General features: G+C 47.5%; 1 protein-coding gene across 1 annotated transcript; it reads left to right on the forward strand.

Moving 5' to 3' along the window:
• Positions 1-14,845: 14,845 nt before the first annotated feature.
• On the forward strand, positions 14,846-58,559 carry SFRP1 (secreted frizzled related protein 1). Its single transcript, XM_019440705.2, has 3 exons — positions 14,846-15,713; positions 20,853-20,930; positions 55,003-58,559. The coding sequence occupies exons 1-3, from the start codon at positions 15,170-15,172 to the stop codon at positions 55,323-55,325; spliced, it is 945 nt and encodes a 314-aa protein (XP_019296250.1). The 5' UTR covers positions 14,846-15,169; the 3' UTR covers positions 55,326-58,559.
• The last annotated feature ends 12,725 nt before the right edge of the window (positions 58,560-71,284 follow it).

Below are 71,284 nucleotides of genomic sequence, written 5' to 3' on the forward strand. Positions count from 1 at the left end.
GTGCTGCACCCCTCACCGTCTCATGAATAGGCTGTGTTATTTCCTCACTCCAGCCTTCCCCCACCTGGAACACTCTGCGACCTCTTCTCCAGCTGGCCCTCCCGAAACCTCTAGACAAGTCCAGCTAAGAGTCACCCCACATAACTCCATGCCTACCTGTTCCTGGATTGTTTCACATGTCATAGTCCTTGCCTCTGAGGCCTTTACCCTCTTGTGGAGGAGCTGGGTCTGTCCTATACTTGCAATGTAGGTCTCAAGGGAAATGTCACTTCCTCTGAGAGACCTTCCCTGATCTGAGCCCTCCAGATAGAATCATCCTGTTTGAATTTTTCCATATCACTTCACGTTTTCTTGACACCTTGTTTGTGTGTGTGTGTGTGTGTGTGTGTGTGTGTGTGTGTGTGTTTATTCTCTCACTCCACTTAGAAAGTAAGGCAAGAATGCAACTTTTCTGCCTCCTTCACCACTATGGCTTTGGTGCCTGGCACATTGTAGACCTTCCAAAAAAGTCCGCATTGAATAAACTAACAAAAGAATGCATCCTCTTTCTCCCTAGGAGGATAACCAGCATGTGTCTGCTAATAGAGTGGATAAGTGACTCACAAGAAAGAGCTAATGGTGGCATGGTGAGGAAAGCAAAGGAGGGAGCAGAACAGAGGGGTCCAGGAGCAGATCTAAGACTAGGACTTGGGGTTCTTAAATCCATCCTGTGCACGACTCTGGGTAGGTGGCTGGATGACACTCCCAGTGCGTTTTCCTATGATTCTAGAGCTCCGGAGGTGAGAACGTGTGAACACTCTGCTTGGCCATCGGACCTGCCTGGGCAGCCTGAGCCCTGCATACAGGGAAGTGCTGGTGTGCCTGGGGCTGCCAGCCTCTTTATGGAGCCACTGGAGCAGGCCTCGTTAGTGAGGAGAGGAAAAGGGAACAAAGAGCAACCTTCCCAATTATTAATAAGGCAGCAACCCCATCCATCTTAATGAGACAGGGCGGAAAAAATCAGCGGCCAGGCAGCCAGTACACAATAGGATACAATAGAGACCCTGCTTTCTTTTTTAAAAAGAGAAAAGAAAGAGAGACAGAAAGGAAAGAGCTGTGCAGATTGGAAAGCTGTTCCAAACGCCCACCTCCATGCACTTTGTAGAAGGTGTCACCCTGCTCTGCAGCGATAGCTACATGAAAAAAATGCAGAGGGTATGGTGGTCCTCCGCTGCTCCCTCCCCTTGGCTGGCGGGGATGGGACAACTTCTCTGGCAAGCAGGGAGTTGAATGGCACCCATCCTAGCAAGAGCCTTTGCTCCCTGGGTGCAGTGTGGCCAGGATGAAAGTGAAGGTCTCTGGCCTGGTGACACAGGACCTGATACGTTAAATGGGGGCTCAAGAAGGTTTGTTAACCTTTTCAGTTAGTAGCTTCCCACCTCCATCTCCTACTTTCATGTCCTGTCAAAGATTTTCTGTGCCCCGGATCTCAGTCTTCTACTTGCCAAATGTGTAACTTCTGGCAAATTGTTTAACATGTCACCCTCCGTTTCTTCCAAACTGTCTTGCCTCCTGGGCTCATTGAGATTTTATTGTGCTAACATACCTACAAATGATGGCCAAAATGGCTGACACAAAGAAGGCATTCAGTGACTCTTGACAGAATCAGAATATGATTCTTATTTCAGCTTGTGGACGGGAGAGCGAGGTCTTCTCCAGGAGGCTAGAAACATTTTGAGGGTGGGTCTGTCTCCTGTTTACTTTGCTTCCCCCAGCTGAGCCCAGGGCCCAGCACAGGGTAGCTGAATGAATGACGGAAAGGCAGGAACTATAACCACTTTATCAAGATGAGACGCTGATCAAATGTTGGTCATTCCCTGCAAGGTGGAGAATTGTCCTTCGTTCTGGAGATATTCCCTAAGTGTGGAAGCCCTGCCAGCCCCAGGGATCCCTCCCTCCCCACAGCAGGTCCCCGTGTTGCCAGGTCCAGCTGGGAGCACCAGCAATGATGTTCCACTTCTGGCTGATACTCTCTACCTGCATCAGGGATGGGCCTGGGAAGACGGAGGCACCATGCATGGTCTGAGGTCTAATCAGAGCCCCAAGAGGTGGGTGGCACAGAGACTGGGCTGGAGCCCTGAAGCACACAGCTGGGGCTGCACAGAAGGAGAGAAGCTGGTCCCTCCTGGCTATCTCTGCTTAGGTTGAGGCTTCATTGGGGTTATTCCATGGGGACATCTAAAGCATTGTGGGGCAAGTGGAGGGCAGAGGAGCCATTGGTGAGGCTAGTGACATGCTATACAAGGTGTCTCAGATCTGCACCCTACACCAGGGTACAGAGGTGGGGCAGGAAAGCTTCTAAGGAGAACAAGGCTCTTCACTCACAAGCTGATGCCCTCCAGTAAAGCCAAGGTTGGATCGCAATTAGAGCAAGGATTCCTGCCAGTGACTGTGGAGCTCTGCCAGGACCCTCATTAGTTTGGCGGGAAATCCTTGCAAGCCTTCCTGGATCCTACCACATGCCCAGACACGCTCCCTGACGTTCGAACCACCAGGCTCTCTACCTCCTCTCTTTCATTGGATGACACATGGTTTGTCCAGCATTTCCTCAGAACAAACACCCCCAGGCCTCTGCACACTCGGGTGCTCTCTGTGGTACTCAAGGAGGCATTTTTACTATCCCTCCCATCTTGGGACAGGGTCCAGTGCAAACGGGATAAGTGTGTTTTGTGTGGCAAGTTATTACAGGATGAATTCCAGCAGTCCGGAAAGGACGGCTGCCAAGCGCTCCCCTGGTATGACAGGTATATGACCTTCAAAGTCTCCCCTCCTGGCATGACTGTCTCATGGGTGGATTATGCCAGGGAGCCCTTGTTCCACACTCAGTATGGCTGCAGGGTGGAGGGACCCGAGGCAAGTGGCCTGGCATCCACAGATAACCCACTATGTGACCTCAAGCAGACTGTTTAACTTCTCTGAGCCTGTTTCTGACCTTCTTATGCCCCATGTTCATAGTTAGAGGAAGTGGAGGAAGCTCAGAATGTCTTCTCTTAGGATGATGCATGGTGCAATGATCAGATGCCCAGACTGGACCTGTGCTGCCCTGGGAGGACGAGGGGCCCAAGATTGCAAAATCAGATGGGGCAAGATGACAGGGAGCAGTTGAAGAGGGTATGTGTAAGAGGGAGGTAGAATGCACATCAAGTACAGACCTTTGCACATAGTAGGCACTCATTAAATATATGTTGATTGATTGCTGGCCCAAGAGTTCTGATTCCATACTTCGCTTCTGTGTGGTCCGGAAGAAAGATGTAGAATATGACTGCAAACGCATCCTGACCTGGACAATGGGGGCAATTATCCAGAAATGTGAGCCATCGCTCACCCCCCCTCCCACACTAAGTCTTTTGCAATAATTACCTGACATTTCAAATGAGGCAGGATTTTTAAGAACCTATGTAATTGAAACTGGTATTAGAGACTCACATTGTTCCTTGTGCTATCATTTATGCTATCCACATTTATGCTATCCACCTGTCTTCTCTTCTTTAAAATTAATATTTATATTTTTACCTTTTTTTTCAAAAATTATGATTATTGTAGAAATTTTGGAAAATGAGGAAAAACAAAAAGAAGACAGTTTAAACTGCCCATAATTCCAACAAGCAGAGATAATTAACATTTCAGTGTACCTATTTCCAGGCTTTTTAGCTTTTTTCCTTCCTTCCCTGTCTCCCTGCCTCCTCTTTCTACTATTCTTTCCACAAAATCTCAATGATACTACATATATGTTTTTATTCTATATTCTCTGTCATTCATTCATTCATCATTCAGCAAGACTTTATGAATCGAGTGCTTACCAGGAATACCAGGGCACTGCTCTATAGGATACAGTTGTGAACAAAACTGATGCAAATCTCTGTCCTTGGGAAGCTTACATTTTGATAGTGGTGGTGGTGAGACAGACAATAAAATAAATGAGCAAAACATGTGCTTTGTTAGAAAATCATAAGAAGTAGGTAGGGAAATAAAGTAGGAGAAGGGACTAGGGTTTGGTGGAAAAGGGAATAGGGAGAAGCTGGGTGCAATTTAACTAGGAAAGACCACCCTGAGTGGCTGATGTCTGAGTCTGAACCAGCAGGGCAATATTCTCTCCGAAGATCCCCCATTTTCAGGTTCCAAACTTCAGCATGACTTTTTCAGGTGTATAAAAAATCTAGGCAAAATTCGTGTATCAGTAATGCAATAGCTAAGGAGAAAAATGCCAAGAAAAGTGCTCAAAGCCTATGACCAAGTCCTGGGTCTTCTCCTCAGGGTGATCTGAGTATGTCCAGGGCAGGAAAGAGCACGCTGTGGGGGAAAGAGGGTTTGGTTTGGGTAGGGGGGCGTTGCTGGTACCTGCTGGTCACAGCTATGCCAACATGTTGGCTCTCTGTTGCCTCCCCTCTTGGACAAACCTGTTTAGGAATAAAAAAAAAATCACACCACAACAGCTCCATTTTGGGTGCTGGCATTGTTTTTTTCACAGTGATTTTTGCCAACGGTCATAATTACCACTAACATTTCTATTGCACTCTACAGTTTTCCAAGCTCTGGTGTTTCTGGAGTTCCTGATCCAGTATGGGATAGTAAAGTGAAGGAAGTGTGGTCAGAGTTTGTGTTTCCCATGAAATTTGAAAGTTTGAATGGGTCTAGAGCCTCTCAGTTCCTCTTCTTCATAAATTAAGGACCTGAGGCTCAGAGAAGTGAAGAGGTTGAAAACAACACTCAGGACCTCAGGCTGGAAAACTTTTTAGCTCAATGTTGCATCCACGAAAACAGGTGTCTCACATAGGGTTGATGTTATACAGCATCATTCCCTTCTAGCAGCCAAGTTGATTTTTCTGATGTAAAATTCCAAACGATCAAGATTGTTTTGGAATCAGCCACCGGTACCAGGGCCCTCAAATTAAAAATGAAACCTGTCTTGCCTGTTTTAAGTAGCAGTTTCTTTGCCTGCCTCTGGGCCCATGTGGGCTCTGTCTAGGGATGGGCCTGGGTGGCTGGTGTCAGCCTCAAGTATCATTCCTGGGTTGCTTTGAGTGATGGTGGTGGTGGGGGGCGGGGGTGCGGGGGGGCGGGGAGGGATCCCAGGAAGTCACCTGGTGCTGGTGCCCCAGTGCCCATTAGCCAACCCTGTATGAAGTCCTGAATATGGACTTTGTCTGGTGAGCTCCACTGAGCTCCGAATGGACTAAAGCCAGTCATTTGGCAAAAATCAGCTCAGTTGCCACCATTGTTCTTAAAGAGGCAGTGCTGAATGGGCTGTGGACTAATGTATTCTATTATGCCCCTCAGGCTGGCCTCTGAGTGTTGGGGAGAGGGCTGCATTCCACATGCGCTCCCTCCCTCCCCTGCACTCTGCTCTCCAGCCCTGCACTGGCCCCAGGGAGGAGCTGCTCAGACAGCCCCCGGACCCTGGGTATCTCACCTCCCAGGAAGAGCGCTTGATAATCAGCTGTGGGGAAGGTGCCCCATCTGTAACCCCTGCAGTAGTAGGAAAGGGTGTTGAGAGTGGCCAAGAGTCCAGTAAGAGAGCCAGGAATGGGCATGGAAAGGCTTGGCTGCTGAGAGGAGCAGGCATGTTGCCCCACATCCCTCCCCCACATCCACCCATCATGCAGCCTGTGTCTGCTGCCCCCTTTCTCCTGAAGCCCGTTGACTATCAGGAACATCCTTCCTCTGGAGAACATGACGGCTCATGGGATATATTTCAAGCAGCCTGCAGATCTTTCATTCCAGGGTCAGTTATGCCCAAACCAGGAGAAATATGATGTGTGAAAGATAAGGGGAGAGGATTTGGAGACAGAGCTCACACATTTATCATATATGCCCTTTTAAGCACAAAGGAGAGGCTTATATGAGTCTTGGGACACTACCTCTTGCTCCTTGTGTTTTGCAAAGCTAGGTCTCTATCCAGGATTTCCCTTCACCTTGGAGAGCTGGAGGGGACCTCAGCCAGAGGAGTGAGGACAGAAGCCAGTGTGTGGCCTGCTGATTTAGGTGTCTTCCCTAACCAGATGGAAGTTTAGAAGTGTGAACTTCCTGGCTCCAGGACTTGGTGAGCTCGTTCTTCAGAGCCTTCTCTCCTTTCTGGACTTTCACACTCTTCCTCCCCAGCACCCTAGTTAATCTGCCACAGGTGTACTTATTCTCACTGACAATAGCTACCCCATCTTTGGAAAGCTATCAGAAGGCTGAGAGCCTACTTGTTTAGGATAGTTTGGGTGGGGCTGGGGTTGAGGAGGTGGACAAAATGATGGGGAGAGAGAGAACTGTCAGCCAGTCTGACAGAGTCGTTAGACCTGAGAGCTATGGGGACCTGCATATGCTTAATGCCACAGTGAGGTAGGTTCCTGGTCACTTGTTCTGGGGCCATGGCCCTAGCATGGCCGTTGGCTGCTCTGAATTGCTGGGCAGTGAGTGGGCAGATGAATGCTCCCAGATGAAGCATGCTGTCCTGACTGAATGTGACATCTCAGCCTGAGCTCTTCACACCTCCCCTCTCCCGAACCCTCTCTTCTGCACTCAATCCTGCTTGGTTGCTTTGATGTGTGTCTTTCCTACCTCTATGCTTTTTGGGTTTTGGGAATACAATAAAACCTTAGTTTGCGAGCATGATTCATTCCAGAAATATGCCTGTAGTCCAAAGCACTCATGTATTGAAGTGAGTTTTAAGAACCATTGGCTCATTTGTGATCATGTACTACTTGCATTGGAAGACATTGCTAGTTTATCAAGTTAGAATTTATTAGAAATGTTTGCTCATCTTGTGGAACATTCACAGAACAAGTTACTCGCAATCCAAGGTTTTACTGTACATCTTAGATGGCTTCTCTTTCTCATGTGACTCAGTCCAGGCAGAGGTTATGGTCAGGAGAAAAGAGAGAATAGAATAAACTCCAATCTGAAATCCCTGCTAATTGCAAGGAGGCAATTTCCTTGGAGAGGGGATGGAAATAAAAAATCTGGGAATGTGGGTGAGTTAAAATGGTGTAGGATGTAGAACACTTCATCCTCCAGAAAGAGTAATTTATTCTCCTGTCAAGGCGCCAATGATAATGGCAATAAAAGAAAACATAAGTGATGGTGGTAAGGATTATGTGGCAATTTAGGAAGGAGCCAGTTATATATTTATGGACCAAAATGGCTGGAAACCCTTCACACCCGAGGAGTTAATGCAGAACTTGGGAAGTGCTCCAAGGCTGAGTGTCTCTACTTGGGAAGTTGTTATTTATGGAGCTTTAAACGGGGTATTCAGTAATTTGGTGGTCTAGACTATAGTTAAAAATAAAGAACAAAGGGTTTGATGGACAAATTATGCTTTCCTGAGGGGTGGGGGCTATGGCTTTCTTATAACACTCTGAGTGTTAGAAGGATTGATAAAAGGCAATGTTTGTATAGTGACAGATATTAAATATGATAGAGTGTGGAACTGCTGGAAGATTACAGAAGCCTCCAGATATACAGCTGCTTAAAATACAGTGCGTGGGGAAGAACGCAGGGTCTGTTCACTCCTGGCTGCTGTAGTCAGCTTCAGAGGGGCCAAGGGATGGCCCTTCTTTGCTGCCTAATCTTTACTTGCTAACACCTCTGCAGTGTGGCTTCCTGAAGAAAGAGGGTTGCCTGTCCACCCTTTCTGTTGGAAAACCTAATTTCGTTATTAAAGAGCTGTCTGAGGGGCACTGGATTGGCTCAGTTGGTTGAACGACCCACTTCAGCTCAGGTCATGATCTCATGGTTTGTGAGCTCTGGCTCTGTGCCAGGCTCTGTGTTGATGGAACAGAGTCTGCTTTGGATTCTCTGTCTCTCTCTTTCTTTGCCCCTCCCCCGCTTGTGTGCTCTCTCTCTCTCTCTCTCTCTCTCTCTCTCAAAAACAAACATTAAAAAAAAGAGAGAGAGAATTGTCTGAATGCTCTATACTTGCGGTGGCTGAGGAGCTTGTCTATGACTTAGTTTCCTATTCAGAAAAGTGGGCCCTTCGAGCGGGATGCTAAATCTAGGGATACAGACACATGCAATGCATGTTGTGAGACAAATCCCCCAACGCTTTGAAATAGGGTGCTTTGCAGCTATAGGAATCAAAACAAGAGAAAAGCAGGCACCTGGAAGAGTTTCTTAGGATGGTGCTTCTCAGTCTTAACTATGCATACAACTCACCTAGGAATCTTGTTAGAATGCAAATTCTGATTGGACGTGTCTGGGGTGGAGCCTGAGATTTTGTGTTTGCTACAAGTTCCCAGAAGATACCGATGCTGTCAGTCTGGGGACCAAACTTTGAATAGTAGAGTCCTAGGAGACAAGCAAAAATTAGAACTTGAAGCCTTTGAGTTTTCTGTCTGCTTGGAGAGTCTCTAAACTATAGATCTGTGCTAGTTAGGTTTATTTCCAGCTGTAAGAAAGAGAAAACCAAAATGATTTTGGATTCGAAAAAGTGAGAGAGAGATTATAGGTCTCACCTGACAAGCATTCCAGGGCAGGCCTTTGGGCCATTCCTTACAGACCAGGTTCTTTCCATCTTCCTGCTCCTCCACCAGAGCGTGTGGGCATTTATCCTCATGTGTGTGGTCTCATGGTTGCCAGCTTGCTGCTGTATCTCTTGGGATCCCACCTGAATTCTGGGCAGGAAGAAGAGGGAAAGGTCAAGGTGCATGACTTCTAAGGCCGACTATTTTAAAATGCTTTCTGGGGGTGCCCCACTTACCAACCTGCACTTAATTCTCAATGCTTAGAGCTGGGTTATAGGACCGATCTCATTTGGTGACCACAGGCCCGCTGCACACCTAGTGTGTGGCAGGCACTGGGCTAAGTCCTGGAGATACGAGGCCAGAACAGATATAGTTTCTGTCCTCAGGAAGCTTCTAGAGGAACTCTGGACATGTAAACAGGCAAGGGGTGTTTGAGGAGAGGTGCTCAGATAGCCTTGGTACCCAGGGGCAGACACATGCCTTCCTTGACCCCTTCTAGCTGAGAGGCTCTGAAGAGTGGCTGGCCAAGAGAAGGTGGAGAGCTGAGTCTTGGACGGGGCAGGGAGTCAGCATTACCTTAGGCACAGAGGCACAAGGCAGCATGGTGCATTCTGGGAACTGCATATCCACTCACACCACTGTTGGCATTGTCCCAGTGTCCCAGTGGGATCCAGCCAGTACACACCTGTAGGGCTTGCACAGGTGATTTTCATCAGACATACAATCTTACCACTCATGCCATCCCAGATTTTAAATAATTTAAATATCACCCCTGGAATCATCATGGAACTCTGGAAACGTCTAGGCCCTAGAGAGGACCATAAGTAGGACTCCTGCCTTAGCAGGACACCCTAGATTAGCTTTTGTATAGTCTTCTCTTTCCATCTTTCTCTCAAGGGTATATAGTGAGCCCTTTATCTCTTGGCATGGTCTTTTCTCCCTTGGAGTCTTTCTTTTGGGCATCCACATGATGGCAGGCCAGCTATGCATGCTTTATGGGCAGCTGCCAGCACAGAACACTGGGGTCACCTCTGCAACCCTGGCCAGGCCAGGGCACCCATTCTTGCAGCATCCCCCAACCCCCCCCCCCCCCCCCACTTCTGACGCCTGTATGTACTCACTACTCTATCCAATTCTTTTTCTGTCCTGGGATCCCATAGGAAAACACCCCATGTACTTGTCCAGACCTTCAGACCTCTGTCTCCATCCTCCCTCTCTTTCAATGCCATCTTTTCCTTCTAGCTGGCCTCTTGGAAGAGTCCAATAAATGAATTCATGATAAGACATTAAGGACAGCCGAAGGCTCTGCAGGCTTCTCTTCCTAAGGGTGAACATTGAGCAAAGGCAATTCAGCCTAATGCAGAGTCAACAGAATTGGAATCCAAAGATCTGTGTTCCTGACTTGAGTCTGTCCTGCACCAGAGCGCAGTGGTGGGTGGACTGGTGGAAAGGGGCCCATCACTTGGAGCCTCTGGGTCTTTTATAAAATGGGAATAATGAGCTTCTCTGCCAGCTGTGAGGCTTTGTGTGAGGTTCGAAGGCGATAAGGCAGGAAGGGTGCAAACGGAGAAAGCCTGAAGGAAGACAGCTTACTCTATTGGGCAGGCACTGTGCCTTAGCCAGCGGAGGCCAGCCTGGTACAGGAGGCTGCCCCCTGCCCGGATGGAGGCCCCGGGTGATCGCTTTCCCAGCCAGCCCTGGACTGGAGCTGGGAGTGAAGCTCTCCGGAGGAGGGGAGGAGAGCAGGAGTGTGATGATGGCTCTCTTCCACTCTTCCTCCCTCAGCCCCTCATTCGTATCCCAGCTGCTGTTGAGAAAGGTGGTGGAGCTGACTGGTGTGCCCGCCAGGAAGGATTAAGTCAATACACACAGGGCTCCTTGGGGAATGTGTCCCGCCTCTGGGCCACTGCCCTCCCTGGAGAAATCTGGGCAGATTTCTGGGCTTGCAGTCATGGAAGCATGTGCCAGTTCGCTTTCACAGGGAGAGGGGGAGGGGTCCCTAAAGACCCATTTTTCCTTCCCAGTGAAGCCTTGAGCTCTGAAGCCAGAACCTGGCACCATGTGTTACAGGGCCAGAGCCCCTACCAGCGTCTCCTGCCCACTCCACTCCCAGGTGTTGTCAGAGGCTTCTGGAAACCTGGCTTTCCAGGTACCAGCCCCTGTTTTTAAGAGGATTGCCTTAAGAGGCTGGGGATCAGTGTTCACTGCAGCGTCAGTCCCTGCAGGACTTACTGGAAGCTCTGCCCTCTTCCTGAAACAGCCCACTGCATTCATCAGCCCACCCGCTGGCTGCCCATCATTTAGAGCAGCCTACTCTGTGTATGCCCTGGGGAGAAGGAGGTGAGTCTTCAAGCATCTGTGCAGCAGGTCAGCTCTGGACATGGACCAGAGGAGGGTCAATACAAAAGCCCCACACCCTCTTTACAGTCTTTGTGTAAGGGGCTCATGATCATTTCCTTTAGAATTCAGATCTAGGGAAGATTTTTCTTTCCTGCAGACAAGGACAGCCACGTGAGTTATTCATGCTTGCTTTTTACCTTGGTTCTTGGGAAACGCAGTGCAAAATCAATGCTCAGGCATAATACCTCCCTTAGATTGGGTATTTCACATACCTGCCTCCTTCTACTATATATTGATGCACTTTTTGTGATGGTGGGCTTCACCAAGCACTGGCTGTGTGCCTGGAACAGTGATAGATGCTGGGGATGCCCACGTGAGACAAAATATGACAAGATTCTGGCCTTCCAAGGGCTCACAGTCATGTAGTAGATACCCCAAAGCAAACGGTTTGAAAACATCCACGTGAGTGCTGTAACAAAGTGTGCACAAGTGCTCTGGGTGCAGGGCGGAGAGAGCAGTTCATCCGACTAAGGGTGGAGAAGGCAGGTGATGGACTGAGAGGAGGTCAGGCAAGGCTGCTGGGAGGAGGCGATGCCCGAAGGACGGGTAGTGGGTTTGCCAGGTAAAATACAGGACACAGGAGTTCAGTTTAAATTTCACATAAACAAAGAATACCTTATAGTATAGGTATGTCCCATGCTTTATTTGGGACATACTTATACTAAAAAACTATTAAAAAGCATGTACTGTATTTTATTTTCCAGAGTAGTGGGACAGGCATTAATAGTTCTGTTTTACAGATGAGAACTCTAGGGCCAGAGGGATAATGTGCAAGCCATTCAGCCTGTGAAGACCAGAACACAGGCATTACTCCATATTTCCTGACTCGGGGCCAGAATGCTGTCCTCTGCATTGTACCAGACCCACAAGCACCCAGCCATAGACAGGACACTCTCTTGCCCTGGATAATGGAGAGGATGCTGAGTGTATCTATGGAGTGTCCGAAAAACCACTGACAAATGATAATGGAGCAGAATAGGAGGAAGAGGCTGAGGCTGAAAAGCAACCCCCACCTTCCCCCCCTTTTTCTAGGAATGGGCAGGAAGGAGCTCTGTGTGTAAGAAGAGGCCACCAGGTAGGCACCTGGGAAGCCCCTGCGTGGTCCTGCTTGGCCCCAACATTCGGCTTTGGGCAATGGGAAGACTGAAGAATGCCTCCTTAAGCTGGTGTTATGAAGCAACAGGGAACACATTTCCAACTTTCATGTATGGGCAACTGGCAGTATGGGAAAATCAAAACTTTTTTGAGATGAAAAACACGTTTCAAGTAGTATTTTGCTCCTGATCATTTAAACCATTCAAGGAAAGGAGGTGTGCTTCCTGGCTCACAGCTCTCATACTTCAAAACCCTGGTTTCTGGGAGCTCTGTCACATCAATAGCATGTTTAAAAAAATCTTTGTTCTAGAACTTTCTCCTCTACATACACAAATGCTTGCTATTAGGAAAAGGGAGACTGGACTTTGAAGCACCAAGTTTTGATAGTGTGAATAAGGACAAAAACCTGTATGCACCTCTAAAGTACAGTTTTCAGGTTGTTCTGCCTGGCGCTATTATATGATATGTGAACTGATTGGCAGTGGGCAGTCACTCTCCAAAATCTCAGGTACAGGTTCTGGTCTGTCAGTGGTACTGAGACTGAGTCCTTCCTTTCCAGCTGGGTCTTTGGAGGAGCCAGAAATGTACTGGGCTTAGGATTCTGGGTTCTTAGTCATACCAACACTCCCTGTCTGTCCTCAAGATGACTGTGTCCTTGGTACAGCCCAAGAGGCCTCTCTCCCAAGCAGTAAGATGGGGTGGAGGGTTGGGGGTTGGGGTGATCAAAGTCCACAAGGAACAACTAGGTGCAGCCTAGCTCCCTCTCTCAGTGGGACTGTGAGATTTTCTCCTTGAGACCCTCCGAGACTGGTGGAGGTCTACTACTGAAAGTAGCTATCACCCAGGCTACTTTCCAGAATTTTAATGGTGGAAAGACATAAGTTCCCACCATTTGGGGAAACTGCAAACATGAGTGAGAGGTCAGCTAAGCGTGGATTCAGAGATGAGAGGATGTTATCTACAAACACAACTCTTTCCAGTGCGTGAGTAAACAGACACATTTGGTTTGGAACTGAGGGCCTGGCTGTAGGAAAGAAAAGGACCCTCTACCAAACAGCATTTTTCTCTAAATGCCCCTTGAATTGAGAAACAGTTGCCCAGTCTCCTGCAGTCTATTCTCTGTGAGGAATGTCTTCCCCAGCTTCTTGGGCTGAGCATCACCCATTGTTTGGGGATTAACCCTTGGCCATCCAAAGTCTTGCTCTATCTCTCTCATCTCTTTCCCTCCATTCTGCCTGTCTTTCTTTGCTGCACCTTTCATGAGCTGAGAAATGACAGAGAGGATGACCGTGCAGCTGCTTCCAATGTGGGTGGCTGAATCACAATCGCTGGATGGGCACGACTGCTTTAAGAACAGAGCCTTACTTCTTCATGAACTCTGGTAGTTGTACTTGGAATCCGTCCATCAAGAAATTAGGTCTGCAGCGTCCAAAGCAAGCTTCCCCAGAGCTTTACAAACAAGCTGGCCCAGCAAGACAACACCACCTACAGTGCCTGCCTTGAGCTCTGAGATCTGTGGCCCATTTGCCACATGCAGTAGTGTCACACTGCTCAGATGTGGGTTTTCAGCATCCTTGGCTTCCCTCCACACACACTTCAAGATACAGGCAGTGTAGAGACCTAACAAACTTCACGAGATGTTTGTGGTTGTCACCTGTCCTCAGGGGTCAGTCATGGTCACACTCTCAGCTCTCTGGAGATTGACCCTTCCTCTCAGGGTAATGTTAGAAATATACAAAAAAATTCCCAGAGACTCCGAGGGCAGGGAGACTTCTGTTTCCTTGGGGGAGGGGTTGCCTTTAGAGAGGGCCTGCTGTATATCTACTGATACACTCTTTTTGCCTTCTGCCTTAATGGGGACCCTGGGTTTTGACCCGAGGTTCCTGGACCAGCTCTGAATGTAGCATGTGAGCCTGAGTGATGGACTTGATATTTACACAAGCCACACTGATAAGTGCACATGTGTTTTTAATGTTTTGGCTTTCTACACCACAAACATGTCAATGTGTATATGTGGGCACACACAAGACTTGCTGTCAGGCTGGGACTTGAGTATGTCTTTTCTTTTCTCCTTTCCTTTCTTCTTCTGTCCTCCTAAAGCTAACACCTCTGTGAGAAATATTTCCTCCCACCCTGAGCAACATTGGGACAGTTACCTACTGCCTCTGGTGTTGTCTGAGGTTGGCCACCGGCCGGTTGTCCCACCTGGAAGGGTGCTGCATTTTTAAACCGGCAAGCGGCTGGAAGGCTTAAACCCTCCCCCTTGGGTTTGCACGAACTGAGCCTGGACACCTGGACGGCTGGGGATTTAAAAGCAGACCTCCCTTGGTTCAGCCTTCCTGAGCCCGGGTTTGTCTGAAATGGTCTGTCTTTGTACTGCAACTACAGAGGACAAAACCGGGGAGGTGGGCTGCTTGTCTGGTGGGCTGAATTTCTGCCTGAAATTAGGAAAAATTGTATTAAAAAAAAGGGGGGGTGGTCTTCAGTATGTCACGGGTTTGCAAGTACTGTTAAGGTTCCTGGCTTTTCATCAAGCCTACTCAAGTTGACCAGCGTTGACTGTCCTCTTTATCCACCCCACACTTTTATCTATCCCCTCTTTCTTTTCCTGTCCGTTCCTTCCATTTTCTCCTCTCCTTCCCCCACTTCTTCCGCTATTTATTTATTTATTTTTGGTTTTGTTTTTTAAGGGGTGTTGACCTGGGTTTAGTTCTAGTAAACGGAACCCTCTTGCAAGTGAAACGATTGGTTAATTGCGCCGGTGACTGACGTGCTAAATGAGTGCGGCTCGCAGCAGCCGGGAGCTGATTGGCTGCGCAGGGAGTCTCCGAGGGCTTTGCAACAGGAGCACCGGGCACTCGAATCCTGCAGCCTCTCGAGTAAGTGCCGCGCGCCCGCCCGCCCGCCCGCCCGCCAGCCAGCCCGCCGCGCGTCCGGGAGCCGGGGCAGCAGCACTCGGCCCGCCGCGCGCGCTCCCCTTCCCCGCGCGAGCTCCCGCCGCGGCGCCCGCCGCAGGCCGAGGGCCGCCACCCGCCGAGGACCGGGCAGGAGCGCGCGGCCGCCGAGCCGGGCAGCGCTGGGGCCGGCGCCTTTTGTCCCTGGAGGTCCCTGGAAGTTTGCGGCGGGACGCGCGCGGGGAGGCGGCCGAGGCAGCCCCGACGTCGCGGGAGCCAGTGCGCCGAGCCAGCATGGGCAGCGGGCGCGGCGCTGGGGGCCGCCGCTGGGCCGCCCCGGGCGTGCTGCTGGCGCTGGCCGCCGGGCTCCTGGCCGCGGGCTCCGCCAGCGAGTACGACTACGTGAGCTTCCAGTCGGACATCGGCTCCTACCAGAGCGGGCGCTTCTACACCAAGCCGCCGCAGTGCGTGGACATCCCGGTGGACCTGCGGCTGTGCCACAACGTGGGCTACAAGAAGATGGTGCTGCCCAACCTGCTGGAGCACGAGACCATGGCCGAGGTGAAGCAGCAGGCCAGCAGCTGGGTGCCCCTGCTCAACAAGAACTGCCACATCGGCACCCAGGTCTTCCTCTGCTCGCTCTTCGCGCCCGTCTGCCTCGACCGGCCCATCTACCCGTGCCGCTGGCTCTGCGAAGCCGTGCGCGACTCGTGCGAGCCCGTCATGCAGTTCTTCGGCTTCTACTGGCCTGAGATGCTCAAGTGTGACAAGTTCCCCGAGGGCGACGTCTGCATCGCCATGACCCCGCCCAATGCCACCGAAGCCTCCAAGCCCCAAGGTCAGGCCGCCCCGTCCCACGCGCGCGAGTCCCCTGACCCGGGCCGGCGGGGCACCCGCGGACCCGCCGCGGGGATGCCGCTGCCACGCTGATCCGCCCCCTCCCCCCACCCTGCCCCGCTGCTCCTCCCTGGAGTTCGGACGTGCTCCCTGGAGGTTGCTCTCAAGCTGTGCAATGAGTTTTAAAAAGTCCGAGGTGTCGCTTAGCACCTCTACCAGCCCAGGTGCACGGCGGGCTTGGCCGGCAGCGGTGGCCGCGCCTGAGCCCCAAGCAAGCTCCGTGCGGTGCCCCGGGCGTCGCTTCCTGGGATCCAGGGTCGCTGTCTCCACACCTGAGACAAAGCCTTATGCTCCACAGGAAAGGAGAGCCCTTCTCTCTCTGGGAGGGAACCGAGTCCCCATCGAAGTTTTTCACACCCGAGACGGGATGCCCCAGGAGGAAAACACCCAAACCCACAGTGTAGGAAGCCCAGAAAGGCCGAGAAAATGCTAAGGCGCAGCTTCGTTTACTTTCATAGGTTCGACGAGGATTAAAAAACCCAAAAACCAAACACCTCTCGCTTCCCTCCAGCTTTCCTGAGCTAGTCACTGGGCCTAGGAACTCCGGGAGGGCTGAGAACTGGCTGAGAAAAAAAAAAAAAAAGTTTAGAAGCTGAGGATTTGTTTCTCCACCCTTTTCAGGTGGTCTGCTTGGGGAGGGTTGGGGCTGGAAAGCTGGTTCTCCCATTCTTGCATACCCCCTGCTTCTCCCATTTACACAAATCCTCAGGTAATTAGAAAGATAAAAATGTAATTAGCTCATTGTTCATCTCTCCTTGGGGAGTGGGGCTCCGCAAATTGGAGACTTTCCTAACAGTCCCTGGAGGGGCCTGAGCTTCCTCTCAGAACCCCTCCCACTTAAAGGGCAGCTTTTGAGTGGGAGGGAAAAAAATCCCGGAGAGGCAAAAAAAAAAAAAAAAAAAAAAAAAAAAAAAAAAAAAAAATCAAAATAAACAAGCAAAAAATGCAGCGCAGTGGCCTTTTATAGGAGCGAATTCTTCAGAAGCAGAGTTGAGGCTGAAAGATGTGCATATAGTCTGGGATGGGGGCCCCTAGGTGCCCTCAGCACCAGGGCACGTGTCCTGCGCGTTTGCTGAGGAGGGGTTTAGGGTGGGGGACTGCCTGCTTGCTGGCTTAGCTCATCTCCAAGGATGCCTGAGAGAGAAGTGTCCTCTGAAGGGCTTATTCTTCCAGAGTGAGGGGGTAGCATGGGGACAGGGGGCCCCAAACTTGAATGCTCCTGCTTCTTCTAGGGAGGGAGGAAATCGGCCCAAAGTGATGGGCATTGGGTGGCATGGACCCCTGCTGGGTGGGAAACCTGGCTGTCTGGCTGCAGTGGCCAGGGCACCTCTGCTCCCCACCTCCTGGGTGTCTGCACAGGGTTAACCTTCGGGGAAGTGCGGCCCTTTGGGAGCAAGAGCTGAGCAATTACCTAGAGCAAACAAAGCACTTTGTGTTCTGCGGGTGTGGAGCCATCCCCTGCAGCCCGCAGGATTTTCCTTCTCCCCTTCCTCACAGGCCAGGAGATTAGCCCAGCTCTGCCCCAGCAGCCTCTGCTCCACTCCCGGTTGTCTGTTTCTGGGACAGCCCAGGCACGTGAGGTGGGGGCCCATTGGGGGAGCACCTTCAGAGGGGAAGATGGGGACTGCTTATAAAGGGGGAAGAATCCTCCTAACCGAACCCCTCAAAAGGCTGTGGTGGAAGTAGAGGAATACCGAATAATTGTTGTCTTGCCTTTGACTCCTTGGCTGCTCTTTTCACTTGTCTGCTATCTCCTCAGGGGCCTCGGTCCCATGCTCCTCTCCCCTCCGCTCTGTCCCAGTAGTGCCTAGGCAGTCGCCCTCCCAAGGCCAGCTGCCCAAGGGAGACAGGCTGTGGAGGACCAGTCAGGTGTGGGGCTTGGGGACTGGTTCTCCCCTCTGTTTATGGTGAGAGGCCCTGCCCGGAGAGGGCACCTCTCCAGTGCTGCAGCCCTTCGGTGGAGGGAGTCCCACAGGACTTCCCCCCACCCCCCGCAGGATGCCTGGCCACTGTCAGCTGAGGTGGGTCTGGGAGAGCTGTGTGTGTGTGTGTGTGTAGGGGTAGGCTGACACAGACCAAACTGCCACATGGCTAGTGGCTCCAGAATGGAACCGGTACTTTTGGGTGAGAATAAATACAGATGCGTGACTTTTATTCTTTCTTCTGATTCTCTGAAATTAAAACCAAATTTTCAAAGCAATGCGTATCTCTGCATGCTCTAGGCTGGTTTTTGTTCACGTAATTGGTCATGTTTTGGGGTATTGGGCAGGCTTTTGCAGCCATGTGTTATTAAAGATAAACTTGACAATGAGAGATGAATGAAAAGATGCTTTTCCCTCCAAAAGGCTGATGCCCCAGTGACACCCACATCTGTTATCGGAAGAGGCATAACTGTATAAACTTTCCAGGAAAGTCGTTTCTAAATCTTGCACTTAACGTGAGACCTGTACGTTCCCAGGCCGATAAACTGTTGTTCCTCCTTCCCGCTTAGGTTTCACTGATTTAAGTTCTATGAGGGAGCACATCGTTTTAGTTTTAGTTTTTGCTGTTTAGACCTGTTGTGCATTAAATCAGCCTGGCTGTTTTAGTTGCAGATTGCAGAGGTCATGGTGCCCTTGTGTCTCGAGAGCCTTTCTTAGGGTCCTTTCTCCATGTATCAAGGAGCTGGTCAGGGAAGAACTGCTGTGTGTGTGTGTGTGTGTGTGTGTGTGTGTGTGTGTGAAAGAGAGAGAGAGAGAGAGAGTGTGTTTGTGTGTAATTGTGTGCATGTGTTTGTGTATGTATCGTGTGTGTATTGTGTATTATGTATTGTGTATGTATTGTGTGTGTGTGAGAGAGAGTGCAAGCAAGCTGTGTGCGTGTGTGCATTGATTTTTGAAAAATCACTTAATCTTAATTCCAGTGTTGTGGACTTTCTCCTCTACTCCCCCTAAAATATTAATGAGCCACAAAACCTTTCAGTTTTTGGTTCCTTTGCTTTAAACGTTATTTTAAGTATACCTTCCAACAGTGATTTAGTTCTCCTTCTCAGATGGATGGTGGATTTCTCCTACTGAGACAGCCTGCAGGGCCCTGAGGACACGCCAGAGGGGGCGCAGATTAATATTGCATTACACATTCCTCCCTTCCCGGATCAGGCTGCTGCAGAGTGCCATAAGAAAAGTTGAGATGGGGGTTAGCCCTGTGGAGAGCACACAGAGCTCACCCCAAGAGCTCTTTCCACCTTGAGTGGCGCTGAAGGTCAAACATTAATTGATGAGACTGAGAAAATGTCCCTGTTGGCTCCGGAGCCCTCAGCTGCCAGTCAGATCAGGGAACTCAGAGGGTCCAGAGGAGATGATGGGGGTGTGCCAGGGCGATGGTGTTTTATATTCTCACAGCTGCTTGCTTGGTGAACACTATATTCATAGACACTTTTAGTATGATAACTTACACTTAAAAAAAGATAATAATAAAACAAAGAAAACCCCAAAGCACAGTTCACACTCCTAGTATAGGTAACACGTAGGACCTCCTTTCCCTGTTTTTTCCCCATGGAAGCAAGAACCATAATGCAAAATTCTGGGTAAGTTTTTCCTTTTGTCAGAAACACCACCTCCAGAACCCCATTGCAAGTTCTGACTGAAAAGCAAATTTCCAAATTCTGGGCCCAAAGACAGTCATAGTCTTCTGCTTGGAGTGTAGCTGTGATTCTTGCTGCCCTGAGGACATGGATGGTGTCTGGCCCTGGGTATAGTGTGAAGGTGGAGGGGTGTGGCCTCTGCTGGGCCATGAGGGGACCCTGCTTGGAAGTGGGGGTGACCGGCTGTGCACTAGGTATATCCTGGGGGCAGCCCTGGCCTGGCAGGGCTTGGCAGCAACTTCCACAGCGTCAGTATCGGGGGAAGCTTTGCCCATTTCACTGAGCCGCAGGGGAACTCCCAGGCAGGAGATGCTGCCACGGAAGCCACAGAAGCCATGGAAGCTACAGGAGAGGAGAGGATGGGGAGGAGGAGGACCAAGGGCCTCACCTCTTACCATTTTGCCTTGGGGTGGCTTTCCTGGGCTCCTCAGCTCCAGCCGGGCTTGGCCTCCGGTGGTTGGCCAAGGTGTAGTGCCTTTAGAATGTGTAAAATGCTTTCCTAGATGGTGGGTTCCACTCCTAGAGTTTGATAGGTGATGGTGGGGGTGGGGGTGATGGTGAGCAGCTGCCTCGCCCTTCTGGGGATTCCACTGCCTACTTTCTGCCTGTCCTCCCACAGAGGCACTTTACTTTCAAGGGATCCCCTCCAGCAGTATTTTGGCTCGGAGACCTCCGGCCCTGGCCTCAGAAGTCTCCTCCCCCTGTGCCTAATGCCTGGCAGTGGCCCTCATGCCTGCCACACACACACCTCCTCTTCAAAGCCCTTCACCGTATTGTGAAAACGCCTTCAGAGGGTTCCCCGTCTGCCCACCCCCCCCCCCCCCCCCCCCCCCCCGGCTCTCCCATTTGGCAGCTCTTGCTACCCCGGTCCCCAGCCACCACTGCCCCCGCCCCCGCCCCCCCCCCCCCCCATCCCCAGCCCTCACCTGGCAGGCAGGAACTCGCACTGCAATAGCCTTTTTGGAAGGGGTGTTCGGGGCCTGCGGCTGGAGTTTGTGAGTCTGGCTGAGTTTCCTTCTTGGCTCCTAGAGAGGGGTTCAGATTGATCTGCTGTCCTATTGGGAGTTTGGGAATGGGAAGGGGGCAGGATTCAGAGAGGGATGTTTTAAGGGAGAGAGGAGAAAGAACCGGAAACAACTGGAATAGATGTGTTTCCCAGGGACCACCACACCTCATCAAACTGGAGTTCAGAGACCCGCCCTGCCTAGCCCTGGATAAGTTTGGGTTAAATGGTTGTACCATATTCAACAGGTTTTCAAGAAGCTATGTCTGTTTGGCTTTAGGTCCAGGGCTTCAGGACTCTTCTCTTATTCTCCAGTTGCCCTTCAGAAATTCCAGGAGACCTTTAACTACTTTCAGCCTGGCCCTGGGGCCGACCTCTTCCCCAGGGGCAGCTCCTTCCAGAACCCCCTACCCCTGGAACTCACAGCTCCTCTTTCTCTTCTTTTCCTTTCCTAGGCACAACCGTGTGTCCTCCATGTGACAACGAGTTGAAATCTGAAGCCATAATTGAACATCTCTGTGCGAGCGAGTTTGGTAAGAAATCATCCCTGGCTGCCTCTAGGAGGTTTGGCATTGCCTGGTTCTTCCTGATCTGCGTCCCTGGTGAACAGAGAGCCCGGTGACACATCTTTTTGGACCTTTATATTCTCTCCGTCCATTCTCCCCGAATGGTTGCTGTTCTCGGGCCCGTGGAAATCTAGACAGGGTGGAGGGCTGGCTAGTTTTTATTAAAGTCAGACTTAGCTTTGGCCCTTCTGTGTGAGGGATCACTGGACAACTTTTGGGGACCTTCTCTGGGAGTGGAGGGAGGTAGACTTGTGGGCAGACGGAGAGGAGTTAGGTGACAACACCACTCCTTGGATGCCTCCAGGAGGTGCACCCAGGAGGTCCTGCCCACAGCTCGGCCTTCCCTCCACACAGGCTCTTTCTCTATCCACCCCTAGGTGTCAGCACCACCCTGCCCACACTCTGAAATGACTACACGGGGTGTCCTCCCAGGGAGGGAGTGTCCACCCAGGGAGGGTGTTGTCCAGTGCTGAGGGCCATGATCAACTCCTTCCTGACACAGACAATTGACATTCCTCCAGTAGTGGGAATTGTCTTCCCTTCTTCCCAAGTCACTGTGCGTTAAAAGGGACTTCTAGATCAGCACCTGCAGCCCCAGGGGGAAGTGCTGTATGTGGCCTGGGGAGCAGATCTCAGGGGCACTTTCAGGGATGGTTCCTTGTAGTCTGCCTCATAGGAGACCTGACACCCCGAGACTATCTTCTCTGGGAAAGGTAGCTGTCAACCGCATCCATTTGGAGGGCCGACTCCTTCTATTTTATATGGATGGTGAAAAGTGGCTCGGCTCAGGCCAGGCCCACTTTGCTGAAGGAAGGTTCAGCCTGACACTGAAAGTGCATTTCTCAAGGTTCCTTAGCAGGAGAAACAGAACGGTAGGTAATGTGAGTCTTTGTCCATTTGGGGCTGCCAACTCCATGTTTTCATTAACTAAACATAATGAAGGGTATGAAAGGGACTTGTTCTGGCAAAGTGCTGGGCCTGAGTCACACAAATAGGGCCTACACATGCAAGTTGAAGGAAATCATATAAGTGACGCATACATTCTCAGGATTGTCATCATGACTAAAGACCCCAGGTGGGAGAATTCAGATCCTTTGCCGCAGAGAGCTTCTTGAGCATGAAAATGTCTTGCGTGCTTTATTTCTGCACTAGGTGTCTCTGCCTCCTTTGTTCTTGGAGGACCACAGGACCTCTAAGAAGATTAATCTGGTGTGCATTTTCCCTCCTGTCTTTGAATCACATCCTTTTTTCTTATTGCCATTTTATTTATTTATTTTTTAAAGTTTATTTATTTATATGCTTTGTGAGAGAGAGAGCAAGCGTGCATGTGTGCATGAGTGAGCAGGGGAGGGGCAGAGAGAGAGGGAGAGAGAATCCTAAGCAGGTTCTGTGCTAACAGCGTGGAGCCCGACTCAGGGCTCTATCTCAGGAACCGTGAGATCATGACCAAAGCTGAAATCAGAGTTGGGCGCTTAACCGACTGAGCCACCCAGGTGCCCCTGTTTTTGTCATTTTAAATGTAGCCAGATGAAATTGTAGAGTGTGCCTGCAGTGATGTGTGCAGACCCTGGTTACCCTTCCACCTACTGGTAGTTATATTTGCTCCTTGATGCTCACCCCCTTGCTTCATCAGAGGGTGGTGAAAGCCCAGTCTAGCCTGGTACGTCTCCTACTGTAGAGTCTGTGGGTGCACAGCCCCATACTGCATTAGCAACAAGTTTTTCTTCCACAAATGGAGCTGAGATTCCTTCCCAAAGATGCATGTGGACATAGAGGAAAACTCTCTCGTAAACCCTGACGAGAAGCCTTTTGCTGCATGGCTGGGGCAGAAAGAATCTGTTGAGATATGGCTGTGATCCCAAGGAATCCTTACAAGGGATACCTAAGGGGCCACATTTCGATTTCATGGGTCCTCTTCAGATATTATATATCAGCACACTCACTTTTAGGAGTTGGCCCCCTGATATTCCAGCAAATCCAGGGCACCGTATTAGAGTAAACTCTGAAAGGTAATATATCAGATGATGTTTTGTGCTCATATGACTTCTGTTGGGCTCACCTCCTGAGGGACAAGTGATGGCAAACTCTGGAACTCTGTGTGTGTGTGCAGGTGATTGACTGACTATGCCTTCCTGTTCAGGAACTCAAATTCAATGTATCTGATCATTCATTGATTCATGTATCCCTCCATTCATATTTCTTGAGTACAAAACACTGTGCTAGATACCATGTGCAAAAATACTTAACTTAGAATAAATTAGAATTTAATTAAACATTTTTTTCTTAAACACTGACCAAGCACTAATCAGTGATTCTCTAGAGAATCATGGAGTCATGACATAACTCACCAACTGAGGAGGGGGCTGTGGGAACTCAAGGCCAAGTTAATGTTAAGGAGGTGTCAGAAGAGAACCCATGTCTTCATGCCCAGAGTCTTTGTCTAGAACTTACCAGCTTGTCATCAGGTCTCCTCCCTCCATTCCCACTTGCTCACCACAATTCTGGTGATTAGGGGCTTTGTGGCAACCAGTCAAACTAGAGACATTCTCTAGAAGTGGGCCAAAGAGGCAAGCTTTGGGGAGGAATTTGAATGTGGAAGGTTGACCTTGCTGTGTAGGGTAGGGCCCTCAAGGGTGTCAGGTTCCTCACCTGGGGATGGATATCCTTTTCCCCACTGTAGTAGCTGCCTGCTGAGTCAGCAAGCCACCTGCTTACTGCCTATGGGAGGGAGGGGTAGATCTTATTTTAATAACCAATCAGGTCTTGGCAGATCTGAATGATTGGTTGTTTGGGATTGTTCATTTTTCCCTGAAATAATTTTCTTCTCAGGTTCAGAGAATTTTTGAGGTCTTCCTGGACCCCATAGGTCATCATATCACATCCACTTATTTCATAAATAAGGAGTCTGACTTTCCCACCTGGAGTTCTTTTACTCTGTGTCATGCTGCCTTCCTCATTTAGGAGAAGAACAGCCATTGGGCTTTGCCACGGAGGCCTTTAACCCCTCAGCATGGTGGGTATGGTGTATGCCAGGCTCCTTTGAACTGGATGCGAGAGAGACTTTTTGGGTGTTTTTGTTTGTAATGTTCTTATAAGGCAATAAATAGGATCTTTTTTTTTTTTTTTTTTCACTCTGCAGGAGCTGAGCTTAGCTCTGCCCTTCTCAGCATCCTGGAGAATGCAGCCTTGTTGAGAAACTTGTTTCTTAGCTCAGTTCATTTCAAGTAAGTGAGGCAGTCAGCCACGCTGATGGGATTCAGTTAGGAAACAAAGAAATTCAGCAATGCAAGCTGACACACAACAGAGAAGAAAAAGAATGTTTTACTCCCTACTCCAGGGATCAAACTTTGCATTAAGTGGCCCTGACATCCCTGGTGGGAAGGCATCAGGTTGTTGGAAGGCTCTCTGTGAGCTCTAGGAAGAAGGGGGTGCATTCCTTCTGGGTCAGCACACACACTCGCCCTCCTGCTAATGCGTCCTCAGACTCCTGCGGCCTCCGTGGAGATGGGCGTGCACAACCCGTCATCTCTTTCCCAGGCAGTGCATTTTTAAATCTCTGGCGGGTCTGCTTGGCCACTAGTCTCTCCACCTCTGCACTGTACCCCCTCAGTTCAGAGCGCATTTTTTTCCCCCAACAGGGAAAAAGCATCAGTAGAAACACCTGTGTGCTGATACTCAGGAATGCAGCTGGATCAGCCTGGATCAAGTACCAGATGTGGGAAAGCCAAAAGTTAGATGGTGCAGAGTCTCTGAATTCAACATGGTGGCCAGCCTGCCTGCCACGCTTAAATCAGGATGCACTGCTCTGCCTTTTGTTCTCTCTGCTTTTCCTGCTATGTGACAAGAGGGTGCTGCTGCTCCGTTCTCTTAAACAGGCCAATATAGTATTTGCAAGCTGCCACACTAGTTATCTTGCTGTTAACAACTCATAGCCATCTTTCCTTCATGTTAGCTTATCCCAGGGGTGTGAGGATCTGATTTATAATTGCTGTGAGGTTAGGGCCCCACCTCTGGCCAGTCTCTCTAGCTTCTCCAGTATCTGTAAACACCCTTAAGCTTTTCTGGTAGAAATGTGCATGGTGCTATACTTCTGCCAAGATCGTTCAGACCTTCCTCTTGGACTGGCTCCTCCACTTTTTTGAGCTTGAGAGTTCAGGTGGCAGCGTCCTTTACCCAGTATTTTTTTGCTGTGGAAAAAAATTTCTTTGCCCCCAGAAATTTTCCTTGCCTTCTGGAAGGATTTTTTTTTTTTCCATTTATGTGTTTCCTCATAAAGAGTAAAACCATACTTTATAACACCAAAATGAGTCAGATAGGAAAGAAAAGAAATCAGTGCTCACTGTTAGCATTTGGGAGTATTTCCTAGAAAAGAAATATTTTCAGAGGTTCCTGAACCTTCACTAATTTGTTCTTGCTCTGCCTTCCTCTTCTTTCAAGGTGTCTTGGCTGTGCTGCTGTTTGGAGGCACAGTGTTTTACTCCCAAGGGTAATTTGATCTCTTGCAAAAAGTTCAGCCTTTCCAAACTAAACCTTGGGTTTCCTCCTGCAGGTGAGGAAAGCTGGCTGCCAGCACAGTAATTGCAACATCTGTAAGCTGCTTGAGAGCAGAGTCTGTGTCCTGTACCTTATTTTACCTAATGTAAGATGCCCATTAATTATGAGATGCGCTATTCATTTTGTACCACTGACAAAGGAAATATACCTCATGTTAAAATGGGAAGATAATCCGTGTCTTAGAATGAACAAAACAATGCCTGTTTGTACTTAAATAGTTCCTGGAAAAGTGTCTTCTTCTCCACGGTCGGCATGAGATGCAAGTTTGTCAGATGAGTATTTGAATGACAGGATGGCAGGGATATGGAAACTGGACTCCTTTTTTTGTAAAAGGAGAAAACTCCTTTCCAAGTGACTGTGTACCACAGGTTAGTTGATTTCAAGGAAAGCTACACACCCTGTTTTAGGTGAGTGAGTGTATATGTGTGTATGTTAAAAAAAAAAAAAAAAAGCACTCACATCCAGAAATCTAGTTCGTTTAAAGTAAAATTAAATAGACATGGGGAAAGGGCACTGTTACCCCCGGGGTGGAGTCAGCGGGCTGAAAACAACTGCTTTTTATTGTCATTGAAGATCTCTAAAATACATATCCCATATACAGATCTGTAAATACTTGGAAGGGATTGTTAAGGCATTTCACGTGCGGGAAAACCCACTCGGTGCTTTAGGTCCATGGGAAGTGTCGCTCATGGCCCGCAGCCTGTGTCTCTATGAATTTGACCATTCTGGGTACTTCATGTAAGTGGAATCCCACAACATTTGTCCTTTTGTGTCTGGCTTGTTTCACTTAGCAAAATGTCCTCCTTATCATTTGATGTATGTATAAACTGTCATGGAGAAGGGGAGCAAGGAGGACTGACCTTTCACTTCACCTCTGGTCTCTGAAGCTTTTCTGGGCATGGGTGAAGAAAGGTGGGGGAAGGGATGAGATAACATAAGGGGGCTATTCACAGCCTGCACGTGTGGCCCATTCCTTTGGGTGCTGCATTGCTCGTTCGTATCCCTTTGCCATTGTAAAGACATGCTGAGCTGGACGGAATCTCAGAGATCAGCCAGTCCGGGGCTCATCTTACGGACTGAGAAAAATAAGTCTCAGATAAAGGAGTTAGTCTTTTGATTGCCCAAGGCCGCTCTGCTTGGCATCCATTACAGCTTCTGTTCCCACCAGCACTCACCTGGGCAGCCAGTCCAGACTTCATACCCTTCCTCCTTCATGTACTCCTGTGCCTGTCACATTCCTGTCCTGCCAGGAGTGCTGGGGAAACTCCCTGGGAAGGGGGCCTTGGGTGCTGCTTCACTGCTTTCAGAGCCTGTGGATATAAATGGACTGATATGTGTGCTTGCACTGTGGAAAGAGCTCAGCAGTCATTGCTTGCTTTCTTTGTGGAGAGGCAGGTAGTACAGTAGAAAGAGCATAGGCTTTGGGCCAGACAGACTTGGATTAAATCCCAACCCTATAAACTGACCGACCACGAGAAAGTCTCTTAACCTCCCTGAGCGTGTCTCCTCACCTGCAAAACGTGAGTGGTGATTCCTGTGTTACTGTGTTGTAGGGAGACTTGAGTCAATCAGGTGTGTGCAGTTCCTGGAACATGGCTGCTGCTCAATCCATAATAATTATTATCTCTTCTTATTGGAAAGAATTGTTGCAGGATGGAAATTAGCCTAGGTGGGAGGATTCTGGCACGGATGAAATCAGCTTGTTTGGCAAAAGATGTTTTAGGAAATGGAATGGAACGTTCTGGTTAATTCTCTGGTTAACAGAGGATTAAACTGAAGGAGCCTTTTAAGAAGCCCATTTGGAAAAACTTTAAAAGCTTTATGCAGCTTCAAGGTGCTAGAGTTAACCAAACCGAACCAAAGCAAACCAAAACCAAATGAAACCAAACAAACAAAAAAACCCCAACCTTGTGCATACCGGAGGTTAAATCTGGGTTTTAGTCTGATGATAGCCTTGAGGCACCATCAAAGGGGGAGTACCTTACACTTGTGACGGCAGAACTCAGGGAGCTAGGGCTGACTGTTTGCAGCTCCAGGACACGGCTCCCGAGGTTATGTGTGTGTGTGTGTGTGTGTGTGTGTGTGTGTGTGTGTGTGTGTGTGTGTGACTTTTAGAAATCTTATTCCTGGTGTGAGTTTTTCTATTCATAATTTGTTGGGTTCCGTTTAGGAAAGGTTTTAAAGCCCTGTGTGTTGTGATGCCCTCCGCACTTCTCTTTTTCTCAGGCTGTATCTCCAGGACAGCCAATGCTGCTTTGCCTTCTGATATTTGTGAGATGTACCCACTCCAGCCAAAAAACAGGCGGTGTTCAGAGAAGTGAGTGAGCATTTAAATATTGGTGAATTCCGTCCAGTTTTGCAGAAATGAGCCAGGAGCTCCAATCTGTTTTTTTTTTTTTAAAGGAGAACAAATGGCCAAAGAAATGTCAGGCCCTTGCCCTGCCCTAGCCTACTTCGAGCAGCCAATTAAACATGCATTAGCTTTGGAAGGCTTCTCAAAGGCCTATAGATTACGTTTGAAATCTTTGTTTAGTCTTTCAGGAACACTGTCACACGGATGATTTATCAAAGAAAGTTGTTTATCTGGCAGTAAAATAAACTCTGGGCCTGTTCAGACGAAAATTTCCCGTGAATTTCTACCAAGGTAAACACTGGTAACTGGCAGGTTGCAAATTCCGTGTGAAAGCCAGACACATACAATAAATATTTGAGCTATAGCTTTGCTGTGTAAGAGGCCCAGCCTGTCACTGGCACTGTCACTCCCGCCATGGCCCTGAGGACCTGGAGCAAGAACTGGGAGGGCCCATGTGTGGGCCTCCCTGGACTGCAGTGCCACTTAGCGCTGGCACTGGGGGCTTCCTGGTTCAGAGAGGGCAAGCCTCAGGATGGCTTCCATCAGCATCACACAAACAGCCTGTGATGTGTTACAAGGGAGGTGAACCTGAAGCAGCCAGCTTAGGTTTCTTGGAAAAGAGGCATTTGTTGTACCAAATTGGCAGGGGGCGGGGGCCTGTTGAATGATTTGGGAGCCGGGGCCAGGATGCGGTGGCAGGGGGCGGAATCACCTTGTGAATTCTGCTGAGCTTGAATTGTAGTGGCAAAAAGTGCTGCGGATGTGTCCCCAGGGCCTCTGGCTTTACTCGCTGGTGAGAGATCCGTCTGGAATAGAGAGGGCAGAGCTGCCCTGTAGGTGCCGCGGTAGTAAGTGCCCACGACATGTTTGAGTGAAGGGTTGAATGAATAAGCTAATGGTAGTGAAAAGAAAGGAGATGAAATAAAGCCTTCTAGGTCTTTCAAAGGAAGCTATTGTGGTAATTGTTTATAGTGGCTCTTCAGGGAGGGACTACTGAATGATAAACAGCTCGTTCTCTGACTGTCCTGATCCCAGAGTCTGGAGCTTCTAGATCACCCTGGCCTTGGGCAGGGTCCTTATTGCAGGACTGCATTTACAGGTGTTCCTAGGCACATCCTGTGACTTAGATCCTGAGACTGAGGTCTTATTCTAACTTCCTTGGTGGGTCAGGGAGAGGAAGCAAGGACCCAGGAGAAGAGGTGACGTTTGTGTCATTTGTGAGGACATTTGGGGTTGAGGTCTGGGCTCACGTGCAGAGAGAGCATCCACCCTTGTGTTTAAATCTTGAGAGTGACTGGTGTTGGTTTTTCCGGGTGAGAGGGGCGGGTGTGTGTGTGGGGCCAGCTCTCTGGGGATTGGGGTGCAGGTAGAAGATGCTTACTGGCTTGCATTTAGGGGAATTTATTTAGGGGAATAATGGAGTATTTCTTCAGGGCAGGAATTAAGGGAAGTCATTTACAAATTCTGAAAGGGTGTCTGTGAGTTGTAAAGAGATTACAAAGTAGTGCTTTGGCAGTAGGGAAAACGAGGAACCCGCTTCCCTACACTGGTGTCACTCAGGCAGGATGACGAAGGCGGCTTTCTCGGGCTCTCTCTTGCCAGAGTGTCTGTCAGTGTGCTTCCCAGGACATCTCCCTCTGGAAGAACCTCGGATGTCTTGTCTTTGTGAGCCCTTTGAAAATCACTTCACACCAGTGTGTCTTCCAAAACAGATCCATTCAGTTTTCAGAAATGGCTTTATGGTGGAAGGAACCCCCTAGCTCTGTGTCTGTGGTGGCAACACATGCAGAGACAGCTGGCACCTGGAGAGTGAGTCCCCTCTGGTAGCACCCCCTGTGCGGCAGTGGCTCCAGTCCACCACGCTTACCTCCTGGCCCCAGGGACTTGTCTGTGGTCCTTCGGGGCTTCCTTCAGTCTTAACTTTAGGCCAAGGACCTGATGTTTTGTCTTCAACAAATATAGGAATCTGGTGAACGAGGCAGGCCCTTCCTTGGCCATGCTTGTTTGTCCGTGTTCTCTGGTAACTTCAGATGCTCTCATGTGCAGTTTCAACTTTCAGGCTTGAGGAGGGAGGGTCTTCTGTTGGGGCTGGAGAAATTCAGGGAACCTTACGAGAGGAGATGAGTATTCTAACTTCAGACAAGATTAATGGAGAAAGTAAAGACAGGGATTCCTAGTGTCAGGAGACAAGGGCCAGGGAAGGAGTCAAGACCCCAGACAAATAGTAATTCTTAAATGACAGAACCTAATTCAGGTAAACAAATATGAGTAGAGAATATCATTTGTCAGCTCTAGCAATTAAGTTGGCACCCTGTGTTAGGACTGAGCCCCGGCCAGAGACTTGGAGACGCAAAGGCTTCGCTGAGGTGTGATGGGAGGAGTTGGCTTTTGGGATGCCTGTGTACTCCACTGGGAAGGTGGGGGGTCCCCAGCACTGGGCCTGCTCCTCAGGGAGCTGCAGTTAGAATGAGCTGGTGTGTTATGGTGGTTACCCATTCAGTGTGGCCATGGGCCCACGGGACCCCCTCCCAGGTGGGGGTCAGCTACAGGAGGAAAGGAGATCAGTCGTTAAGTATTGCTGTCTGCTGTGGGCAAGGTGCTGAGACATGGAAAGTGAGGCAGCTGAAGAGGGCAGCCTCTAACTTCCATGTAAGCCGTGACTGCTTCTGCCAGAGGGTGGAACCCATGGAAAGGGTTACCGCCTTTTTTCTAAGATGCAGGGGTGCAAAGGAACTCAGATGTCTGCAAGGTTACTGTCTTTACTCTTAACTGTCTTCATTTAAAAACAGGTGTATGGGGTGTGTGTGTGTGTGTGTGTGTGTGTGTGTGTGTGTGTGTTCACAAATCAAATTTTCTGCAGAAGGTATGCACTCTTGCACAGATTAAATTCAACACACAGTGGTTGAGCTTCTAGTGAGTACATGGCCTTGCTAATGCTTTGTACTGCGTATGCTGATTTTGGGATTGACACGCAGGGAGATTCCAGTGGCACACACAAGTGTTTGTATCATTTCTTCCCAGGGCCTGGGAAGAGGAGAGTCCCGTAGTCAAAGCCAAAGAGACCACCTTTTCCTCCCCATAGGTTTTCTGAACTCTGAGGTGATCTCTTGGCAAGAAAGGTAGCTGGCCAGAAGAGAGCTCATACCTGTGCAGATAAGTATAGGCAAGGGGAGATTTGTTGTAGGCCCACTTCTATCGTGTGGTACCTTTTACACTGGATTCTAAGTGAGAAGCCCTGCATAGAGTCACCAGATGAGGTAAGAACAGCCTACCTCTATCATGCCTCTATCTGACTGAATAGGAGCTGGTGAGTTTTGGAGGTGGAGGTGGGGGTATATCCGTGGGTGAGCTCATGGGAGACTGGGGCACCTCACCCTCCCCATTCCTGGGGCCATCTTGAGGCCAAAGCTTCAAGTTCGCCATGGGATTCCCAAAGGTGCTTCTGTTCTGCCTCCCAGGCCTGGCACCCAGCACTTTTGTGCTACTCCATGTGGTATTTCCTGCCTTTGAGGTGCCTCAGTGAACTAATGACATGTTAGTGTTAGAGGTTTAATAAATGCCTGGATTGAGGAAGTATTGTATGTCAGCCTTGGCACTGGTTAGTGCACTTGAGAATGGTTGGGTGGGATGATTAGGATGTGGTGGCTGCCCTCAGAGGGCTTACCTTCTGAGGAGACACAGAGGGAAACAAAGATACACATGTCATGATATGCTGAAGTTTCTGTAATAGCTAGGGGGCTGTGGGAGCACAGGAGGGAGTGGATCTTCCTGGGGAGGTGTCAGAGAAAGCTCCAGAAAGGAGATACCTTTTGTTGTCCTCCACGGAATTGGTAGGAGTTTGCCAGGCTGAAGAGATGGGCATAGGAAGAACACTCTATGTAGAGGGCCTAGCGGAGATCCAGACATGGAGGTAGGACATTATCTGCATATTGCAGAGCAGTGAGTCTTTTTGCCATTAGCTTATAAGGTAGGTGGAGGCAAACATTTAGAAATGAGATTGACAAAGTAGGCAAGAGTCAGTTTGTGAAGGGCCTTGAATGCCATGCTAAAGAATGGAACATTTGTCTTATTGGCAATAGAGAGGCATCAGGAGCCTATTTTAAAATGTTACATTTACTTACATCTTAAAAGAAGATCTTGGGTAGGGAAGGAGACAGAAAGAGAAGGTACTCGGTAATCCAAAGCAATGAAGTGCTAATGGCAGAACTTCAGGCATCAGAGAGTGAGATATTTTGGAGAGGGGGTCTGTTGGGTAAGGGTGAGGAGGGGTGAGAGAAGAGGCCCTCAAATCACCTCCTTTAAGAGAGGGCACAGGACCTGGGCCAGCTCTGGGCCACCCAGTTGAAGGAGCCCCCGAAGGCCGGCCTGATGAGGTCAGCACGTGGCCCGGGCAGCCAAGGAAGGGGCCATGTGCTGCGGTCAGAGCCCCCAGGAAGCCTTTGTTCTGGGAGTGCGGAGCAGGAGCCAGAGCCCGTAATCAGCTCGTGCTCGGGTCGCCGCTGAGCTGGTCATTACCAAGAGCAGTCATCATTAGGAGCTGTCATAAACTGCCCTGACTTTTCTCTCCAGACCTTGTTAGTGGCCCAGGCGGGCAGCAAATGTGGTGCTTCTGGAGCCAACCCCGTAATGGTTGGACTGGTAACAGCATTACCCAGGGCCTGAGGGGCTGGGTCAGCTCAGGCGTCTGGAGCTTTCTAGAAGAGGGAGGTGAGAGGGGCTGTAGCTACAACAAAGCACAAGGGGAGAGGCCACAGATGGGGCGCGTGTGGTGTGTGTGTGTGTGTGTGTTTGTGTGTACGTGCACGCGCACGCTCATGTCTGCATGTGTAAGGCTTAATCTGAGGTGTGGGTGTAGATGCATGTGTGTGGCCATGGGGTACAAGCTGTGTGCATGTCTGCGTGTGCACTGCGTGTCTACCTGGTGGGCTTGGCCATGCCAGTCGGCCCCTTGCCCAGCTGAGAGAAGCTGGCCTCTTACAGCCACTCTGGCTTCTCCAGGTGCTAAGTCTCCACTGGAGACTTAGTTTCCTCTCCCCACTGGCACTTTGGAGGGAGGCCTTTGAGAACAGGCAGAGGATGTCCCACACTTCAGGAAGGCTTTAGGGCAGTCCATGAGGGATTTCTCCACAGCACGTCTTTGTGCAAATCCAGGGCCATTTTGTAAGCTTGGGGAACACCCCTGTAGTCTTGGTGTTTTGTTTGTTACCTCAAATGCCAGTGAGGCCTGTTTTGTTGAGGTGCTAGTGTTTGCTAGAAGTCCATTTAGAATGCTGGTTCTGTGGGCAGGAGCTACTTCCTTAGCAGAGTCCAATGGTCGGCAGGGGTGTCATAAAGGGCAGGGTGCAATCTCAAGAATTTTGAAAGTGTATTGGCAGGAGCGTGCATATCCTTAAGAGTCGTACAGACCTGAATCCGAGGTCTCGTTCTATGTTCTACCACCTACTGTGTCTGCCCAGGTAAGCCACTCAACCTCTCTGAGACTTATTTTCCCCAGCTGCCAAAAAGCAAAAATAAAAACTCTGTGCAGGAGATAATCTGTCATGTGATAGAAAACAACTTCCAGAGTCCTGGGATCTAATTCCAAAACTGACACTAAATAGGTCTGTGACTCGTGCCAGTTCGTTAAAGTCTCTGGACCCGTTTCCTTAAGCAAATCCAAAGGATCACCTGACATGATCTCTAATGCTTCTTCTAGCTCTGAAATTGTACCATTTTTCCCCTCAAATACTCTGACGTGGTTTCCTGATTGGTTGTCTTTATTGGCGCCTCCCCACTCTCCAGGAATGTTCACTGGGAGCCCTGGGCCCTCATCTTTGGCACCTGCAGAAGCAAAGCCTGCATCTAAGAGAGCACAGCAGAGGGAAAGTGAGTTGGATGCCCTAACTGCAGAGTTGAGTTGGGGCTACAGGCCTACTGCAGAGGGCAATGCATTGTTGCACTGTGGATCAGCATTCCCCAGCAGGGCCTGGGTGGCCCCTGAGCGTCCTGACCTCAGTGCCTCTCCTGAGGGGACTGGTCCCACATGGAGATCCCTCTCCTGCACATGTTCCCAGGGCTCTTGTTCTTCCTGGGGTCTCCTCAGAAACCCAGGAATGGAGGGCATGGGAACTTCCTCGCCTGCACAGGAAAGGAGAGCCTGATGGGGAAGCAGCTTGGAAGCCTGGTGCACGTGCTTTCTAGACCTCAGAACTGCATTCTAATTCCAGCTCCAGAATTTACCATGAGGCATTGGCCAAGTCCTGTTATTTTCTCATTTGCCGAACAGGGATAATTATGCACACTTGTCAGAACTGGTGTGTAGACCCCATGAGACTGTATTGAAGCATTGACTGTCCTGGAAATGACAAGTGCAAACTCACACCCAGCCTGTTACTCACTCTGTGGCAGCTGGTCACAGGTGCCATCTTACATTTCTGCATGGTGTCCCCAGGGCAGGCTTTTGGTTCAAGTAGGGGCTGTCAGCATGTCCGGCATAGCCATATTTTCCCTAAAGCACTCATAACAGAAAGCCACATTTGGCTTTCCTTAAAAAAGAAAAAAAAATGAAGGACGGATGTGATTTGCAGATATATCAAATCTGAACCAGGATGGTAATGGTAATATTTTTTCTCAGAGAAGTTTTAGAGATTTGGAAGTTTGTTTTAATTTTTAAAAATTTTTGAAAATGTTTATTTATTTTTGAGACAGAGTGTGCATGCACATGTAGGGGAGGGGCAGAGAGAGAGAAGGGGAGAGGGAATCCCAAGCAGCGCAGAGCCTGATGTGGGGCTTGATCTCAAGACCCTGGGATCATGACCTGAGCTGAAATCAAGAGTAGGATGCTTAACTGACTGAGCCACCCAGGCACCGTATGTTTTGGAGGCTATTTAAAGTATAGGCTTATGTAGCCCATTTTTGGGCTCCTGGGGAGCAAATCTTAACTGAAGACTGAAATCCAAAGCACTGGGTGGGAGAGGACACTTGGAAAATCTAGGCCTGAAACTTCATGCCAGCCTGGCCCCCAAAGAGGGGACAATGGCCACGCCAGGCCCTGGTGCAGATGTGGCATATCTAGGACCCTCTATCCTTCAGTCGAGAGTGACTTTTATTGGTAGTCTCTATGCTGTTCCCCTGCACCGATGCCAGCATTCAGACTGAGGGTTCAGCACACCTTTGGTCCAGGATGCGATGGTAGATATTTTTTGCAGATAGGGGATGTGAAGTGGGGGGAAAGTGAGCTGCCGGGCCATTGCACCTAGGTGTTGTGGGGTCAGGTTGGATGCTTCCCACTCTCCAAGGGGCCTGGTAGTTCTCTTCCCAGATCCTCTTTCAAATGGACGAGTCTGTGTGTTTAAAGATGTCCGCCTCTTGACTACAAGTATCAGGAGGACAGTAGAGGAGAGACAGCTGAGGTTGTCTGGTCCAGCAAATGGAAGATGTGTTCTACATAGCTCTGATAGAACCTGGCTTGTTGAGGAAACAAAACTTTGATCAACAAGGTAGTGGGGTCTCAACCACAGGAGCTGTTCAAAGGCTGAATGGCGTCTTACCGCGGTGGGTGAACTCTCCTCATCTCATTTCAGATGATTTTCCTGAGGAAGGTGGAGTATGAAACTGCAGCCCCAGCTCATTAGATCACCCAGCAACATGGAAAAAAGCACCTTGGAAATGTGTTTCTATTCAGTCATGGGTAGACCCCCTTTTTCAGCAAGGAAAAGGACACTGCTAGGTGTGCAGAATCAATCCTGATGTCATTCCGATGTATGTGCCTGTGGTGAAGCCCAGATGGCTTGGAGCCTTCGGGTGGCCATGGCTCTTGGGGAGCGGTCCTCCCATTGCCAGAAGGGAGGTCCAGCAGACTGGGAATGAAGTGCAGACCCCGGGCTGGGCCTCCCTCTTCTCCTGCCTCCCTCTCCTGCCCTTGCCTTCATACCAGCAGAGCCATCTGGTCCACCCCCACTCCCTGGTATCAGTTTTCCTGGTGACTTCTTAAAAAATCCTTTTTTGCCTTCACAGTAACTGTGCGTGATGGGGGAGGGCAGGGAGAAGGTTGAGCACGAAGCTGCCCCTTCACTGGGAAAGGAGAATCAATAGATTGTGTTGATTTTTCTCTGTGATTGACAGCTCTTTGCCTGGAGCCTTCTTTTCTTACAGACTTAATGTGTCTTCTGGCAGATTTCCTTGTTTTGAATGATTACCTGAAGTAGCAAGCAGGCAAGCCTAGCAAAGAACTCGGCGCTTTTCTTTTTCTCATCATTCCCACCTTCTCCCCCTTTCCCGATGCTCCTCGGGGGTCGGTTGGTGAAGCGGAATCTAGTCTGGGCCAGCTGCAAACTCTCTGTGCTTCTTCCTTGCCCTCCACGTCTCTTAGAATGAGAAACACAGCTTGCACTAGAAAAGCTTCCTGTTCCTTCTACGGAGCCCGTGGCACAGACAGTCCTGCTGGGCCCATGTCCCAAGGAACTCTGGCACTGGACACCAGTGGACGGCTACATTGGAAGTGGCTGGGGCCGGGGGGATCATTGACACCCACTCTGGGTGTGATCTGATGGCATGCTCTCTGACAAGGGAACTCACGGGAGCCTGTCCATCTGTCTTAGTTCCTGCCTCATCTCCAAATGCTCCTCACAGGCAGGCAGGTCAGGGGCTCACCTGGACAGGCCCCGAGATTGCTCAGTAAGTTTCCTGAGTTGAGGGATGGAGTGCTGGGCTGCAGCCTGCTGTTTTATCTGATCGGCAGCCCTGGGCCAGAATGAGGACCAGGCCTAGCTCCCCTCGCTTCTCCCCGAAGAGTGTGGGGCACTGGGGGAGGGGCCTCTGGTCCCGGCTTTCCTCCTTCAGCTCAGTCACATTTCTTGCAGGAAACGACTTATCTGATATTGAGCTGGGGTTGCACTTCTTCAGCCCGGATGGAGCTCAGTTTTCCAGTGTTTGGCATTTTATCCTGGCGTTGAAATAGTGAGAGGAGGGTTGGTTGCATTTGGAGGTGGGAAGGGAGGCTGCATGGTCCCGTGCGCTGGAACCAGAGGAGCTGGGGGTCATCTTTCTGAAAGAGGGTGGGTGCAAAGAGACAGAAACGACAAGGACAAGTGTTGGGAAACTAGGGGATGGGAGACGTGGGCCACAGGCAGTTGGTGGCCCTGGTTCCAGTACCTGACCAGCTGCTGACAGCTGAGACCACAGTTCTCATTCCTCCCAGACTCTGTGATGAGATTGTGGCTAGACGGCCTCTTTGGTCCCTGTCCACTCTAAGAATTTGTTCTTCTATGTCCCAAGTTAGTGTTCTTTAAACACACACACAGGCCATGGAGCAGAACTTTCCCCTCATAGGAAGCCTTACCGTGAACTTCATTATAGAAAACTGGTCAACACAGGCTGCTGGGCTGAAAGAGAAGGGGACCTGGAGGGGACTGGCTTGGCCACTACAAATTCCTGGGGCACGCGGGACACGCACACTGTTATGAAGTTCCCGGGATCTGGGACAGGGTGTCTGACCTCAGGGATGAAGGGTTGGGATTATCCAATGAGACACTCATGCTCTACTTTCTTCCTGGATGGACCATCGGGGACTTTACCCGATGTGCCCTGGCCTAGCAGCCTCTCAGTACAGATGGTGACAGTTCCATCCAAACTGTGCTAACCTGCTAGCCTGCACTTACTGGTGGTCTCCACCTGCCCACCAAAGACTTTGGGGGTAGGCTCTGCAGGGACTCTCCTCCCTGTGCTGCCATTGCAGGGCTCCTGGAGTGTGTCCCCACAGGCTCGGGCCACCTGTCCCTGCTGCTGCTGGCTGAGCTGGTGATCCCCGGGCATTGCAAGCTCCACTGTCAGGCCAAGGCTCCCAGCTCTTGGAGACCAGATGTCCAAAGGCCCTACGGCAAGGGTGCCTGGGCCCTAAGGTGTCACAGCTTCTCGTGGAGCAGCTCTTTGATGTGTTTACAAGGCATGTTTTCTCCACAGTGTGGCTGATCCACACAACGGCCATACCTGGAGCCACACTTCCCTCCTTACCTTAGGTCCGGCTTCTGAGTCAGGGCTAATGAGCCACTCTCACTCCTCCTGGACGTCTCTAGTGGCATCATATCTTCACTCAGTGATGTGGCTCCTGGCAGTTCCCCTAGATGTGCCTGTTTATGTATGGGTTCCACTAAGGATCTTAGGGTTTTATTTTCTCCAAAAAATTCCATGCACTCATGTAACAAGTTAATTGCGAATGGGTAATGGTGGTGGGGTTGGAGGATGGTGAACACAGCTACCACTTGTGTTCTGGCCCTGCTGGGACACCTGTGTACAGTGATAGGCTGGATGGAGCAAAGAAACAGGTGCTAATCAACTCTGTGCATTAGTTGAGCTAATCAATAGATACAAGAAAATTGGAGGAATGCATTTTTTCCTCCATCTAGAAGTTGTATTGATCTGGGAAGTTTTTACAAGCTCAGCTACTGATTTTGATCTGACTTTCTGATTCCTTCCATTGGAATGTCTTTAAGCAAATCTTGAGAGTGGCTGAAAAAAAGCCATCTGGTGCCTGCATGTCGTCTTTCTAAGGATGGTTTCCCTCAGTTTCCCATCCAGCTACCCGGTCTGTCTGACAGGGAAGACTTAACATATTGCCAGGAGAGGGCCTTCAAGATCATTCTGTTCCCATTTCAAGTGGAGAACCCACAAACTTTTTAGGGGACACAGAGGGGAAGAGAAATGTGATAGTCCTCCAGGAGGCTCTCTAATTCCAACACATCAGGAAATACTTTTCATTGTAGCAAAGATGTGGCTGTGTCCTGGAATTCAAGAAATCAAGATATGGAAATATAAATGGCAGAAAGAGAGGGAGGGCAGGGCAGGGGATCCATGTTGTCAAAGGTCACATCATAGAAAGCAAGGATTTAAATTTAGCAGGGCTCTTATCTGTGGAGTCATTGGAGTCTTTAGTCTTTGGGAGTGGGATGAAGAAGCATGAGATTGTGCATAGTTACAGAGAGCTTCTTGAAAGACTGTAGGGGAATGAATCAAAATTGTACAGCTAGGGTTAATTTGGCCTAAGCACAGTAGAAAACTATATTTACACCACTCTACTTCTCCTAAAGTCAGAGGGGTGCTTAAAATTGAGAAGTTCAAATGAATGACTAAAGTATAAGCCATTAATTTATACACACATGCTTAATTACAGAATATGTAAATTAAATGTACAATTTATTTTTGATTATGTAATTCAGTTTTGAAATGGCAATATATTCACCTGGTATAAAATAAAAATGTTCCAGGGTACCTGGGTGGCTCGGTCGGTTAAGCGTCCGACTTTGGCTCAGGTCATGATCTCACGGTCCGAGTTCAAGCCCCGCGTTGGGCTCTGTGCTGATAGCTTGGAGCCCGGAGCCTGTTTCAGATTCTGTGTCTCCCTCTCTCTCTGCCCCTCCCCTGTTCATGCTCTGCCTCTCTCTGTCTCAAAAATAAATAAACGTTAAAAAAAAATTAAAAAAAAAATGTTCCAAACAGTAGAGATTTAAAAGTAACAGGAACAGTTTGCTTTCTCATACATGAGCTTATTTATTTAAAAAAAAAATTTTTTTTTGATGTTTATTTATTTTTGAGACAGAGAGAGACAGAGCTTGAATGGGGGAGGGTCAGAGAGAGAGGGAGACACAGAATCTGAAACAGGCTCCAGGCTCCGAGCTGTCAGCACAGAGCCCAACGCCGGGCTTGAACCCACGGACTGCGAGATCATGACCTGAGCCGAAGTCAGACGCTTAACCAACTGAGCCACCCAGGCGCCCTGAGCTTATTTTTATATTGAGCCTACCAGTGACCCTGTGATGTATGGAAAATATTATTATCCCTCCTTTTAGGTGGAGGAAGGTGAAGCTCCAAAGTTTAAGTGACTTGCCCAAGGTCACATTGGAAGAGTTGGAAGTCAAACAGGGCAGCCTGGGCCGGTATCAGGTTACAATCATGTGTAACTGATCACATCCCAAAAGACTACATTTCAAAACCACATTCTAAGGTTCCAGTTGGACATGAATTTTGGGGGAACACTATTCAACTCACTACAGGGTTCTAGAGCCAACTTTCCTGAGATTGAATCCTGGCTCTAGGTCATTTACTAGCTGGTGTCTTTTGGGAAATTATATGCCTAAATCCACTTGTCTTAAAAGGTGGATGATAATAGTACCTCGTTCATTAGGTTGCTGGGAAGATGAATGATAGGACCCTTAGAACAGTGCCTGGCACTTGACAGTCAGTACCAGGGGTCCCTGAGGCAAACTTGGTAGATGACAGTACAGAGTGGTTGTCAGAGGTGTTATGGACTTGGAACCACACGAAGCAAAGCCAGCTTCACGCAGTGGGTTATTGATGTGTGAATCTTGGAAAGGGTTTCCAATGAAGAAAGCATTGTCAGTCTGGAGTGCCTGACTTGATAGAGGAAATTCTAGGCATGAGATGGTAACCCAAGGGATGCTGCGTCCCACATGCTGCGGCCTGGCTCCTGGTAGTTACTGGGAGGCAGGGAGCAGCTTGGCATAATAGCCAGTGGCTCTGATGTGTAGCTGCTGGAGACAGGGGTGTCATGAGACCCACTTTCTAATGTGACAGGCATGCTTGTGAGTGGAGCCACAGAAAACCAAGAGCCACGAGGTACGTTGTTCTACACCTGAGGTCAGAGGACATCTGCATGCAGCCAGCCTGGGAGAGTCAGATGCAGACATGGAGGGCAGTCAGCTCCCCAGAAGGTGCTTGGGAAGCAGTGCCCCAGCACTGAGTGCTCAGAAGCTCTCTAATGAGTTGCTCCAGCAGCTCAGTAAAATAAAGATTGGTTGAACGGTAGGCACAGTATGTGCCTTTTGCTGGAGGAACCATGATCAGGGTAGACTTGAGCACGAGAAAACAGTCAGCAGCTTTGCACAGGGATCCTAGATCTTGAGCCTGCATCTTTATGCAATTCTTCATACCACCGGGTGTGTCGGCTCCTCTGACCACTGCCCACAGCCCCTCAGGCTACTGATCATAATCAGCTCTAGCGTGCATGCCATATTAAGAATAGTTTCTCAGCAAATCCTCAACTTTTTATGGATTGGCACTGTGGCTCTTGTTTATATGGTGTCTCTCTGTACACATCTGTCCACAAAAGATATAAACTGGTATTGGTGCTTGTATAGCACCCCACAGTTGACAAGATGCATTCCCACTTACTGACTTATCTGAAATCTTTGGATGGTAGCCATGAACTTAAACATTTTGTGTTCTGAAGTGACTGCAAGCGCTCTATGTTTGTATGTGAGTTGGGGGGGTAAGTGTGTGTGTGGGAGGATGATTGGGGGTAGGGATGGGGGTAGTGTGATGAATGCCCTTGGGGCACAATCCCAGAGGCCTCCCCCTAGCTCTCTGGGTGGTGCACTGAGAAGCAGAGAAAGGAACTAGGCAAAGTGAGTGTGTTTTTGGTGGGAGCGGGGAGAGGGGGACTCTACTGACCCTCTCTCTGTACTGGGCACACCTATTAGGGGAACTGGGTGATCACAGGACTGTCCAAAGGGGCTTTGGAGCCAGAGTCATTGCCCCTAACCCCTGGGACTTTGATTGTTCTCAGTAGGAAGGGATGCATCTATGTGGAGAGTACTTGGGCACATTGAAAGACCTTGCCCAGAACTTGGTAAATACCCAGAAGGCATTTGCCACCTGAAGGGTAGGAATGCACTTGCTATGTTCTGTCTCTGCAGTACCCGGAGTCTTTGCCTATCCACCAGACTTCGTGTGGGTCTCTTTTGGGCCTGGGGTTATTTGTCCCTTCTCTGCTGCCCCAGGGGACCACAGCTTTCACAGCCATGTAAGTGTCAATCCTGAAGAAACAGCAGGGAGTTTAGTTGGGGGCAGAGAGGCATACGCATCCCCACTGCCTTTATTTCCCTGGCGCCCTGGGCTCCTCTTAGGCTCCGGATCCCATGGATGGGGAAGGTGTGCGCCAGGGGCGTAGGTTTGGGCTGGACCTTGGTACCTGTGAAGGGCCACCGTTGGGCAGGTTGCTAGGGCGACTAGGTCTTCAGAGTATCCCTGCTGTTTACACAAAGACTAGAATGGTGGGGAAAAAAAGAAACAGAAAATTGAAGTGCAGAAAGTTGGGTAGATATGCAAGATCAGAAATGTAAATGAGTAAGTGCACGTAATATCAATGGAGGGGTGGGATCAGGTCTTGAGATGAGGCTTCTGTTTCTGCCTCAGAGCAAAACCATATGACGGTCAGAATGAAGGATTTCAGACACTGGCCTCTGTCTTTTGAGCTTTCTTAGCTTGGTACTTTGGAGAAGACTGTGATGGGTCAGAGGGGTGTTTCCCTCTCTGAGTCCTTTTATTCCTAGCATGCCCTTGAGAGGGAAAAGGGGGTACAGTGAGTCCTGAGTGAGAACATTCCCTCACCTCAGACCTGAAAAGCAGCTTGCCACAGTGAAGGGAAGATACCTCAGGACAGGGGTCTTCTGTTCTGCATATTATACCTCAAAAAGCTTTGTGCCTCAAATCACTGACTGGGCATTGGTCTCCTCCCTAAACTGAGGGAATGGCTTAGGACTCATGGCTGTGTCAAAGGTTTTTACCAGCTGAATGGTTCTGTATCTACTGGACTCTGTTTTCCCCCAGCCAGGGCTGTCTCTTTCACCACTTTGGAAGGGTTGGGAGCTCCTGGGTTAGATAAACTATGCCTTATTCTCTGACCTGTGCACCTGCTGGGTGGTTTGGGGAGTCCAGAGAGGGAGAAGGTGGGGATCTGTCACCTCCTGTTCACCAGACTCCTCACCACCAGCTCCATGCCAGTCACATCTTCATTTTTTAAGTTTTATTTATTCAAGTAATCTCTACACCCAATGTGGGGCTTGAACTCATGACCCCAAGATCTAGAGTCACATGCCTTTCTGACTGAGCCAGGCAGGCATCCTGTCAGTCACATCTTTAAAACATGCATGCACTCTTTACATACGGGCTAGTTTCTTGCTAGGATGGCCAAACATTCTAGTTTGCCCAGGATGGTCCCGGTTTATTCCTGTTGTCCTGGCATAATGATCAATTACCTTCTTTCTGTCTCAAAAATGTCCTGGTTTGGAAGCTCACTTACATAGTTGGTCCTCCACCCCATGACCAGGGCATCTCTGTGGTGACCACCCATTGAAACTTCATGGCATAGCAAGGAATTAACAAATTTTTTGGATGGGAAATCCTGGTCAAATGCACACAGGATTAATAGACATTGAATTTGGTGGTTCCTGGGATTTCTGTGAAAATCTGCTTCCCCTCCTGAGGCAGCAAAACCTCTTACAAGGAACAGAGAGTAACCTCTGAACACCTGTCTATGAGCCAGAGTCACGAACTGTAGATTTTAAACATGTTATTTGACCAAATCTTTTCCTGATATGACTTACTTCTTTTTTGGAGAAACTTTTTTTTTCTGATTATAAAATACATATTTATTGCATGAAACTTGGAAAATAGTGAAAAGCATATAAAGAGGTTTGACATCACCTATCTCCTCACCACCCAGAGACAACTACTGTTAACATTTGGGATGTTTCTCTCCCCTGCATCATTGATGTGCACAATTGTGCGTAGTGACTTCTTTCCAGTTAATTCTTGATTGTAGGTATTTTCCATTCCGAAAATTACTTCGTAGTTTTCCCCATTCTAGGCCCTTTAAAAGTGGAGACTCTTACTTACTGTTTCACTATATCAAATTAATATCATCTTAATTACTGGTACCATTCAAGAGTTTCAAAGGCACCTCTCTGTTAGGATTTCTTAGGGACAGTGTTAGGGATGAACTTGTTGGAGAACATTCTCTGCATGTTAAAGAGAAGAAATAGACCCAGAGGGCTGTGGTTGCCTGCTCAGGCCTCACTCGAGGTCTGCTTGTGCACAGGGACCTTTTCTGAGCACCACCTGTGCCGAAGGCGTTGCACAACAATGACCTTGCCTCCACCCCTTCTGGCAGAGTTAGTTTCCCCTCTAGTATTATTCACATACACTCATATTTGAGCTAGACTCCCTGGGATTAAATTCTGGTTCTGCCATTGACCCGTTAACCATTCTGCCTCCCAATCAGCAAACTGCTTCTAATTAGAATATTTACCTCATAGGGTCGTTAGAGGCTTCATGGAGTTAATGTGTGTAGAATCACCTAGACCAGTGCCTGGCTCAGACAAGTGTTCGATAACTGTTGGCGGCGGCTCTTGTTACTAGTGCTAAAGCAGAGGTTTGTGCAAATAATTCCAGTCTCTCTAGTGAGGCTGTGAACTTCAGGGCAGTGAGTGTGCTGTTGACGTCTCTTTATTCATTCGTATATCCAGTAAATGTTAGCTTGAGCTCTCTGATGTGTTAGGCATGACACTAGTCAATGAACAGAGATGAATGTGGTCCTTGTGCTGCACGCATTCATAGTGGGGATATGGGCAGGTAAGGCACACTCATGGGTAATAATCATGCTATGCTGAATCATGGTTCACACAGGGAGGGCCATGAAGGTCAAAGCTGGACCGGGATGGGGAGGCTTCAGGGAGAAGATGGACTGTAGCTTGGCCAGAAGGATGGGTAGAAAAAGCATGAATTTTGCTTCAAGTACACCTCCTGCCTTTAGAGAGATCAGCTGAGAGAACAGTAAAGGGATAAGAGCTAAGGTGGGCCTGCCCCAGTTGCCACAGGCACTGGACTCACACCTTCTTCAGAGATATCCCAACCAAGTGTCCAGGGGCAGCCATGGGGTCAGGGTACACCCTAGGTCTCTTCTCCCGTCTGTGAGATGGGATAGCATGAAGACCTGTCGGTCACCATGCTTGGAATGTGTCAGATTTTCTGGAGCCATCTTTAAAAAAAAAATTATTTGCGTATAGTAGACACACAGCATTATATTAGTTTTGGGCATACAACAGAGTGACACAGCTTCTCTATATGTTATGCTATGCTCACCACAAGTGTAGCTACCATCTGTCACCATACAGTGCTATTACACTGTCATGGACTATATTCCTTCTGCTGTATCCTGGGGCTATCTTTCAGTTTAGACAACTTCACAACGAGGGCTGGACTCTCAAGCCAATGTGTTCACTGTGGGCCTGGACTACTGTCAATTGAAGCGAGGTCCCCAGGTGATGTAAGCAGGTGAGGGCAGTGGTTACCATGTTGAGATAGAAGGTACTTTCCCTTGGTAGATTGGTGTTTCTATATTGGCTTTCAAGACAGAGAAAGGAAGTATGATGACTTAGAAAGATTGCCAGTGCTAAAAGGAAATTGAGGTTAATTGGTCCAGGTGGCCTCATGAAGACCCAGAGAAGTAAAGTGATTTACACAAGTTTATACAAAAAGTTAGTGATGGAGTCTGAACCAGAAGCTAGAGTCCTTTCCACTGAGATGTGCTGTCTCTTGCTACCAAAGCCTTTGTGTTTGCAAGACTCACCTCTGAAGATCGGGGCCCCAAAGACCTTGGTGATTCTGAAAATGGTGCTGGATCAGTTTGCTCAAGGTCAGCTGGGTCTCGGACATATCCATGTTGAACTTGTTGACCTCAGCCAGAACTTCCGTGAGTTTGGAGGGGATAGAGTATGTCGAGCCTCCAGGATATGCAAACACCAGCCAAGAAAGAATCCTCAGAATGCACCGCTGTGAACAACCAAGGTGACAAACCAAAGACCCCACCCTATCCTTACCCTTGAATCCTTTCAGACCAGAAGCATCAACATCACTTGGGAACTTTTCAGGAATACAGATTCTTGGGCCCCATCCTATTGCTACTAAATCAGAAACTGGCTCTGCAATCTGCAGAGTTTTTTTAAAAAAAACTTTTTTTAAAGTTTATTTATTTTGAGAGAGACACAGACAGCATGAGTGGGGGAGGAGCAGAGAGCAAAGATTCCAAGCAAGCTCCGCACTGTCAGCGCAGAGCCCAATGTGGGGCTCGAACCCATGAAACTGCAAGATTGTGACCAGAGCTGAAGTCAAGAGTTGGCCACGTAACCCACTGAGCCACCCAGGGGCCCCTAGCAATCTGCATTTTTAACAAGTCCTCTGTGATTCTGGTGACACTAAAGTTTGAGGAGCTTTCTCTTAAATATCTCTCAGAGCTGGGAAAAGCTCATGGCTTTTCAGACCCACTCCCCATCTTTTTTATTCCAAGATACCATTCCATACTCCAACTTGCCATTTAGGCAAACACGGCAGGCTGGAATGGAGAGGAATGGAAACCCAGTGACCTCGCGGCAGGAAAAACTGTTTGCCTTGGCAGGTTTGCATGGACTTGGAGCCAAGATTCAATCAATCCTAATGATTGACTGCATTTAAGCAATTCTCCCATTCTCCTCTGCCCCCTGCCTGGGGATGGGGAGGAGGGCTACAGGGCTTACTGGGAAGGAGAAGGGCCAAAGCCCCTCTTTGTCCCACTCTGAGGCCCTTGTCCCTGCTGCCACGGCTGCCAGTGCACACGTCTCCCCAAATAAAACCCCACCAGGCAACTCTTTGCTCTCAAAGTGGGGTTTTCATTTTGTACCATTAGCTTAAATCAGTGGGGATTTAACACAATCCATGAAATCAAGCAATTAGGTAGAAGGATTCCGGATAGCTGACATGGGTGCTGGTGTGCTGTGTGTGTGTTTCTGTGTGGGTGATGAGGAGGGTCCCGAAAGCTGCAGACTCTTCTCTCCTGTCTGCTGCCTCCACTCCCAACCTCCCCAAGACGTTTGGGGTCCAAAAACCAGGACAAATTCAAGTAAATAATTTGCCTCAAAGAAGTCACTCAGGAGCATTTTCTACATCTGTTATTTTCTTGTAATGAGAGAAAAAGAAAGCTGCTTTCAATCATTGTGTTTGGTAATGTATGTCCTATAGTTAGAAAATGCATGTAAGTGTTCAGTGTGGTTTGTGGTCAGGGGACAGAGTCTGAGTTGTTGTGACTGAGTGCAAGCCTCTTTCTTTGCTAAATGAATTAATGATGCCAAACACCGGCTCCTGCAGGAAACAGGTCTGTTAAGCCTCCATTGCAGGGTCTTTGTCAGTAGGACTCATTGGGTCAGCTTGCCCTGGTGCCCAGACCCTCTACTGCATGTTGGAAGGAGGCTGTGGTTTCTCACAGCCAATCCCTTACCCAGTGCCATTAACAAATCTTATCTGCACTATTGCACTTGCTGCCTTAGGGTCGTCCACCCGAGATATTTGTGAAAATGGGGCTGGGAAGTAGAAATCAGGTCCTTTCTGTCATTACTGCTTAGTGAAGTCTTGCTGTCTGAACAGGCTTTTCCATTTAGAGGAGGGGTGTAAGCCAAGCCCACCGGGCTGCTACATGGGGTGCCCATCTGTGGGCCTTCCCGATTCAAGAGGCTGGTAACAGGTCATGTTGTAAACAGTTTTCCAGTATTACCCCCTACTCCTCAAACCATCTACTGGGATCTTCAGCCCTCTCCACAGGAGAAAGTAACCGAGGACAAAAAGCGAGTTACTAAGGAGTCAGGGTGTGTGGTCTGTTACCTGCCCCAGGATGATTTGTCATTGCCCAACTGCCCCTAGAATGTGCCAGGACCCCATGCACTCCCTTTGCTTTCTTACTTCCTGTTCAGAGGAACTGTGGAATACAGCAGAGAGCTCTGGGTGGAGAGGCAAGGAGCAGAGCTCTTATTCAAACAAAGCCCTTGAGAAGCCCTAACTAATGCCAAGCTCCCTCGGCTGAATGGAAAGTAGAGGACCTAGAAATGTAATCTTTGCATTTCTTTTAAGATCTCACAGTTTTGGGATCGATTTAGAGTTTATATACATTTAAGTTCTTTACTAGACTATAAGCCTTTTTAAAGCTTAAGTTTTTTTGAGTCAAAATAAATGCAATTTAAAAAGTCATGGTATTGAAATGTTTCTAACAAAACCTCTGCCTGATGCCTTTCCAACCACTAATTCTTACAACCCAAAGGGAATATTTTCCAACTAATTTAGCTACTTCTTTTGATATTTAGCAAAATGGGGTCAGTAAATAATTTTTCATTTTAATTTTTAGTTATTACTGATCTTTTTTTATTGAAGACAAAGATTTATGTGTCTTACTTTTATTTCTGAATTTTAATTTTATTTTTCAGACATCATTTCTGAACTTTAATTTTTAGACATTATTTTTTGATTTTGTATTATTGAATAATTATTGATATTGTATTATTATTGAAGATAAAGATTTATCTGTCTTATATCTCCACTTCTCCCCATTTTTATGGTAGAATTATATCACATTTTCAGTTAAATTAATACTCAATGATTAATTTATTACAATAAATAAATATGATCCGCAGCTGAGCCATGTACTATACTGCATTTGTATTTCCTTTCTTTTGTACCTTTTTTTTTCCTTTGAGATAGCAATTGTCTCATTTTATTTTCCCAGTTCTTAATGTTTATAGTATGAATTCAGCCTCGAACTTTTCTGCAGATAGTTTGCCTGAGCCTTCTTTCCTCCTGTTTCAGTGTGGACTGATTGAGCTTCAGGCCTGCCGCATGGTCATTCTGGAAAAATCATTTTAAGACTTCTATTGCTTTTATCAGATGTTAGATCTTTGGTTTCCTGAATCCCGTGTCTTGTTCTGCACTTTTGTAGAATGCATCATGGAGTACTTTCCCAAGAAAAGATCTCTGGAAGACAACTTTGTTCTAACGATCGAACTTCTGAAGATGTCTTTATTCTGCACGCATACACTGATTGATAGCTTGGCTCAGTGTTGAATTGGGGAATTCTAAAGGCATTGATCCGTTATCCTCCAGCTTCTAGGGTTGCTGTTGATAAATCCAATGCCATTCTGATTGCTGGATCCTTTGTATTTAATGTATAATCTCTTTTTCTCTAGAGGACTGTAAACATTCTCTTTATGTTGGTGTTTCTAAATGTCATGATTTGTTGAGCTGGGTAACTGTTAATCTGAGAACTCATGTTTATTTCTGGAAATTTTTGTGTATGATTTCTTTGGTATTTCTCTCATCTGTTTTCTTGGTTCTCTCTTGTTCTGTGTCATCTTCCTGTCTCCTATTTCCCAACTCTTTGTCATTTTGTTTGGCTTCCCTGGAAACTGTTTTCAACCATGTCTTAAAGCACTTGTATAGCATTGTTATGTTTTAAATTTCCTAATACTCTTTTTGTTCTCTGAATGTTTCTTAGTTTCTTTCTTTTATTTAAATTTTTTTAACGTTTATTTATATTTGAGAGATAGAGAGAGACAGAGCATGAGTTGGGGGGTGGGGTGGGCGGAGAGAGGGAGACACAGAATCTGAAGCAGGCTCCAGGCTCCGAGCTGTCAGCACAGAGCCCGATGTGAGGCTTGAACTCACAAACTGTGAGATCATGACTGGAGCCGAAGTCAGATGCCCAACCGACTGAGCCACACAGGCACCCCTCTGAATGTTTCTTCTAAAAATTTTGTGTTCTGCTTTTATGAATACAATGTCTTATCTAATATTATCTTTGTAAAAGGTTTTCTTGTGTTCCCTAAGTGGTCTCTGTTGTCTCTGAATTCTCTTTTTCTTGTTTAGTTTGTATGTTTTGGTCTCTATTGTTCACCCTTAGAGACTTTGCTTAATGCTTGCTGACCCTTGGCTGGCCATTCAAAGAGTGAAGCATTACATTGGAAGCTCTGTGTGTGCATGTATGACCTGTGATTTGTTGGGCCTCGTTTGAGAGTTTTGTTGGTAGGAGCACTGTAGGTCTTTTCTTTAGGGCTACTAGTTTCTTTAGATAGAAACCCTTCACTCCTCTCTGGAGGATATAAGACCTGAGGGACTCACCATTTATTGTGCAGACTTCACTTACTCCTTTGGACTCAGTGCAGTGCCTCGCCACTTTGCCCTTCCCTTGTGTCTGGTATGCCTAAGCCCAGAGTCTTGTGGTTCACACATTCTATTAGAATCAACCTTTTGGCTGTTGCTGGAGTTGGTGAGGGGCTGTTACCAGATTTATGGCCCAAGCCTAGTGGACCTGAGTGTCCTTCTACAGACAACCAATTCTTATATTTAATACAGTTTTTTAAACTGTATTTCTGAGGTCAGAAATACCCAGTGGCCCCAATTCATGAGCATTTCTGGGTCTTGCAGTGTGGACTGGCTTGTTTGTTACTGGCACCCCTATCTGTAAGCTGCTAAGCTTCAGTTTTTCTTCTCCCTGTCAAGCCAGGTTTCACCATCCATTTGCTTTCCATTATACTGCATGCTGATATGTTCTTGTTTTCTTGCATGTGTTTATAACTTTTTTTTACTTTAATTTTAAACTGACTTCAGAATGGAATGGAAATGATTGTGTGTGCTCAATCTAATATGTTTGGCTAGAAGTAGCCAGTGGTAACTCTTCACAAACATTCCAGAAGCATGGTGGTTGCCAGTATGGCATACCTTTCCTTTTCACTTCCCAGTGGTTTTTAGCTCTTTGGAATTCACGCCCACCCCTTCGGATCAGGATCTGTGCCTTCGATAGGCCACCAGTGACCCCAAGTCACCAAGTTGAGTGATCTCATCTCACACTCATGCTTAAACTGCAGCATTTGGGATGGAGGAGCATGTCCTCTATTTGAAATGCCCTCCCCCTGTGCCTTCTAAGACACTTGGCCGCCTGGTTTTCCATCTGCGCCTCTGATTACTTTTACAATAACATGTCCTCTCTCCCTAATGATGGTGCTCGCTGAGGGCCCTCCTTCTCTCTTTTCCCTTCATTGTAATCAGCTGAGTCACAGATCTGGTTCCTAACTCAGCCCCTTTTCCAGTTTTTGCATCAAATCCTCCTTGCACTCCAGCAGCAATTCCACGTTATTGGTTGTATGAATGGCTGGCTCTCAGCCAAGGGTTGCCATACACCCCAGCACCCTGTTGAGGTAATTGGACTAATGGTGGCACCATTAGCATTAGAGGGCCAGGACAGAGAGGTGGTTTTGAAGAGAGTGTTGGTTTGCAATGGATGTAATAAGTTTCCTATTCTCATTTTAGCCTCAGAAATATGGCCAAGCTTCATGGGGAAGCTACCAAAGAAGTATCATTTGGGAGCAAAAAGTAGGGCTTCAGGTGACTAAAAGTGGGATGAAATTTAAATGTCTACCTGAACATAAGGGGTTATTTATTTTAATATTGATCAGAAAGACCCAGATGAACCCTAGTGGCAACCTTATCTGGGGTTTTCCAAGTTTCTGGGTCTCTGAATTCTTGCTGGCAGTGACCAACCAGCAAGGTGAGAGGTAGGAGTAATATTCTACTCTCAGAAGATGTGAAGTTGTTGCTAAAAAACACTAAGGTGTTTTGTTTATTTGTTTTGTTTTAGTTTGGGGTCCAGGTGTTACAGGTAGCCGAGATCAAGGGCCGGAGGTAGTTGTAGCATTTTCCCCCAGGGTGAGAAGGGCACACAATGAAGCAAGAGAAGACTGTGCACAGCATGGGGAATCCTAGAGATGAGGTTGGCTAGACCCCCAGCATTGACCCACATGGGCCCTCTGGATGGTAGTGCTGCAAGGCCAGCAGTCAGCACCGTATGCTTTACAGATGGAAAACTGAGATTCAGAGAGCAGAAACCAGATTTTGTGGTCACACAGTTAGAACCCAGGACCCAGTACTCTGTCTAGTGCCCCAGCTGCTGCCTCTTTGGCTTCTCCTCCTTGCCCACACCACCATTTGCATTGCAAACTGTGAACACAGTCTATGGGTGAATCTCTGGGGCTCAGGCACCCTCTGTGTAGTGGAGGCCGGGTAGGGGAAGAGGAAGTGGTGATCGTTCCAGGCTGCTCCTGGGCCAGCACCCACCCCTGTGTCAGAAGCCCCTGGATGTGGTATGGTGGGGGGCTGTGCGTATATCCACAAGGCACAGGGAAATCAACCTTGGCCGGCTAATCGCCTATCCAAACATTGTTGGTAATCTGCATCCCTAAAATAAACCCTTAAAAGATGGAAAGATGTTAGTAATTTCTGGCCATATGTGCCTCCTCCTTCCTTACTCTCCCCACCTCAAAAAAGAAACTGAGCCAAATGGCAAGAAATAAAGAGTCTAATGCATAACACATTTCCATCATTTGATTTCCCCTCTCCCCTCGGTGTCCCCCCACCTATGTAAACTAAATTCCTTTACACGGTCATGGCAAAGGAACATTAATTTTTGATTTGAGTTGTGATTAAAAGCAACACAATCAAAAGAGTGAAATAGTTTCCACTGAAGCAATATCATTTTAAACCCAGTCATGGTATAGTAGGAAAGAGTGTGGTCTTTGGGGTTAAGTGTGGGTTTTAATTCTGATTCTATCTCTCTTACATACTGTGGCTTCATGTTGTCATTACTTGACCTGAGTCCTTCTCCTTGATTGTGATAAATAATAATGATGCCTTCTTAGCATGAGTGCTGTGAGCATGAAATAAGGCGCTGCACATAAGCAGCCTACCCTGTGCTCATCTGTGGAGTGCAGCACTCAAAAAATGATGGCTCACTTCTCTGCAGAAAAGAAGGTGCCACACTGTCAGCTGGGGCATGCGCTCATATCTGCTGTTGATGCATTCCAGCGCTTCTAGAGCAATGCTTGGTTGCCAGCCTTAGGTTTTGGGAAGTAGCTTGGGATTCACCTAATACCTTGGGGCCACCTTATTTAGAGGGTCTCGTGAAAGGAGCAGAATTGTTCTTACTGCCTTCCCCTCCTGTACTATTCCTTTCTTTGATGAGTGGTTTCCCCCAGTCCTGTCTTCTCTGTTTTGCAGAGGGGAGGCCAAGATGGAAACTTGACTTTCCCTAGGCCTGGGCAGTGAGTCTCCTCCTGCTGGTTCCTTCTTGAACTCCACTGAGAACCTTCCTCCTGCAGCAAGCCACAGACCAGAACAGTTGAAGTCTTTTCCCAAGTGAACCATCAGGCACAAAGTTTGTAAGCCAACAAACTAACCCAAGTGTAGGCCTGTGTGGGCATGTCTGGGGTGAAGCCCTGGACAGGTAGTTTCTATGCTTTCTGTTTGCCACACTCCTGCCTGCTGGTCCCCATACACTTTGTCTGCAGTGGGGGTAGGAATAAAGCATAATCAGAAGCACTGGGCAGTGGCCGGTTTGGGTCAGGGAGAGCTTAAAGAAAGGAACTCATTGGGAAGCTGTGCTCAACTCACTTCCATGTGTGCTGGGAAGCCTGGACCAGCCTGAAAGGTCAAGGTTAATCCTCAGCAAGAGTCTTCTGCTGCTTAGTGCCCAGTTCCTGAACCTTCTGCTGCCCTTGGGAGTGAGGCGTTTCTTAAGGGATACCAGGCCTAGGGTATTATATGAGGTTAAGTAGACTGCAAAATCTGGAACTCCTTTTGTAAAGAAAAGAAAGCAGTGGGAGTGGGTTTAATTTACTGACTTTGACACATTCATTAAAGGTTTGTTCGTAGGATTTTCCCCTCTCCTTCTTATTCTTGGGTTAGCCAAGGGTGTGTTTTTTAATCAAGTAAATACTGAATAATAAAGCCTTTGCTACAGCAGTCTTTTTAAACCAGGAGAAACTCTTTTACCATTTTGTAAACGAAGTCGTTTTGAAATGTGGGTGAAACCAGGAAGTGAGTCTGAGCTCTTCTCCCCTATTTTCTTGATCCATTTCGCCGGTCCTCTAAATATGGGGTTCATTATGAAGAATTTTGCTGCCATAGAGTCAGCATGGACTGCATGGTGATTAAAAGTGCACATTTAAGACATGGGTTTAAATTGAGGATTAGAAACTTTGGCCAAGTTAACTTAACCCCCTACACCACACTTTTCTCATCTATTAAATGGGGAAAATAATTATACCTTCCTCATGGAGTTGTTAGGTTTAATTGAGGAAATTCATGGAAAATACTTAGCACACTTCCTGGCATGCCATATGCTCTCATAATTGTTAACTACTGTTATTCTGTTCACATTCAAGCCTTTCCTCATGGAGCCTGGGTGGGAGTTTCAAGTCATGAAAAAGAGGAGGCTTGCTAATTTTGAAGTTAGAAGAATTCAGAGGATGTACAAATTATCTGGTGACTAGCATCTAGAAAATGACTTTCATCTCCCTGGTAAATATCTGGGCTGGCCAACCTGAGAGGGGAGTTGAGTGTCACAGTGGCACCATAGTTTTAGTGCATTTACATCTTATAGAATGCCTCCACGCATCGCTTCTCGGCCTTTTGGCTAAGATCAAGTGCAGAATGCCTCCATGCGAATTTAATTATCTTCACTAAATTTCCTGTCCATACATTCACATTAAAATAATGTTAACTCAGGGTCTGTAGAGACAAGGAAAAGATAAGGCGGACATGGTGGATGAGCTCTTTCCTTTTCCTGCAGATAGCGGTGCTGAGGAAGGGAAGCCCTTGTCCTGTATTAGACTCAAAGAGATCATCACATGGATTTATCTGTCAAGACTTCACCAGGACTTGCTCTAATCTGTCAAGAGCTCAAAGCAGAGTTTGATTCTGTGTGGGTCTACCCAGTGGAAAGAAGCATTAGTGGCATCCATTAGTAGTTGCTTTGTGGTTGACAGAACATCAGCAGTACCTGCTGTCAGAACTCCCTAGAGGCACAGTGGTAGGGACTATGATTTCTCTGATGCAGAAGTTGGACACTGATTTTTGATGCACTCAAGCATGACCATTTGATGTGCTGTTTAATTTCTCTATTGCCGCATGTGCACACATAGATTTTGTCAGTCTTGTTTATAGGATCCAACTTTTGAGGAATTTTAGGTCCCGTGGATGTTAAAAAACTAAACTAATGGCTTTCTCTTAAAAAAAAAAAAAAAACAACCTCAGGGTAAAATTTTTCTTTGAATCCTGAGGTCTATAGCTTTAGATTATGTGGATTATATTCAATTATATGATTCCCTTCTTCTCTTAGCAGTGTAGGATATTTTGAGTCACTGAATTTTAAAAAAGAGAAATATCATTTGGTTCTGAAAATTTATTTGAGAATCTCATGGTGTCCCAGGGCAATTACTGAGTTACCATTAGACACCACAAAACTAGGGGGCAGACTCAGAACATGAAAATTAACTGAGACCTTGGTTCTTACCTATAAAACTGCCTCTTTCGTTGACTTGCCAGTTGCCTTTCATTTCATCTCCCCCTTGAGCCATAAGTTCGGGTTATTGTTTCAGATGGAAAGCTGGGTTCTAAAATGCTTTTTCTCCCTCCTTCTCTCCTCTTCCCCAACCTTGCCTGCACCGTCTCTAGCGTTGAGGATGAAAATAAAAGAAGTGAAAAAAGAAAATGGCGACAAAAAGATTGTCCCCAAGAAGAAGAAGCCTCTGAAGCTGGGACCCATCAAGAAGAAGGAACTGAAGAAGCTTGTCCTATACCTGAAGAATGGGGCTGACTGCCCCTGCCACCAGCTGGACAACCTGAGCCACCATTTTCTCATCATGGGCCGGAAGGTGAAGAGCCAGTACTTGCTGACGGCAATCCACAAGTGGGACAAGAAAAACAAGGAATTCAAAAACTTCATGAAGAAAATGAAAAATCATGAATGCCCCACTTTTCAATCAGTCTTTAAGTGATTCTCCCTGGGTGGGTGGGGAGGGAGCTGTGGGTCGGGGTGAGGGGCGGGGCTGAGCATACAACCCTAGAGCCTGGAGGTCTGTGCTCACTGCCCCTTCGGTTGGTAGAGGACATTGTAATCCAGCTGGCTTTGCTCTGGCAGCTTTCCCACTCCTTCCCCTCCATAGCCACGCTCTAGACCCCAGTACCGCCAGTATTTAAAGCCGCATACCCAGGTAAGGAAAACCATTTAGATTAGGAAGTCTTTTAGGATCTACAGTGTGGAACAGCACATCACTGAGGAAAAGTAGGTACAAACCATTTCAACCAGAGACAGCCACTAAAAAAGAAAATTTTGCCAGTAAAAAACAAACAAAACCCCCAACCAAAAAGCATTGGGAAAAAAGTGAGAGACAGCAGCAAAAAAACTAAGTTCTGCAACTTTCTTTGTGTGGTCACAAATTGCTTGTGGATCTATTAGCTAATCTATGCCTTTGATGTGCTGCTTTCAGTTCCAGAAACTTCTGTCTCTGTCCACCTTATGCAGAAACAAACACACACCACACTTACAACTGAAGATCAATGCCAGAAAATTAAGTGCAGGGAAGAAAAGCACCAGGACAGTATGTAATGGTAAAAACACAGGGAGGTCATGTCTGCTCTGCCTCTCCACGTGATTGTCTTTTGATCTGAATCAGCTAGTCTCAGGTGCCATGGAAGTGGCAGTGAACATCAGCCTTGGTGCGTGATCTAGCCTCCAGACATGTGGAGGGCAGCATGTGCCTGCCTTTGTGTGAGGAAAAGGAAACACCGTGGGCACCAAACCCACGGCATGAGAGAGACGATGATTTTCAGACTGAGAAGGCAATGGTTAGTGGTTTTCAAAGAACATAGTTAAAGAGAAAACAAAGAAAAAAAATTAGGAACAGCCCAGCAAATTGCGAGTCAGTGTGAATTGTAATTGGTTGAAGAGCTTAGTGTTCTGATTTCATCTGTTTGCTCATTTCACTTTTGTTTCTGTTTTTATTTGTTTTGTTGTTTTTTTTTTTTTTTAGAGAACAACAACAAAAACTGTGTTTACTTTTCAATGTTTAAAAAAAAATCAACATTAACATTTGAAAGACGTACTGGGCTGAGGGTCTTTCGATGCATTTGAGGCTACTTTCTAGCAGAGCTGCTCTCTCACAGGGCATTTGGGGTGGGAAGTGGATTTGCCTGAGAGCAAACCTTGTGGTCCTCTTTCCTGAGGAGTTCTGGGTTGTCCTGGCCCCAACACAGTGCCGGTCAGAACTCACAGTGCTTCCCATGCCTTTATTTCCTGTGAAGAAGTGGATTCCCTTAAACTTGATTGCCTATAGATCAAAGAAATTCAGAACAGCCAGATTGCCTGTCCTCCTTGTACTTAAAAAAAAATTTTTTTTTTAAATTTCTGCAGAGGGAGAGTTAAGTCAAAAATGTCTCCATCTAAGGAGAGAGTTTCAAAGACAACACACATCTCTACAGGTTTCCCTGAGTGCCCGAAGATGTTTCTTAAAACCCTTGTGTTTAATAAGTGATGTACATAAGCTCATTCACAGAAGCAACTTTACTCCTCCTGTTCAGTGTATAGGAAGTCATTCTAAGCAATTAATGTGAATTTGTTCCTCAAGCCTGATTCTTAATTCTCTGTAACACCTGAAGATGGTGAACTAGTGGTTGTCCCTCCGGATGAATGTTTATACCCAATCCAGAAGCTGCAGTGAGGCTGGGAAGTGTCACCCCCATGGCCCTGGACTGACACAGAAACAGTGGAAGATTCTGTTAACTTCTGAAGGCTCCAGTCTGAAAATTAGCATACCAACTCATTACCTACCTGAGGGTGATCCTGATATAATTAACCTCTCACCATTAGTGATCTTTTTATTTTAACACTTTTGTTTTTTGGTTCTCTCTGACCTTTAATCATAAAGTGTTGGGGATCTTAAGTGATTTGCCTGTAATTTTGGATGATTTTCTTTTAAATGTGTATATACATTAGTTAATTAGAAATATTCTACTTTACTATTGTTAACTGAAATTCAGAACAATTTCATGAGTGCATGGATCTGGGCCTTAGTTTTGGTTGATTAACTCATGAGTTCATTGCTTATATGTATCTGCTCATTTTGACAGAGCATCATGCAACAGGCATCTGCCCAAAGCTGGGCCTTGGGAAGGGTTTTGTGTGGGGTATTAGCTGTTACAGCAGAAAGAGTACGGAAGATTAGGCGGCCGTGCTGCGCAGCTGTCTACATGGGAATCCTCAGACAGGAAGTGACATTTTCAGAATGAGTTCAAAATAAATTGGAAATGTGAACTGCAGCTGCACGTTTTACCCCAACCATATGGTCCCAGGACTTTTGAATTTGACTGTGGATTTGAGATACACACTCTTTGTCTACAACACACCAGCAATTTGAGGATGCAAAAGGAGGCTGTGAGCCCAAAACTGCCTTCTTATCACAAACCTTTGTTGAGAAACAACAAACCATTGGTAGAACAGAACCAGTGTATAGACTATTGGCTTGGTCATCGGTTTCTAAAAGAGGAGGTCTGTATGTGATTTATAACTATTGCTAGTTCAAAGGTCATATTTGTAAAGGTGAGAAGTAATCCTGCTGGGTAGGATCCTGTGAAGTCATGGCAGAGCTCAATTTAGTCTTCAAGATAACTAATTCTCTCAGAAGATAGAAAGTGAGAACCCCAAGAACACTTCACCTTTAGAATATCCCATGTGACACTTGGCTCCTGGTCCTGGTGCATTAGCACCAAGGGCTTTTGGAGGCAGAATCCTGTCAGAGCTCCAGTTTTCACTTGGATGTGTTGATTACAGACCCCCATGCTCAGAGCTAGAATGTATATTTCTCATCAGACTCCAATTAAATCGTTGCTCTGTTGCAACTCCACAGCTGTCTCTGAAGTGCACCTTTGGGTAACTCCCACAGAATAACGTAGTGGCCATTCCGATCTGTCACCAGCGGATACATAGGGCACAGGTGAAATTCCCGTCTCCCCTAGTCCCCTCACATAGAGTCTAAATCTTTTACAAAAGCTTTGAATACTGTGAAAATGTTTTACATTCCATTTCATTTGTGTTGTTGTTTTAACTGCATTTTACCAGATGTTTTGATGTTATCACTTATGTTAATAGTAATTCCCGTATGTGTTCATTTTACTTTCATGCTTTTCCTGCCATGTATCAATATTCACTTGACTAAAATCACTCAATTAATCAATGATAATGTGAGTTGTGTCTTTCCCGCCACTGTCCCCAGTGATAGACCACTCACTCTCTTCCACTGCACATACATCCCCCTGCTTGAGTTTCTTCGGTGATGTTTTCTTGTCCTGGTTTTACAACTTGCAAATGATAACTGGGCCTGGGTGGGCTGAAGGAGCACCTGGGAGGCACTGCCTGATACCTTCACCCCCATCCCACAGTGATCATCTGCTCCTGTGAATAACTTCCAGAAGCGTTTCTCCCAGCTGCGTGTGTTTCAGACCAGAGAAAAGGTTAAATACTTGTTCTACAAAGACTGTGTTTTCAATGCTGCCGTTCTTTTCCATGTTTTTGGTTTCAGATGCCTTTTCCCTTCAGCTAATTCTGGTTAAAATTACCAACTAAAATTTGAAAACTCTCTGGGATCTGGGGTCTTAGACCCACACGAGATCTTAGAGGGAACCATGTCCAACTGTTTAATATACAGATGGAGAAGGTGATAGGGGAAGATGGCTGGGGTTTCATAAGGAGTTTGGGGGTCCCAGGTCAATGGTGTTGCTAGAACCAGAACCCAGGGCTCCTACGGGCTAGACATGTGGGAACGACATCTGAGTTACTGTCCAGCTTCTCTTTGGACCCCAAGTGTGGCACTTACTGAGCCCAAGCTGTTTCATATTAGGTTATATGCCTGTTGCCCAAGGGATTCCTCAGGGTGACTTTTAATTCTGTAAGCAATTACGGTGACAACTTCATTTGATGTCATTGCCTGATTAACAGGGCACTTCCAAACCTCAGACAACTGGCAATTTTACCCAGAAGTGAGCAAATACTGCTGGGTCACCCAAAACCACACCTAAGCACAAAGACACCATTTCTCAGGCATGGTAGGAGGACTTAGGAAAATTCCATTAAAGTTGTGCTCTAGTATCTAAAGATCTTCCCATACGAATGTACATGACTGGTGAACTAGTGATATGCTAGCTAGGTCAAGGCCAATATTGGCATTTTTCCTTTGTATTCCTGTGGTTAATGAAAAGGAAAATCTCTTTTAGGTTGGGTAGCATGTCTTTGTGACCCCGCTGAAGCCCCATCACTGTGACCCATGATTTCCCACTGCTGTTTTGAATTTTTTTTTAACATATCAGCAAAAAGATGCTCAAGTATGTACAAAGGCATCTTGGCTTGTGCTGCTGGAGTCACCCTGGAGTGTGGGGTACCCAAGGGTCGGGACTACTTGAGCCTTGTGCCTAAGACATGCTGCTAGCACCAAGATTGGCAGCCTTGACCTCAACTCTGTAACATCCACATCTCTTCAGGGAATTGTACAGGTGCTCTCCTACTCAGGGGCAGAAAGAGATGAAGGGTCACAATGTTATCCAAGTTAGGTTGCTCTTCTTATTTATTTATTTGTTTATTTGTTTATTTATTTATTTATTTATTGAGAGAGAGCACAAACGGGAGTGGCAGACAGAGGAGAGAGAGAGAGAGAGAGAGAGAGAGAGAGAGAGAGAGAATCCCAAGCAGGCTCCATGCTGACAGCGGGGCTCAAACTTACAAACCATGAGATCATGACCTGAGCCAAAACCAAGAGTCAGACACTTAACTGACTGAGTCACCCAGGCACCCCAGGTTGCTCTTACTCCTAAGGCCATCTCCCCACGGTGGGACCAGAAGTATCAGCAATTCACTTTTGCTCCTGAGGAAGAGAAATCTGTACCAATCCTCTAATAGTAATCAAAGGAAATAGAACCAGTCTTAAATTTTAGCATGGATCCCTAGAACTATATAAGAAATGCAAATATAGGTTCATTTTATTATTTCCCCATGAATCTAGCCCATTCCAAGCCCCACATATTTATCCATGCCCTTCAGAGAGAAAAGAACCAGAAGGAATTTTCCAATTTCTTTCCCTGTGTAAGAGAAAGTTAAGGTAACACACCTTCGATGACAGATAAACCTCAAAATTTCATTGAAAAAAAATTTTTTTTAGCATAGATCACCCAGGAGAGCCTGCTAACAAGCAGTTTCTGACATCCACACGTGGAAATTTCAGATTCCAAAAGTTTGCCATAGGGCCCTAGAATTGGAACTTTGAACTAGTGCTCTAGGTTTCCCACATACCAGCAATCTGCTGGATCTTACTTTGTAAAATATTTTGTTTGGACATTTTTTTTTGGCCTGGGGATGACAGGCGGGATATTATTTTGGTATTCCCCCTTATCCCCACCCACATACTCCATATTGCTGCAGCCCTTTCTAAAGTTCTGAGTTATTCTTATTAGGTATTAGTTAATAAAAGAGGTCGGTTAGAGACACGAGGGCAGGAATGAGCCTATTTCCTTTAGCTGGCTACATGTGGCTTCCCAAGTAGTGCTTCTCAGACTTTAATATGCACAGGAGCCACCAGGAGACTGTATGAAAATGCATATTCTGATTGGGTAAGGGGGTGGGGCCTGAGTCCTGCATTTCCCATGGGCTTCTCCTGATGAGAGGCTGACTTCTGGTCTGCCAAGCACACTTTGAGGCTGAGGCTGGAAGGGGTAGGTGAGAAGGGCTGCAGGGCTCAGCAGGGTCTTTGCTTCCTGCCGCAATAATGCCATGTCTGGGATCCCTGTGTACAGCCCGTCTCCATGGGACTCAATATTAACCATGCCTCGGGTTGGAAAGAAAATCACACTGTGGGAGAGCTCCAGGTAGAAACCCAAAGCTGTGGGCTAACCCTCCCAACCCACTCTCTGGATTTCACTTTTGTCCCAGATCTTGACAGTTGATTCTTCTTGCGCAGACTCTACTTACTCTGGAAACTCACAGATCCCTTCTTTTTTTTCCTTAGCAATCTATTAACACTCCAAGCCTCTGCCCTCCGGGGAATCCCCTTAGTTCCCAGGCCTGGACCACCAGAGGTCGTTGAAGTTGACCAACTGGCGGTATTTACCTCGACAGCTGAAGTCATACCAGAATCTGACAACAGAATTGGGACTTTTCATGTTCCATTTGTTCACATCTGGGCAGTTTCAAGCTCAGGTTATGGGAGAGGCCAAGAAGAGGGGAAAACTGAAGTATTTGGAAGGGAAATCCCACCTCTTTGATAAATTGAGGACAGCCTGCCGAGCAGGGCTGATTTACTGAGGAACAGGCGTTAGGAATTTCTGTCAGCGAGGGCCTTTTTTGTAGGTTTGGAGAAGATGGGTACCAGAACGAGCTTCAAATAGGAGCAGAAAGCTCCTGTGTCTTTATACATCTGTGGACTATTTAGATAAGAAGGAGCTGTATTTAATCATGGAGAGAATTGTTTGCTTAAATAAAGGGAGGGAAAGTTGCATGTGTGTGTTTAAGGAGAGAAAGAGGAGGTGGGAGGAAGGAGAAAGGATCCAGCAATTTTCCACAGCTGAAACCCAACCACGTGGTTTTAATTAGGATGACCTTCCCATCACCTGAGTGCCAGAAGTGGTGGATGGGGGCTGGGGTGAAGGCTTTGGAATTCTCATGGTCCCGTCCTCAGGATTTCACCTAAGCTCTGCCATGGGCAGTGTGAGCTCCAAGGAAAAATTCTTACTTAGAAAACTGGATTGATGGTGTTGTGAATCTTGATGAAAAAAAAAAAAAAAAGGATTATGGGTGGGTCCCAGTCAGTTTGGATCCTAGCAAAATTTCAACTACAGGAAAAGAGACCCAGTTTTACATCAACCCCTTCCCCAGAGTATCTGAGTCCTGGGCCCTAGAACCATGTACGCCCAGGAAGCCTGTTCATTGGCTAGCCAGGTGGGATCCCTGGCCAGAGCGTCTCAATTCCTTAGATGTCAGAGCTTAACGATTAATAAAGCAATCAAAACCCAGAACTTAGATTTCCTTTCAAAAAAGGGAAGTACAAAGAAGAGCCCCTGTTGAAGTGCTTTGTACATAAACTCATTTCTTGCACATTTTGATAACTCACACCAGCATCCACTGTCACTATTTGTACCAGGAATGAGTGAGTGGGGGTGGGGGCTGGGGTAAGGACCTTAGTTTCCAGTTTTGCTATCTAGTTCTCTGGAGAGTTTATGCAGATCTGAGTAGTTGTGCCTCTTTGCCTAGAAGATTAAGCCTATAATCTGAAGGAATAAAGGCGACACATGCCAAAACCCAAGTGCCTATTTCACAACATGGCCCACAACAGGCAGGGTGGGTTGCACAGAATTAACTGGATTCCTCTGGGGTCAGCGCTCCCTCCCAAGGCTGGCAGCCGAGGCTACCAGGAATCGAAATTTGGCTGCTGTGCTTGGCAGGTGACTTGGTGACTTCTGTGGTATAGCCTTCCAGCACGGTAAATCAGGGCCTGACCTGGGCCAGGCCTGGAGGAGGCCCCAAGGCCCCCCCCCCCCCCAGGGGTGGGAGGGGATGAGGAGGCAGCTTGTAGTTGGCTAGAAAGAAAAATAAGCACCAGCCATAAACTGCAATTAATGTCAGCATGAAGCCTTCCTAGGTCTGCCCCCAACTTGCCAACTGCCACCACGAGTAAACCATTAGCATATTCTGGTAATTTTCTCAAGCTGCCTCCTTATGTTTGGATGCCTCGTCTTTGCAATACTAGGACCAATGACTGTTTATGATATGGAGGCCAGATATGGGTGATAGAGGCATCCCACAATGGAGGCTAAGCCAGGACAGTTTAGATATGTGCCAGAACCTATAGACTTGCATTGCTTTCCATTCAATGGAAGGAAAGAACATACCTTAAAACCTTAGACACTGGATCCATGGCACCATGAATCGTGATTGAAAAAGGACAGCTGATGTGGCCTAGTCCATTTGGATCCTAGCAAGATATCTCTATCCTAGACCCTCCTCACTGTGATCCTACCTCTAGTCCTGGATTGGAGAGCACAGCTCTACAGTGGGGGAACGTTCTTTTCTCCAAGTCTGAACATTTTCCAGCAATCCTCAGACTGAACATAGAGCAGGTCCAGAGAAAATCCTGGCCTCTTTTCTGACTCACAATTTCCTCCCTGCCTGGTGGATGGAAATGTGTTTGCTCAAGAGAAGTGGTTTCAACTGCAGGGGAAAGAGATCCAGCTTTAAATCAAGTCAAATGAAATTCATGTGTTCTAAAAGGCATACACACACACACACACACACACACACACACACACACACACTGTCCACATGTGCCAGGGAAGGTCACAGCTCCGCCCCAGGAGGACTCTCTTTTCTAAAGCACAAACTGCTCCGGGTCTGAATTTGTTGCTATCATTTTTATAATCACTGTTATGTGTTCTGATGATTGTGAGTGGCGTTGGGAATGTTTGTTCTCATGTAATTGCTTGTTTCCTACTGAAATTTCCATGTCAGACCCTTTCATTGTTCTTATTATCGCTTGCCTCACATTCTGCCTGCTGGGGAAGACCCATCACAGTGCCTTTGGTATTGTTGGTACAGATTATGGAGTCCGGGTGCAGGATCCCCCCCCCCCCCCCCCCCCCCCGCCGGCTCCCGGGGAAGGCTGTCAGGCGGCTGTCACAAGCCAACCACAGGAATTCAGGCCCGGGAACTCCAGCTCTGTCCTTTGCAGCTGGGGTTCCTGGTTGCTGGGCCAAACTTCAGGGCAAGGGAGACTTGACAAGGTCTGCCTCCTAATTTGGGATTAGGCTAAATTTGGAGTGCATTTTGCACCCCAAGTATTTTAGAGGGAATGTGACCCTTGTGTTTCAGACTCACTCACGTGCACTTAACTCATTCAAATGTTGATTTACAAAGGGGCTGTGATGTTCAAACAAACTTCTAGGGCTTCTAGTCCAAGCCAGCTTCCCCCTCGTGCCTTAGGACTTTTTGTGAATATGGTAGGTGGGAGGAAGGAATCAAAGGTTTCGTCTTTGAACCAGGATGCAACCTTCCACTAGGGATGAAACGTGGCTGGGAGTCCAGGAACACAGACCTCTGGAACTGAGTGGGTCCTCTACTGGACAAGTCACGTGCTTCTCATCTGGTCAGAACCACCTGGATCTCCTCAAGGCCCAGTTACTGTCCAGGCAGCACAAAGCATTTGAACTTGACCTGTGCTGAAAATGAGCCAGAGTACATTAAAAGACCATTATCTGTTTACACAAATAAATGCATGTCCATGGAGAACATTTGGAATTCTGAAATAAACAGTCCATGCTTGCCATTTCTCTTCATCTGAAGTTTCAGCAACCCCCTCCCACGAACACTAATTCACTCTTTCAAAAGACCCAATGCTTCCAGGAACTTACGGTGCATTTTCTTTTGGGGTGCACACGAAGCCTGTTTGGAATGGAGCCAAGGGGTGATGACATATAAGTTCAATCGTGAGTGCTGTCTTGGGTCACCAAACCTCGCTAAGGAGCCCTGGGCATTTGTCCATTTCCCAGTTCTTTCATGAGGAACTGAAAAATAATTTACCCTTGAACTTGTGTGTGAAGAGCACATCTCTTTTCGAGGTGTGGATATGTACGGATGGGCATCTGTGTGTGGGTGTGGGTGTCTGTCAGGGTCAGAGCTCATGGGTGATGGTTTCGGGATACGTGTGCTTGCTTTTCTGTAGGTGTCTGTGGGGTGTGTGGCTTCAATATGAGGCCACTGGGATTTCCTTTCCTCACAGACCCCTCCTCTGTGATACTCACCATACTTGCTGTCCTGTGGAATGTTCAACTGTGTGATACCAAGTCCATTTCATACTGATCACTCTGGTTTTGGGGACATCTTTTTTCTTTTTTTTTATGAAGTATGTTTTTTTTAAGTTTATTTATTTTGAGAGAGAGAGAGAGAGAGAGAGAGAGACAGCACTGAAAGGGCAGAGAGAGAGGGAGAGAGAGAGAGAGGGAGAGAGAATCATAAGCAGGCTTCGCACCATCAGTGCAGAGCCGGATGCATGGCTCAAACTCACAAACCGTGAGATCATGACCTGGGCTGAAATCCAGAGTTGGGTGCTTAACCGACTGAGCCACCCAAGCACCCCTCAGGGATATCTTTTAATCACTTCGGCCTGTCTGTAGGCACCATGAAGTCTAATATTAATACTGAAGTCTACTAGAATCCATGTTATATATTACAATGCATTATACTAGTATTATACATGTGTAATTCAGTTCTGTGCTGCCCTTCATCACTGCCCTTGCCCTCAGCACTGTGTTGAGGCTTGCACTCAAGTCACTTGGACTGGATGGTTAAGAAGGAAGAGGGATGGATGCAGACAACTGGATTATCACAGCGTTGCAGATTGTGGCCTATGCTGGGCATTCCAGGAGAAAGGAACTTTATGCTAAAGGGGTGAAGAGCTTGGCAGCATTCCAACAGCTTTGCTGTCTCTGCACGCGAAGGCTTTTCTTGTCCCCTGTTGGCACTATTGGATTGAAAGTGTCTTCAATAAACTGGCTCCACCCACCCCCATTATGAGAGAAGAATGGTGAACTCATGCCAGCAGATTTGAATGTGTGAAGGTTGGTCTGGGTTCACAGATGGTGTCCATCAGTTGCTGACATAATCAATGAAATTAGGGAAAAGCTGGTTTTCCAGTATTTCTTTGGCAGAGGACCCAAGAACTGACACTGGATCTGAATTAGGGCTCATAAAGCATAGAGGCAGGACCCTGAGTGCTGAGCACCCTCTTATAAGATGCTTTCCACTCCTTATCTTTCTGAACAGTTAAATGTCTGCAGTTGGCTCACTTCCTTTGGGACCATTTATTGACTTTTTAGGATTACTCCCTTCTGCTGCAAATATTGAAGATCTGAGCTGGCCAGAAAACCTGGGACATTTTCTCCTAAATAAGGGGTTCATTTTGGATCTTTTGTGGACAGTTCAAGATTCCTTGCTGTAGGACCCAACCAGCAGCAAAAAAAACCACAAGCCAAAAACAAAACCCTAAAATTAGCATAGGTGTGCAAAGTAAGACTTTCTTTTAAAAAAAAAAAATTCTTTCTTCTTTCTTTCTTTCTTTATATTTGAGAGAGAGAACGCGAGTGAGTGACGGGCAGAGACAGAAAATCCCACGAGGTGCAGAGAGAGAGGGAGGAAGAGTGCAGAGCCCAGAGCAAGGCTCGAGCTCACCCGATATGAAGCTCGAATTCATGAGCTGTGAGTTCATGACCTGAGCTGAAGTCAATGCTTGACTGACTGAGCCACTCAGGCGCCCCAAAGAAAGAATTTCTGATAGGCTCATTTACAAACTCTGACACGAAAAGAAACAGAAAGGAAAAGTTAGCTCCTAACCTGGTCCATGCCTGCTCCCTGGGGCTGGCCTGAGCTACTGGGGCGCATACACTTGCATTCACTGGGACGGGGTTCTATCTTGTTCTTTTACTTAACAGCATCTTGAGAAGAGCCGTAATATTGAAGTTGGCTTAAAATACGGTTCCTTCCAGGCAAGAAAAGAAAAAAAAGAGATTAAATTGGATGACTTCCAAATTTAAAAATTCTGTGCATCAAAGGACACAGTCAACTGTGAAAAGGCAAAGGCAATCCATGGAATGGAAGAATTTGTAAATCATATATGTGATAATATAATGTCCAGAATATATAAAGAATCCCTACAAGTCAAAAACAGACAAAAAAAAAAAAAAAACCAACCTGAATAAAAACTGGACAAAGGACCTGAATAGACATTTCTCCAAAGAAGACATACAAATGGCCAATAAGCTCATGATAAGATGCTCAATATCACTAATCATCAGGAAAATGCAAATCAAAATCACAAAGAGATACCATTTCACACACATTAGCATGACTTCTATCAAAAAAACTCAAGAGGGGCACCTGGGTGGCTCGTCAGTTGAGCATCCGACTCTTGATTTCAGCTCAGGTCATGATCCCTGGGTCATGGGATAGAGCCCTGCATCGAGCTCTATGCTGAGTGTGGAGCCTGTTTGGGATTCTGTCTTTCTCTCTCTCTCTCTCTCTTTCTCTCTCTCTGCCCCCCTTGCCCATCTCCCCCATTCACACTCTCTTTCTCTAAAATAATTTTTTTTTAAATCCCAGAAAACAACAAGTGTTGGCAAGGTTGTGGAGAAATTGGAACCCTTGTGCACTGTTCATGGGGATGTAAAATAGTATGGCCACTATGGGAAATAATATGGTAATTCCTCAAAAATTATAAAGAGAGTTACTGGGGTACCTGGGTGGCTCAACCGGTTAAGTGTCCAACTTCAGCTCAGGTCATGATCTCACAGTTTGTGAGTTCGAGCCCTGCATTGGGCTCTGGGCTGACAGCACAGAACACACTTCAGATCTTCTGTCCCCCTCTCTCTCTCTGCCCCTTGCACACTCATTCTCTCTCTCTCTTTCAAAATAAATAAACTTAAAAAAATACAGCGTTACCAATATGATCAAGAAATTCCACCGCTGGGTATATACTGAAAAGCACTGAAGTCAGGGTCTTGAAGAGATGTTTGTACACTTGTGTTCATAGCAACATTATTCGTAATGGCTGAAATGTAGATAAGTGGATAAATAAAATGTTGTAATACACACACAGTGGAATATTATTCTGTGTTAAAAAGGAAAGAAATTCTAACACATGCTGCATCATGAATGAACCTGGAAGATGTTATGTGAAGTCAAATAAACCAGTCACACGAAGACAAATACTGGAAGATTCCACTTCTATGAGGTGCCCAGAGCAGTCAGCTTTGTAGGGACGGAAAGTAGACTGGTGGTTGCCAAGGGCTGGGTGGGGGGGCAGGACTGGGGTCTCGATTAATAGGTACAGAGTTTCAAGCTTGTACAATGAAAGAAGTTCTGTAGACTGGTTGCACAACAATGTGAATATACTTAACACAGTTGAACTGTACACTTAAGAAAATGGTAAGTATGGCAAACTGTGATGTGTATTTATCACAAAAATAATTTAAAAAAATATTGTCCCTTCTGTCTTGGGCATTCTGGGACAAAAGAAACTCTCCAAAGTCCAGGAATATATAAATTGGCAGCTATATATGCAGCAGACCCTTATTTTGGAATTACGCGGTTTAGTGGCCTCCTAATGGAAAAAAAACTTCGCAGAGTGTTTTTTCCACCTCCTCTGCTCACCACACTGGGGATTACAAGAGGAAAACAGCTACACCCAAATCAAAAGTGATCAGAACTCTTGCAGCGGCAAGATTTTCCAACCCTGGCAGGAGAGTTCCTCAGTCCCTCAACACACACACACGTTCACATGCGCACACACATGCAGATACGCATACGCACACACACATACAGGCACATGAACACATACACGCAATACCCATATACCCATATATGCACACACACATACATACACATATACACACATATGCACATGCACACGCGGGTACACCCACATGCGCACACACACATACACGCATGGGCTTTTCCAGCCACCTCAGCAGACATCTTCCGTGAAATGAAACGGTTTTCTGGTCTCTGTGCTGCGCTGGGGTGGAGCCCTAAACTCACCTTGCAGGGCCTCCCAGGACTTGGGCGGCCAAGGAGCAAGAGGAAGGGACTTCTCCAGGCTTCATGGAGAGACTCACAGCTTTCCCTGGGGAGCCCTGCTCCTTGCTGGTGGGATCAAGGACTCCACCTTGGAGGGGAAATACATTCACGAAACATTTATACCAGTCTACTAGGCTCCCCCAAACTGTACCACTAATGTTTATTTACCATCTCTTCTCCCTAGCTTTTAAGATTTCCCTATTTTCCTTTTTCCCCCTGCTCACCTTTTCTGTCTTTTCTCTTTTCCATTTTTTTTTAAAGAAAATCTTTCTTCATATCTTCCCCTCTGGTTCCTCCCAGCCCTAGCCCCCTGCAACCTCCCTACCTGCTTTCCTAGCTACCCCCTTCTTTCTCTCTTCCTCAGCTCTCTTTCACAGCCAGATAACTATTCTCCACACAGACACTCTTGTTGGAGGGGTGGCACAGCAGGGCCTAGCTCAGGGACCCTGGCAGGGAACCTGTCCCTGCCATAGAAGTTTGGGCAGCCTCCTTCACTCAGACTAAGCCAGTCTGGAGGCTGTCCCTGCTCCTCACATCTCTCAGTTGCCTTGTCCAGACTGCCTGTGACTTGGGGGTAGCCACGCCTGATTTATGGCAGGGCCAATGTGGGGGAATTGCAGGCACCACAGCCTCCCCAAGGGGCTGGAGGGACGTGGGTTTGGTTCCTGCAGGTATGAAATGTGGCACGTTGAGCTTGCATGCTGCCATCCGTCCCGGTGCACCCTTGGATGCAGGAACAAAAACAGCCCATGATTGTTTTCCAGCTGGGCGGCACATTCCTTCCACAGCCCATCACCCTGTAATCAAGCCTTGTGCCTGTCGTGCACACGGGAGTCTAAACAAAAGTGGTTTCCCTTCACACAACGCTAACCTATCTTCCATCTGTCAAGTCTGCTTCCCCATCTTGGGACAACTGCCATTGGGCTCTGACACCCCGCTGGGCAATAAGAGGCCTAGGAGAGATGAAAAGAAGTGCCTGCTTGACTGAGACAGGGGACAGCTGGTGTCCTCATTTTCTGAAGAGCTTAGAGAGGCACGGAGCCCTTCAAAAGGGTCCACTTAGCAACCAGCCATTTTCCTCAGTGCTGTTGGGAGTTCTCTGGCTGGGGTCCATCAGGGCCTGGAACTTCCTGGCACTCGAGGTAGGAAGAGCAGACAAACGGCTATTTATCTCTGCCCAGCCAGCTCCATCGGGAGTGAGGGAGAAGGTTGTCTTGTTTTCAACCATTGACAAAAGCCCAACTTTATTAGGTAGCCACCGTCCTGGCTATTAGGAAGTTTGCAAAGGTAAAGCAGAAATGAGTCCTGTCCCCAGGTATCTTACAGTCTCCTAGGGAAGGTAACATAGGAACATAAATCACCACAGTGCTGGCAGGACATAAACTATGCTTGAGACAAGTATGGCTCAGCCCCCTTGAGAAACCTCAGGGCAATGCTATCCAGGAGGATCTGAAAAGTGGGGCAGGTGGCCCTGAAGCTGGGCCCCACCGAGTAGTGAGGGCTGGACATGCCAAGTCAGGAAGAGGGTATGTCAGGCCGAGGGAGTAGCATGATGTTTGAGAGAGAGAATTAAGGCATGGAGCTGATGCTGGAGGACCCAGAAGGTTGATGCTTGGAGATTCACCCCATCAGAAGTTGGCCCAGGGAGCCTGAGAGACCAGCAGGGAGAGACTAAAGGTCTCTTGGCCTGGGTCTATCAAAATCCTGCAAGTTTTAAGGACTGACCCACATAGAAGCACAATGGCTCCCATTTAACTGAGCCCAGCTGGTGCCACGCAGCACCATCCGTGGCCTGGCTGCCACTTACACGTAATGAAATGAGTGCAGAAACTGCAATCGATTGGAGTAGCTTTGTGTCTGTCGAATCCAATGCAGAGTTTGAGCTTGTATCTTGCATGCTTTGTTTTTATTCAATTTTTCCTGATCATTTGTCAGGATCAGTGTAGTTCCATGACAGCCTAGAAAGAAGAAACAGCTAGTCTTTCATGACATAGTTTGAGTAGCATCCACCTTAGCATCTCCCTGCCATTCTTCCTAAAAAATGTTCCATTTTTCCTTGGTAACACATGTTCCCACCTCACGCTCTTTTCTGAGGCCTGTTGTCTGAAACTAATCTTTCCTCGCTCTCAGTAGAGCACAGAGAGCATACGTCCTGTCTGCATTGTGCTGTTGGAGTCCCACATAGTGGGGCAGGGACACGAGTCTAAGGTGTCTGTGAGAGCAGGGGCTGATATTTTGGGCCCCGTCCCAGAGGGTTCACACTCACAGGTAACGAGGAGGATCTGGCCCCAAGTC

This window comes from Panthera pardus, unplaced genomic scaffold (genome assembly GCF_024362965.1).
Source record: "Panthera pardus isolate Hobbes unplaced genomic scaffold, ASM2436296v1 HiC_scaffold_13, whole genome shotgun sequence".
Lineage (NCBI taxonomy): Eukaryota > Metazoa > Chordata > Mammalia > Carnivora > Felidae > Panthera > Panthera pardus.

Coding starts and splice junctions, on each gene's coding strand:
- SFRP1 (XM_019440705.2), top strand. CDS start 15,170: ATGGGCAGCGGGCGCGGCGCTGGGGGCCGCCGCTGGGCCGCCCCGGGC. Junction 15,714..20,852: donor CGAAGCCTCCAAGCCCCAAG/GTCAGGCCGCCC, acceptor TTCCTTTCCTAG/GCACAACCGTGTGTCCTCCA. Junction 20,931..55,002: donor TCTCTGTGCGAGCGAGTTTG/GTAAGAAATCAT, acceptor CACCGTCTCTAG/CGTTGAGGATGAAAATAAAA.